This window comes from Gossypium hirsutum, chromosome D06 (assembly GCF_007990345.1).
Source record: "Gossypium hirsutum isolate 1008001.06 chromosome D06, Gossypium_hirsutum_v2.1, whole genome shotgun sequence".
Lineage (NCBI taxonomy): Eukaryota > Viridiplantae > Streptophyta > Magnoliopsida > Malvales > Malvaceae > Gossypium > Gossypium hirsutum.
This window is the reverse complement of record NC_053442.1, coordinates 6,577,355-6,649,443: the sequence shown is the minus strand read 5'-3', so window position 1 is coordinate 6,649,443 and position 72,089 is coordinate 6,577,355. Positions and strand designations below refer to the sequence as shown.

The 72,089-nt window shown below is 32.5% G+C and overlaps 5 protein-coding genes, 2 long non-coding RNA genes and 1 other non-coding gene across 18 annotated transcripts in view; 4 read left to right on the top strand and 4 right to left on the bottom strand.

Annotated features, from left to right (window-relative positions):
• The window catches only part of LOC107901422 (F-box protein 7), a 4,727-nt gene extending 4,319 nt beyond the window's left edge, over positions 1 to 408 (top strand). The window contains exon 11 of the mRNA XM_016827428.2: positions 61 to 408. Coding sequence (XP_016682917.1) covers positions 61 to 120 — 60 coding nt within the window. The 3' untranslated portion in view covers positions 121 to 408. The remainder of the gene's footprint in view (positions 1 to 60) is intronic.
• A 16,017-nt stretch (positions 409 to 16,425) lies between these two features.
• Positions 16,426 to 30,071, top strand: LOC107901421 (protein transport protein Sec24-like At4g32640). Its single transcript, XM_016827427.2, has 25 exons — positions 16,426 to 16,660; positions 16,804 to 17,751; positions 18,626 to 18,862; positions 19,086 to 19,160; positions 19,301 to 19,399; positions 19,509 to 19,620; positions 20,053 to 20,180; positions 20,784 to 20,903; positions 21,853 to 21,933; positions 22,872 to 22,949; positions 23,083 to 23,175; positions 23,747 to 23,801; positions 23,940 to 24,016; positions 24,796 to 24,867; positions 25,042 to 25,125; positions 25,800 to 25,919; positions 26,029 to 26,097; positions 26,917 to 26,994; positions 27,112 to 27,250; positions 27,534 to 27,698; positions 27,943 to 28,088; positions 28,160 to 28,339; positions 29,149 to 29,237; positions 29,363 to 29,394; positions 29,548 to 30,071. Exons 2-25 carry the CDS (start codon positions 16,873 to 16,875, stop codon positions 29,652 to 29,654), a joined length of 3,315 nt encoding a protein of 1,104 aa, XP_016682916.1. The 5' UTR covers positions 16,426 to 16,660; positions 16,804 to 16,872; the 3' UTR covers positions 29,655 to 30,071.
• Positions 30,072 to 34,659: 4,588 nt separating this feature from the next.
• LOC107900321 (uncharacterized) lies at positions 34,660 to 36,130 on the bottom strand. Its single transcript, XR_001684887.2, has 3 exons — positions 36,077 to 36,130; positions 35,536 to 35,620; positions 34,660 to 34,863 (listed from the first exon to the last, which is right to left on the bottom strand). It is a non-coding gene; the product is annotated as an uncharacterized lncRNA (long non-coding RNA).
• Positions 36,131 to 43,072: 6,942 nt separating this feature from the next.
• LOC107901420 (uncharacterized) lies at positions 43,073 to 44,309 on the top strand. Of its 2 annotated transcripts, none has more exons than XM_016827424.2 (2): positions 43,073 to 43,576; positions 44,182 to 44,309. In XM_016827424.2, exons 1-2 carry the CDS (start codon positions 43,272 to 43,274, stop codon positions 44,261 to 44,263), a joined length of 387 nt encoding a protein of 128 aa, XP_016682913.1. In that variant the 5' UTR covers positions 43,073 to 43,271; the 3' UTR covers positions 44,264 to 44,309. The 2 variants fall into 2 exon arrangements, with proteins under 2 accessions (XP_016682913.1, XP_016682914.1); XM_016827425.2 differs by having other exon boundaries at positions 43,074 to 43,576; positions 44,175 to 44,309.
• Positions 44,310 to 45,835: 1,526 nt separating this feature from the next.
• Positions 45,836 to 45,907, bottom strand: TRNAQ-UUG (transfer RNA glutamine (anticodon UUG)). The gene has a single exon. It is a non-coding gene; the product is annotated as a tRNA-Gln (tRNA).
• Positions 45,908 to 49,170: 3,263 nt separating this feature from the next.
• LOC107901417 (filament-like plant protein) lies at positions 49,171 to 53,807 on the bottom strand. 9 transcript variants are annotated; one of them, XM_016827415.2, is made up of 5 exons: positions 53,540 to 53,807; positions 52,680 to 52,839; positions 51,468 to 51,663; positions 49,912 to 51,347; positions 49,171 to 49,781 (listed from the first exon to the last, which is right to left on the bottom strand). In XM_016827415.2, the coding sequence occupies exons 2-5, from the start codon at positions 52,788 to 52,790 to the stop codon at positions 49,380 to 49,382; spliced, it is 2,145 nt and encodes a 714-aa protein (XP_016682904.1). In that variant the 5' UTR covers positions 52,791 to 52,839; positions 53,540 to 53,807; the 3' UTR covers positions 49,171 to 49,379. The 9 variants fall into 9 exon arrangements, with proteins under 9 accessions (XP_016682904.1, XP_016682908.1, XP_016682905.1 ...); XM_016827419.2 differs by having other exon boundaries at positions 53,612 to 53,802; XM_016827416.2 differs by having other exon boundaries at positions 53,527 to 53,785.
• A 5,324-nt stretch (positions 53,808 to 59,131) lies between these two features.
• Positions 59,132 to 60,194, bottom strand: LOC107900021 (uncharacterized). The gene is made up of 2 exons (XM_016825749.2): positions 60,002 to 60,194; positions 59,132 to 59,896 (listed from the first exon to the last, which is right to left on the bottom strand). Exon 2 carries the CDS (start codon positions 59,834 to 59,836, stop codon positions 59,219 to 59,221), a length of 618 nt encoding a protein of 205 aa, XP_016681238.2. The 5' UTR covers positions 59,837 to 59,896; positions 60,002 to 60,194; the 3' UTR covers positions 59,132 to 59,218.
• A 733-nt stretch (positions 60,195 to 60,927) lies between these two features.
• On the top strand, positions 60,928 to 62,669 carry LOC107900320 (uncharacterized). Of its 2 annotated transcripts, none has more exons than XR_005914440.1 (7): positions 60,928 to 61,064; positions 61,643 to 61,705; positions 61,817 to 61,873; positions 61,962 to 62,062; positions 62,169 to 62,293; positions 62,397 to 62,459; positions 62,599 to 62,669. It is a non-coding gene; the product is annotated as an uncharacterized lncRNA (long non-coding RNA). The 2 variants fall into 2 exon arrangements; XR_001684885.2 differs by having other exon boundaries at positions 62,530 to 62,663.
• The last annotated feature ends 9,420 nt before the right edge of the window (positions 62,670 to 72,089 follow it).

The window sequence follows — 72,089 nt, the reverse complement described above, 5'->3', positions numbered from 1 at the left end:
GACTACTACATTTGTGTTTTTTGGTAATTAATAATTTCGCCTATGTCTTTGGTCGTTCAGGTGGAAACATCCGATTTAAATCTGCCTGTGGAAAAGATGGATTACTATGTCCCGGGCTGAGACTTCCTGCTTCAGCAATCAAGATATCGCATTTGTAAATATAGATGTATCAGTTGGAATTAATAGTATTTCTTTATTACATAAAATACACCTCTGTTCATGGGATTATAAGTTGCTCTTAATCTTTTCCATGAATCTCAAAATCATAATGGGTGTGCTTTTTTGGCATTTTATCCATGATATGCCATGTAATATATTACCAATGTAATTTGTAGTGGCTGCAAATAATTTGGCACCTTACCAACTCCAGATTTAATCTGTTAATTAAATAATTTTGCAAAAGGTGAATTTGTTGTGAAGTCCATATATAAAAGCGTATCTTATCCATAAGATTCTTTAGGTTGTGATGTTGTAATTTTCTCACGGTATAAGAGAGTAGTGGGTGGTAGAGTTTTTGGTCGACCCTTTAAATTTTAATTTTAGAGTGTGGTGCGATGTGTTTAATTTATCTTTTATCTTATGTTGTAATATCATTACAATATCTAATTTCATTATTATTGTTATTTTTATACTAATTGTAAGTAAACAACGCGCTCATTCAGAGTCACCATTTTTTATTCTCACCTTTAATTTGTAATTTTCTGTGTCTCAATAAAAAATGTTACAATGTAATGATAATTTTTAAGTTATCAAGTCTTATAAAAATATATCTAAAATCTACCTCATTTAAATTTTTATAATATATTTCTTTCAAAATTTTATCATGATAAATACTAAAAAATAAGCGGTCAAAATTGAAAATTTTGTATCACAAAATTAAAATGTGATAAGTTTAGTGAAATAGAGAGTTGTTCTAAATTCATTGATAAATGAATGTCCATAACCCTTAAACTTATTCTATTGTAACCCTTAAAGAATGAATGTTCATAACTCCTATATTCATTATCATATAACCCCTAAATCATTTATAAGGTACCTAACCATGGGTCATTAATGCTTTATAACTCATGGTTTTTGAAACCCTATAAATAGAGGGAATGTACAAGCTTATGGTATTCCAAGTGAAAATTGAATCATCCTTTCATTTCTTTTTATCTTTCTTTTTCGCTTAATCTTTGTATTCTTCTTTTAGTTTTATAATAGGCTATCAGCATGATCTTACTCAAAATGATAGTTCTTTTTATCAACGATCAAAATTACCTTCTATGATCTCCAAGATCTTAGACAATAAGATGCTAAGTTTTTACAATAAGTTTCTTTTATTTAATGCTTCATTTCTGATTAACTTTTTTTTAGCTAATTTATGATCAATTATAATTGTTTTGATTAACTTATTTTATTTTTATGTTTTTAAGCATGGTAAAAGATTTTGATATTACTGCCTATATGAAATTGGGAAATAAGATCCACTCTCAAAGTTTACTATTGATAAATTTTGAATAGATTTAAAGTCTACTACTAGAGTTTAATTTGCTTAGTTCTAGATAAAATGATCAAGACTTAACGTTGAATAAGAAAGGTACATCAACTTAATTAGATCTCCATCTTTACACTTTTTCTCAACAGTAACATCTTTAAATATTAAATCAACTTGATATATGATTTAAAATCTATGGTTTAAATATTTGAGATGGTCTTATTTATAAGTTTTATTTCCATGGATTACTTATTGTTATAAACATCTTATTTGTTTATGAAAATGAATATTGATTAACTTATTTATGTTATTATAGTAAGTTCTATAATTAAATAATATATTTGACTAAAATATATTTAGTATGTAAATTTGTGTTGATAAACCAATGAATTTTATGATTATTCGGATTTGATTTAGTTCAAATATAGATTATGTTCCTCTTATATCTCTTCTTAATTTGGTTATACAATTTAAAATTTTTCAATACTTATACATGTGTAACTCTAAAGATGATTTTTTAGGAATGTCTAAATTAAAATTTGGGTTGATTCTAATATAAAATTTCAAGTTTAACTACAGCCATTTTTAATTCTTGAATTATTTTGATTGAAAACATTTTTATAGACTTAAAAATGAGAATTACTATATTAATTTGACTATTGGCATTTCTATGGACCTTGTTTGTATAATCAATTGTTGTTTGATAAGAAGCATAAAAAAACTCGTGTGGTTTGATTTTGTAAATGCCTTATATTTTTCCTACTATACAGCATTGAGAAATTTGTTACTTTTGTAGAGTTGTTAAAGATAGTTCATATGCTTAATTTATATTATTCCATTTGTTAATTAATTAGAAAAATTATATGAGCAATTATAAATGGAAAGGTTTTAGTAAACATGATATGTATTTTTCTAAAGTAAATTTCATGCATGTCTACAATGGTTTATGAAATTGTTGCTAGTACTAGCATTATATCAGGTTTGATATTTTAAATGTCAGTTTTATCCATACATTTGGTTTACAATAAACTCCATGCATTACTTGACTATTTCTTTCTACTTAATTGATGATGCAAAACTCTTGTGAAACGGGTTTTAAAAGTATTCTGAATTGATCTCAAGCCTTCTTATGGCTAAACAAAATAACAAGTTAATTATTCATTCCACTGGTTCTTCTCCATTCCCCGAAGTAAATGTAGCAATACATAACAACTATGAAAATGGAGCATATTGCCATTATTGACAAATAGATAAAAAGAAGATGGATGATTTGAAATGTTGTTCAATGTTCATTCTTAGAATAGAATGATCAATGGTTTATACTAATTAATCATTTCTTAAAGCAGATGATATCTATATAATCTTATTGGTAAGAAATATGATATATGCTTAAATTATTGTCTAAATTATTTTTTGCACATTCGTTAAAATGAATGTCTGTAATAAATATAATAAATTTTATAATCACTTTTGATCATTAAAGTCAATTTGAACATTTGAAGATTTTGGCATATTCCCTAAAGTAAATATTGCATATAATTGTTTACAAATTATATTTCTTTTATTGAGTTAATGACATTATGGACTTCACATTGATTTAGACATTTCCAGAAGTAAATGTCATAATACTGGTTATATAAAAAGGAATGACAATAAAATGATCAATTGTCACAATTTATATTGACATTATTAGTACAGTTGAAAAATATGTTAAAATAAACAAAAAGTTTACTGATACAAATACATTTGTTAATTATTGTGATCAGGTAGACCATCCTAGATCGAATATGATGTAAAAATTAATTGAGTATTTATATGGACATTCATTAAAGAACCAAGAGATTCTTTAATTTAAAAGAATTCTCATGTGTGGCTTGTTCTTAATTAAAATTGATTATTAGAAACTCACTAGCTAAAGTTGAGATTTACTGGCTTGCATTTCTGAAATGAATGTGGGCTCATTCATCCACCATGTGGATAGTTTTGATATTATATGATTTTGGTAGATGCATCTACAAAATAACCACATATGTGTTATCAACTCGCAATTTGTCATTTACGAGATTACTTGTTTAACTAATTAATTTCAGGTTATACAAACAAGACAATTCTTGCTAATTCTAATGAGTTTATGTCTCAAGTTTTCAATGATTATTGTATGTCATTTGGAATAAAAGTTGAACATCATGTAGCTCATGTTCACACACAAAATAATTTAGTTGAATCGTTTATCAAACGCCTCCAACTAATACCTGGACTATTGCTTATGAGAACAAAACTCCCTGTTATAGCTTGAGGATATGCTATTTTGCATGTAGCAGCACTTCTGTGCATCAGACCAACAAGTTATAACAAATACTCTCTATTACAATTGACTTTTGATCAGGAGCCAAATATTTCCCATCTTAGAACTTTTGGATGTGCAATATATGTTCCAATTGCTCCACCACAACACACAAAAATGGGTCCTCAAAGGAGGTTGGGAATATATATGGTTATGAATCTCCTTTTATAATTAAGTATGTTGGACCATTAACTGGAGATCTATTTACTGCATGATTTGTTGAGTGTCACTTTGATGAAACAACATTCCCCATATTAGGGGGAGAGAAAATACAACTGGTAAAAGAAGTTACTTGGAATGAGTCATCATTTTCTCAATTAGATCCTCGTACAATTTAATATGAATAAGAAGTTCAAAGGATAATATATTTGCAAAACATCGCCAATCAACTGCCAGATTCATTTACTAACATAAAAAGAATTACAAAATCTCACATACCAACTGAAAATGCTCTAATACAAATTGATGTCTCAATAAGGTAAACTGTTAGTGCAAAAGAAAGTAATCCATGCCTAAAGTGTGGAAGACCAGTTGGTTCCAAAAATAAAAATCCTCGTAAAATGAAAAAAGTAAATATTCAAGAAGGTTATATTGTGGAGGCAAATGCCCAAAATCAAAGATATAACAAATAAAAAAACCCAAAAGAGGTTCAAGTAACTGAAAATGGTGATAACAAAGAGATCTTGATAAGTTATGTTACTTCAGGAAAAAGATAGAATCAGAAAAATATATGTAACTCCCCTTACTCAGTCCAATCATCGGATCCAAGTTACAAGGTGCTACCACAGTCACCGGAGCAATCACATACACAAAACAATTACATTACAATATATTTACTATAGTCTGTACTAATGGTGAACAAATGAAATGCGAGTAGATCTCGCGAACAGATACAACGCGAACAACCTTACGTACAAACGTCTTATGGACAGTCCTATTACGATGTGTTGTAACTCTGTGTAAAGACATGTGGTGAATAGCACCCGCGTATATACATATGGTGGTTAGTCTAATAGATAAACTTATAGAAATTTAACTTAGCAAACTTATACATATACGTAGCATCCGCGAACTGTCTTGCGAACTATAAGTGGCGGACAGTCACGCAAATTAAAAAACTACAGATTATCTCACAAACAATCTGACAGTGGACAATTCATTTCCAAATCCAATTATGCCATAACATTAATTACTTATACAATCACCATATCAATACCATTTTCATATATACCATATTTTTACCAATTGGAGTAAGCTCAAGTACCAAAATCGTATATGCATATACATGATTCAACTAACCAAAACACAACAGAACTATTAACCATTACACCTATTTACATGCCACTTATAACTGACCAAAATGATCAAATGACTACCGAATTGATGGATGGATAGTGTGAGCTTTAGAGATGATCCGATAGACTCTTTCTGCAAAATGTCAACTATAGAAACATAAAATGAAACAGAGTAAGCATTAAACATGCTTAGTAAGTTCATACGAAATTCACTTAGCTTAAATGGATATTCAAATAATTTATGCAATTAAAACATATTGAAATTTTCCATGAAAATCATTCAACATCATGTTACTTTTATATGTACATCAACAAACATTCAAAGTTTAGTACGTTCTTAACAAGAACTTATAATCTATTCATACACAACAAAACAATCTATCATGTAGCATATACCAATTCAATCACACTTCAACTGTAAAATGTATAATTCCATTCATATCAATCTTTCAATCATTTACTACCATATTGCCATTTCTATTTCTATCTTTTACCCGAAGGCTACCTTAAATTTAATCTCACTTGCACGGAACTGGTTTACTTACACATATACAAATGTATTAGGGCTGTTAATAGTAGCTTTGGATAAGGGTTGCTAACACTAGCTTGGTTTGATGCTACTAACACTAGCTTCAGAGAATCCGCAACATATACTGGATATCAAGCCATCGAATTAATTCCTAATCACAACACCCATTTGTTTATACAAATTGATATACCCGGGCTACTAACACTAGCTTTAGATCAAGGTTGCTAACACTAGCTTAGTTCGATGCTGCTTACACTAGCTTCAGAGAGTCCACAACATATGCTGGATCTCAAGCCATTGAATTACCCCTGATCACGACACTTGTTTTCCTTTTTGGAACTTCAATAACATGTCAATTTCATTTCAATTGTTTACTAAATTCACACGACTTGGTATCGAAGTCATATCATTTTTATCTTTGTAACTATATACTCTTTCATATTTCAAATAACAATCCATATACCATTTAAACATTATATCATAATCTTGTACATATTATTCATTCATGCAATAATTTCAAATATATTCTATTCTGCATATCTATATGTATTTATCATGTGTTTCATAGCTTTCAATTTAGTCCTTTAGATGCCAAAAACACTATATTCAACAATCTAATAAATTAATAACATTATATTTAAAACATCATATGATATAAATTAATTTATATCAGAAATTAATAAAGTAAGTCTTATATGAACCTACTTGGAAATACAACAGTAAACAATGTGTTAAGGATTAATTTGTAATTTCTCATTTTTCTTAATTATCCTACTAGTTGATCCGAATCTCAATCTATAGAGTAATTCATTTCAATTTATCAGTGCTAAATACCTTATAACATCTTGTTTCATGTATATGACTTATTACTTTCACTTTTCACAATTACCCTAAAGTTTCACATTTTATTTAATGTAGTCTCTAAAATTGAAACTATCACATCTTTCACATTTAAGCTTCATTTTTCAATCCAATTTCAATTTCATCCCTGTTCAACCCTCGAAATTCAATAATTACAAAAATTTTATGTCAATTTCAAATATTTTCATTTTGGTCCCTAAAATCAAAACTAACAAAATTCACTTTACAAAGTAGTCCTTAATCAATTCTAAGCTTAACCAAGTAATTTAATAACAAAAACATAAAAAACCATAAATGAAAATATTTAAATACTTTAATAGTTTTACGATTTAATACCTAGGTTAACTAGATTAAACTACAACAATCTTAAAAACATAAAATTCATGAAAAACGGGTTCCAAAAACCTTACCATGCATAGATGATAAGCTTGATTGAATGTGAAGTCTACAAAAATGACTTCTAAGGTTCTTCTGTTTGAACAAATTCGGTGGAAGCAAGTAAATGGCCTAATTGACTTAATTAATATATTCACATATATTTTACTCAAATATAACCACATAGCCATCCACCACTATTAGTAATGGCCTAATTGACATTTAAAGTCGTGATTTAATATTATTTAATCTTTTTAACACATAAAAATCAATAGCGATCCACTTTTACAGTTTTTACGATTTATTCTTTGTACCTTAATTAACCATCCAATAACTAAAATTTTCGAACTAGAATTCAATTCACCTAAATTACAACCCCGTAGATATTAGTTGGTTTATGAAAACGAGGTCCTGATATCTCATTTTCCAAAACCACTAATTTTAAGGTCGAATCACTTGTACTTTAACTACCTGTTCAATTAGCAAAGATTATCATATCAAAATTCAATATAACACTATATTGGATCGTCTTTGGAGCTCACACTATTCATCAACTCTTTTGGTAGATTTTTACTCATTTTGGATGGTTATAAGTGACATGTAAATAGGTGCAATTAGTTATATGATGAAAATTTAAGAATTGTGCTTTTGTGCCAAATTGATGTGAATGGTATATAATGTTAAACTTTAAGGTGTGTTGTCATGCTTTGACATGAATTTGAAAATTATGTTTTGGTCATTTTGGTGAACTTTGTTTGATGAAGTCTTGGCATTTGGAATGAGGATTATATGTGGTTGTTAAGTATGAACATTGTGGCATGAATGGTAATGAATGTTTAGTTGTGAATGGTTGAATTGAGGTGCTAATTGTCGTATATTGGTTAAACACTTAGGATGAATGATATATGTTATGTTTTTAGCAAGTTTTTGATGTATTTGAATAGGCTTAATGGTTGGCATATTGTATTGCTTGTGGCTTAAGTGAACATATATAACTTGATTTAGAAGGCACTTTTGGTACACACAGTTTGACACACAATCATGTGACATTCATGGTCATGTGGCACGGCCATGTAATCTTTATGTTTTGGGAAGGTTATGAACCAATGATTGGTTAGTTGAATTGGTATAGCTTGGGTTAATTTTTTGTGCCTAATTTGTGAAAATTGTTGGAATGGAAGCTTAGAAATAGTTAGATGAATGTTTAGACATGTTTTTGGACTAGTTTTGTGCATGATATAAGTGTGCATTTATGCACCAATTGGCTAATAGTTTAGCTTGGCATGGAATAGGTACCAAATGGCCTAAAATGTACCAAAATAGAGTCCACGTTGAGACAAGAAACTTTCCTCATCACAACGTCAGCCGACAGTTTGTGACGTCCCGACGTTGAATGGTCGGACATGACGATGTTGGCCCTAGATTTTTAAAACTCTGCAATTCGGTCCTAATTTATGCTCGTGTCAACAAAAGAAATTTCCTAAGCTCGATTAAGGCTTAGGTTTAGTTGTGAATTGTATTATGAATGTGTTTAAGTCATTAATGTTTGTTTGGTTGATATATTCAGTGTATTTTGATGGAAGTTGTTCCAACAACGATCTAACATCTCATTATGCTTTTCATCTCGGCTCATGTTTGAAGATTAACTCAACTCTTTATTCCTACTTAAGATAATCGATAGGATTGTTTTTGCCTAGAAAGAATAGCATCTTCATCTTGAATCTTGATAGCATTGAGGTTGCTATCTTTGTTCTTTTTTGGAAAATAGCCAATACATAGTCTTCATCTTCAAAAGTATGCACAACATCCTTTCTTTTTAGCATTCAACTTCTTGAAATAGATTGTAACGCCTCTTACTTATTAATGATCAGTACAGATAAAAGGTACTACCGAAGCATTTTCTTTACTTGTATAATTTTTGTTTCCAAATCATCCATTCCTTAACATTTAAATATTTTTTAAACACATTTGGAAAACTTTGAAAGAATTGAAACATAGTTGGAAACCGATTCAGATGATTAAAAACATATGGACACATACCCAAGTCATAAATCTAGAGTTTGGGTTTGAGAGTGGAAAAAAACCTAATATCAAAAGTTTTCGAGGTGTTACAATTCCTTCCTTAAAAATTTTTGTCTTAGAAATTTCATTCAAAATTTCCAAAAACCTTTAAAAATAAAAGTAAACATAAAAAATAAAGTTTTCTTAAAACATTTAACAGTTTGTTTAATAGTATCATAAAATATTTAAGAGTTCAAAACATTCTGAAAAACTTCAAGAAAATATTAAATTCTACAATAATTGGTAACCATGTTCATAATTAGAATTGGAAGACATCTCGAATCATTTTAGAGGTAAAGAAAAACAACATTAGAGTCTCGCGTAGTTTAGAAAATTACAATTCAAGTTTCCCAGTTGGCATGTACATTAGATGCTCTATCTATACGAACTCGGTTTAGACCTAGAACAGGCTAAAACTATATCTTTGATACCAAAATTGTACTACCCCAAACCCGATCAGAAGTCTGATCTAATTTAAAGCGACATGGTGGTCCTAGAGTAACTTATTCGATCAATCATTCATTTAATACACATTAAAATATAAAATTTAAACATACAAATAATAAATCATTTAACAAAATTATATTTATAAAGAAATTAAAATCATTTAACAAATCTCAATCAAGCAACCAAATCGACCAAATACCAAAATCTTAGGTACCTGCGAAAGCTACATTGAGTAATGTATTTAGAAAAGTAAGGATTTGCGAAGACTCTTCATAATGATATTGCTTGACCACAAACTCATCTATAACTTATGCATGGACCTTAAACCTGAATGCTGAGCTTTTTAGAGCTCATTGGTGTTCTACCAAATTCTAAAATTACATATAATTAAGGTTGATGCACAATCGTATCTGTACTTGAATATACAAGACAAAAAACATGTTTTAAAACAATACTTCAAAAAACAAGTCATATTCATATTACTTGATAAAATATTCTCATATCAATTTCGTTGCCCTTTATCATTATTCACAATTCTTCATTCATTTGTTTTATATAAACAATTTTTATTATTAATATAACAATTAGCAACAATCTCACCACAAACAAAACATTTAATCAATTTATTATCTTTAACTCAAGTAACCAATCAAAAGGGAAATAATCTATTGACTACATATATATCCTTGTAAATCCCATTGTTATACGATAAACGATACTTAGGTGTATGCAAAGTATGACTTAGTCCACCAACACACAAAGTATGTGCCAAGCTTAACAAGACGATACTCCCAAGCACTCGCAAGCAAACCTACATAGACAAATCTTTAAATAGCTCTATATCCTATGACATGACAATTGTACTAAAATAGCTAACCATCTATGTTCACAAAGACTGTTATTAATCCGTTTAATGACTTTTAACAATTTAACAATTAAACTAATTATTAAACTTGCATAAAATCATGACACTAATATTATGGTAGCATTGAATCATCTTAAAACACACTATCATAAGAAATCAAACCAAGTGCGAACAACCAACAAATTAAGTTAATTTATCAACAACTAACAATCTTAAGGAAGCAAATTAGCACTAATTACAAGTTAAGTTAGAATTTTAAGAGCACAAACTAGAGTTCTAAGTATTTTTTGCTTAGAAGCGATCAATTCTCGACAACTTTTGTTTTCGACGATTAACCTATCTCTTTCACTTCAATGTAGAAAAGCACATAGACTCATTAAAACTAAATCTAAACTATGAAGTCCATGACAAAAGGTAAAAATAAAATACTTGGCATGGAGGGTACGGGAAGGAAGCGATAATTTACGTTGAATTTAGGTAGAAGAATAAATAACTCAATTAAAGAGAAGAGACTATAAAAAAAAATCACTTTTGCCATTCTTATTTATGAACCAAGATTAAACCCAAATTGCAATACTTGTCTTAGTAAGGAAGGCAAAGTTTAATGTTATAAGGCGACAATGGGCTTCGAAAATGGAAAGTGATATTTAGCAATCTTTAGATTTCCAGACAAAATGAAAGAACTGAAAAACGGAAATTAGTGTGATGGCATCAAGAGTGCTATAAAAAGGCTAAAAATGTGAGGGGCAAAATGATAATGTCAAGTCAAAATTGTATTTAACTTGAGGCTAGGGGCGAAGCCAAGAAATTTTTTTAGGGGGGTTGAAATTAAATTGTATAGTTTTACAATAGTAAAAATACAATTTCACCATTTTAATATTTATATCTTTATAATTTTGAAAGGATTAAATCAAATTTTTATCATTTTTAAGGGGGTCAAAGTGCAATTTTACCTTTATTATTTACATTGTTATAAATTTTAAAGAGGCCTAAATGTAATTTTTTCCATTTTAGAGGGGGCCGAGGCCCTTACCAGCCCCCTAGCTATGCCCTTGCCTGAGGCTTGAATAGCCTAAATAACCTATTTAGTAGGGGAGTCACTGAATGCCTATTACGATTTTTCCTTAAATAAAGCTTATTCAATACATGTTATAATAATTCATTACAACAAACCAAGCAATTGCTTCATAGTGGGCCCACTAAATAAAACTCTAATTAAATCTTTTCATGGGTTAGACTATCAACTCAATGTTGAAAGTTTCTCCGAAATTTGGAGGTTTTTGGTAAAAATATTACGTTCGAAAAATGAGTTTGGGTAAAAAATTAGACTTGTTTAAAATATGAGTCGGACTCGAGCCTAACCCATTTTCTATGTTTATAGTAGAGGTGCTCATGGGTCGGGCGACCCGGCCCGGCCCGACGACCTGCCCGAAATATGGGAGGGTTCTGGTAAAAATGTAGGCCCGAAATATGTGTTTGGGCAAAAAAACGAGGCCCGTTTAGAAAATGGGCCGGGCTTCGAGCACCACTTTTTTGGCTCGGGCCCGGCTTGAATATATGATAAATATATTTTTATTTTTTTAATTTTAAAATATTTTTAAAATACTTTTTTCATTTTTTTATTTTTAAAATAAATTTTTGGTGTTTATTAAAAAAATGGGTTGGGCTGGGCTCGGGCTTAGGAATTTTTTTTCCAGGCCGGGCCTGGACAAAATTTTAGGCCCATATTTCGGGCCGGACTAGGCCCGGGCCTAGGACGAGGGCCGAATTTTTTCTGGGCCCGGCCCATGAGCACCTCTAGTTTATAGTATATTATATTATGTTATTTTTATATTATATTATTTAAACACATAAAACTAAGACTATAGTAATATATAATATTATAATGTAAATATTTAAAAATATTAAATAAAAAATAATATAAATATTTTTTAATAAAATAAAAAAAATAATATGACAAATATGAGTGAATTTGGGTAAAATTTTAGACCATAATTTAAACCGAGTTGGACTTGAATAAATATAAAATATATTAATATCTTGCATAAACCTGAATAATAAATCCACCTGCCACGAATACCTATAGCTATAATGAATGAGGGTATTTCACCCGATCCAACATAATGTAAATTATGCAACAAATTTATTTATTTATTTATTATTATTTTGAAAGGTAAATTTATTAATTTAATGGAACCATAAAAAGTAGAGGAAAGAAAATAACAAACTCTCGTTGTAGATGGGGAAGGACAAACTCCACCAACACAACAAAAGCTTTAGCCTCAACATGAATAGAACATTTTGACACATTGACAATTGGCTTTGTCACAATTCAAGTACGGCATATCTGGAATGATTGTAAGCACTTAACACGATAAGAAAATCAGCCCCGGATGGTCCAAAGCGACGCGCAAAAATCGATAAAAGAATCGAATATTCACCAAACTATAGAGGACGAAAAAAACCATCCCTAAAATCACTTGTAAAACTAAGATTACATGCATAAGCAAGACTAAAAATTATGCTACAAGAGCAGACAAAAACTTCTAAAACTGAAAACCTATTAAATAATGGAAAAACAAACAAAAAAAGTATAAAACTTAAGACAACATGAGCCCAATTCGACTCGTGAAATCATTTATTATTCTGAAATATTCTTAAAACAGAAACAAATTAAGAAACTGATGAAGAGCCACCCACTTTCAAAAAAAACTACTGGTGACCGGTGGAGTTTTAGCGAACAACAAGCATCGTCATCTATCCATCATAACTTGTAAAGACAACAAAGATACCAACAAAATAGATCTGTAAATTGAAAAAAAGAGAAGACATGTGGAATGAATGAGAATAAGAAAGAAAGAAAGAGTTGGTGGGAGGGGAAAAAATAGATGATAGCCAGCCCGGAGGCTGGCACCGCCGCTGAGCAAAATAAAAGATAACAAATAAACGTGTAACAACCCATTTTTTAGTGGTGATGGAACAGTGGTTTCGAGACCATAAATTTCCATCATGTAGGATCATATTAAAATTTGATTAAGAAATTCTAACGTTTAGGTAACTAATTAAAGAAAAAGGACTAAATTGAAAAAGATGCAAAACTTAGTAATTATTGCATTTAGATGATCAAATAGCTTAATTACTATATGAGGAAGGACCTAGTAGTAATTAGCCTTAGTTAATAGTGTTAGACAGCAATTGGAATGAAAATGATAAAATAATATGTGTTTAATGGCAAAATTGTAAATAAATCAAAATTAAATAAAATAAATTGAAAGAAATAGACATTTCTTCTTCATTTTTCTTCATCTTTTGCCGAAAAACCATGAAAGCATAGCTTGGATAATTGAACAAGTTCAATACCTTGCATGTAAGTGAAATTGATACCTGTTTCTTGTAATTTTTATATTTTTGAGATCATTGCAACTAAGTCCAGCTAGCTCTACCTCCGTTTTTGAATCTATTAAAAATTTTAGAAGTTTCTATTGATGAATCTTGAATATTTTTTATGACAATTATGTGTTTGAAGCTTTGATTGTGGTATTTGGTTGTTTTGTGAAGTGATTTTTATTAGATTTTGATTTAAGGATTAAATTGTTAAAATGTCAAAATTTCAAGGTTTATTGGTGAATAAGAGGTGTTTTGTGGACTGTTTAGAAGTCTTGAATATTCTTTTGTAAATTTTGACTTGAGAAAATGGTTAATTTGATAATTTTGGGGGTTAAAGGATTAAATTACAAAACTTGTAAAAGTTAGGACAATTGTATAATTTTGAAAAATAAAAGGGTATAAAATGTAGAATAAATTGGAATATGAAATGTAAGCTAATAATTGAGAATTTTATATTTTAGAACAAGATCCTATTGATTTACGTGGAAAAGGGAAAATTGCGGAATAGTTCATGAACTGCTGCAACTATTACAACTCAGCCTAGGTAAGTTCGTACGGGTTGTAATTTAATATCTTAATGAATTGTATGATGACATAATATGAAATAGTGGATATAAATTATTCTATTGATGATGTAAGTTGTTTAGGAAAATGTTGTTGATATCGATACTTGGGCCGGATGAACGCGAGATAGAGTACAACTGAATGATGGCGTGTTATGTGAGGTTGAAGTGGAGATTGATGTAGAGAGCTTTATATATTTTTCCTAAGTATACCGAAGTTCAACATTTGTTGCGAACTCTCGTGTTATACTATCCTGATCTTGCGTGTTATAGGCGCGGATATATAACTTGCGGGCTAGGCACTTACTGTCGTGGCGTGTTATCGGTTGGATTAGCTCTTATGAGCATTTGACGTGTTATCGGGTGGATTAACTCTTATGAGCAGTTGGCGTGTTTCGGTTGGATTACTTGTGTACTCATATCTGTAAGTCGTTCATTAAGTCGTAAATCGTTGTATTGTAACTTATTTAATGATTTTGAATGGCATGAAATGTATTTGACATCTTGAATTGACCTGTTGTAGACATATATGTTTTCCCAGAAATTATTATTTGAGCTTTGAATTGAATTATGCAATTCACCGGTTTGACATTGTAGATGATAGTAAACACTTGTTATTGAATTATTTTTTATTGAATTGTTATATTTACTTTGGTAAGATTTATTATTTCTGTACGTCGAACTTACTAAGCTTCAATAAGCTTACTTGTGTTAATTTATGTTTCTTTTAGACACTTTTAAAGGTTGGACGATCAGATCAGCACTCAAGTCATATTATCCATCCAATTTCGTAGCTTTTGAATGTTTGTTTTGGATTATATGACATGTAATAGACTTGTTTTGTCATTACTTTTGTGTTGGTATGTATATATATAAAGAATGAGCTTAAGTGCAAGTAGACAACTTATTGTGATATATGTGAATGAAGGAAGATGTCTTTGGTACAAATTTATTGCATATGTTTGATTAATAAGTTATCTTGCATTGTTATGAATTGAGATGCCTATGATAGGCATATTGGTTAGAAGTTTAAGTGGTGTGAATTTGTACGTTTTGGTTGATGATTTGTATTGTGGTATAAGTGTGTATACTTGTGGTACCAATAAGGGTGCAATTGGTTAAGCACTTTAGATGGTTGAATTAGCATGAATTGAGCTTGTTTAATGGCATTTTGAATTACCCTAATGGTTGGTATATGGATTACTTAGAGTCTAAGAAAACTTGAAATGGTAAACTTGATGTTTAAGGTTTATTTAGGTGCACACGGCCTAGGACATGGGTTACCACACAGTCGTGTGCCACTACGGCCGTGTAATTTAAGTCAGTGTGTTACACGGCCTACGACATGGCCTACGACACAACCACGTGTCTCAAGTCAGAGAGTTGCACGAACTGGCACACTGCTTGCGACACGGCCGTGTGACCCAACTCAGTGAGTTACACGGGTAGAGACACGGGCTAGGACACGACTATGTGTCCCAACTTCGAAAGTTACATGGCCTGGGGCATTCCACATAGTCTCGTGTGTCCCCTGTTTTTGAAATTTTTTATATTTTCCTAAAATTTTCTAATTTGTTTCAAATTAGTCCCTGAAGGTTTTAAGATTAATTCTTTAGTCCCTAAAGCTTGATTTAAGCCTCGTAGATGTAAGATATTTTTATAAATCAATTACTTTATGGTATTTAAGAAATTATATTGAAATGATTATGATTTTACTTGTTTATTATTGTTAACTTGCTGTAGCATTCCCGTAACCCTATTCCAGTGACGGATACGAGTTAGAGGTGTCACAAAACGAATTGGAGAAAAAAGAAAAATGTTTTTAAGGTTTAAAAAGATAGGATAAATTAAATTTATTATTATTTTTGAACATTAATCTTATTATAAGTTTTTTTTGATACAATACTTAAAACTATTTATAGCCTCTCCCCAACTCTTAATAGGAGAATAATGCGCTTCAGCGCATTCGAACTCACATCCTTTTGTATGGATAACAATACCAATTACAATCGAACTAAGGGTACATCGTCACATATTTATTTATTTTTAAATGGAACAAAAGGAAAAACCAGTAAATAAATCCAAATGGCTGTTAATTATAAGTCTGTGAAAGTAATCAGTGTTTTTTCAACAGTCTCAGACCAATAAAATAGTTTCCTTAATTATACTTTTTTTTATAATTTTTTTACAATTAAGATTTATTACAAATTTGTCTCCCATTCCTTCCCCAACGTTAAAATACCGTCGCTCTCTCTCTCTCGCTCTCGTTATTTGCCTTTCTGTCTCTCTCTCCTTCTCCGATCATTTCCCCAGATCCATACCTCTGATCGCTCCGATACTTCCCTAAAAAACCCTAATTTCTCCGATCTCTCCTTCTAAAACCCTACTCTCAGATCTAAACTTAATTATCTCCTTACTTCCACAGATCCGACCTCTCCTTTTCTTTCCGATATCAGGTACTTAATTTCCTTTTTTTACTCTTCTCAATTTTATTTCATTCGATCTTAGTTTCTTTTATATGTTAATTTGCGATTACTATTACTGTGTGTCTTTTAGAATTTTTGAAGAATTGTTGTTTTTGTTGTTTTGGTTTGTGTAGATTTGATCGTGTTGCAAAATATATAGACGGTTATTGAAAGAGGGGATTAGAATTTGTTTCTGATTAATTATGGCAGCTCCTGTGTCTCCAGGGGCACCTAGACCCGGCGCCAATTCACAACAACCACCACCTCCACGAAATGTTAATCCTAATTATCAAACCAATCCCAATTCGTTAGCTGATAACATGCAGAATTTGAACCTAAATCGGCCAGTTTCAATGCCCAATTCTGGTCCGAGGCCCTCCCCTTTTGGTCAACAACCTCCCTTTCCTCAATCTGGAGGTTCAGCTGGATTCCCCGGTGCCTTGCCGCCAATGGCACGGCCTGGTCCGCCACCTGGTATGATGGGAAGACCTGCAGTGCCTCCTACTGGACCACCGCAATCTGCTTTACCTGCAAATGTACCCCCAGGGAGACCCCTTGGTCCACCTCCTGGTCACTCTTCCCCTTTTGGGTCTAGACCTCCTCCTGGTTCTCTGTCTTCTTCAACAGGTGGTGCTGTTCTACCTTCTAGCGGTTTCCCATCTTCAGGTGCACCTAGCGGTGGAGTTGCACCACCAATGCCAGGTGCTCGCCCGAATGTTTTTATGTCATCTCCACCTTTGACTGGTCCAACTGGTCCAGCTGCGCCCCTCTCTAGTGCACCTGCTGGTCCTTTGAGTAATGGGCCTCCAGCAATTGTTTCGGGAGCTTTGCCTGGTGCACCCCTGTTTCCTCTTGCTCCAAGTGCTTCACAACCTCCTGTTGGACCTCCACCAACTATGATGTCAGCTAGGGCTCCTGCTCAGGCTCCAACCATGCGTTCTGTTTTGGGAAGTCCGGCTGTTACTTCCCCACCAGTTCAGCCAATGCCTTCAGCATCACCATTTTCAGCTGTGCCTCAAGCTAGACCACCACCTCCAGGTTCTCCTTATGGATCACAGACTTGGCCGATGCAGCCTCAGCAGGTTAGCACTACAATCTTTACAGTTTATGCTTTCAGAATTCTTCCCATAAAGAAATGTAAACAACTAGAGCATATCATTGATTTTATTGTTGTTGAGTTGGTCTTTTAGCAATCTATATAAGGTGTACAAGGTCTTTGATTTCCTTTCTTTTCATAATGCATTTAGTAACTAAAATTTTATGTGCACCTTTGATGTTTGGAATTGTTGGCATTATATTAGTAACTATTAATCTGAAGAAAACCTAAAGCAATATAGAAATGAAGAAAGATTTTAGTAAACTTATAATGGAAGAATGAAAATTGATGGATGTGGTTTACTTTTTTACAATTAAATTGTTCATGCCTTGTAAATTGCTTTACATTATATAGCTATGTTGTTCAAACTTTTTCTTTCTAATTATTATTTTCAACATCTCATCCATTCAGTATTCGTCCAAAAAGATATTGTTTTCATTGAACCATCATAAATATTGGATTGGCTTGAGAATTGACATGCAGATATAATATAAGATTCTGTAGCCAATTGCTGAAAGTTAAATTGTGCAGAAACTTACAGAACTGTGCAAAAATTAGGCATTCTGTTACTGTATATCCAATGGCATTTGCATAATAACAAAACCAATTGGAAGTTGGTTATTGAACTTCACTAATTACATTGAATTTTATCAATTGGCATATGAAATTTTGGTGTTGGTGGATATTTAAAACCTTCGAGCCAGGTTTGTAAAGTTGTCTTGGAAATGGAAGCCATTTTAAGGCATTCTATATGAGGTGCAGGAAATTCTAAGTACAGGATGTTTTGGCTTGGTAAGTGGTGCTTGGAAGTTGTTCACTCCCATCACTAATTAGATTCTGAATGTTTTGAATTGTTTTAGGGAGCCCAGGCTCCTCCTATTCCTGGATCTACTCAAGCACAACCTCCAAGAATGTTTGGAATGCCACAACCACCTACGAATCAAGCTATGACTACCATTCCACCTGCTATGGGCCAACCGGGAGCCCCTTTATCAGGGCCATCAAAGATTGATCCTAATCAAATTCCAAGGCCCATTCCAAGTTCCTCACCAATCATGTATGAAACTCGTCAAGGCAACTCGGCAAATCCTCCTCCGGTAAAAGCTTTGATCATTTTAGAAGAACGGAAAGAAAATTACTTAGTTCACTCAGGAATTTGCTAATTTGCTATTCCTTTTGATCTTCATTTAACTTAGGCCCATTGTTCTGGCTCTCTTTACTATGTTGTCATTGCATGTATGCATAATGCAATCACAGCTTTGACATATAACTGAATTTTGAATTTTGTTTTTTCTCCTGATCACTTGTAATCTTTTGAAGCCTGCTACTAGTGATTACATTGTCAGAGACACTGGGAATTGCAGTCCTCGTTATATGAGATGCACCATCAATCAGGTCATAACAAGCTATATAAATTAATTGTGGCTTTTTTTGGTACTCTTTTATATTCTTTGGTTAAGATTGCACTGCAGTTTCACCACCTGTAATCTTTGTGATGTTTTGAGTGCTTATCAATTGTTCTTTCCATTTAATAGATCCCTTGCACAGCCGACCTTTTGACAACATCATCTATGCAGTTGGCTTTGTTAGTTCAACCGATGGCTCTTCCTCATCCGTCAGAGGACCCTATTCAAGTAATGCCAGTTCTACTTGTTCTTCTAGCTTGTTATGCAATCTGTCGGGTTCTTAAATGGATTTTGTAATTTGATCTGCTTATCATATTTTGAACATTTCTTACTATAGGTTGTGGATTTTGGGGAAAGTGGTCCTGTTCGATGTTCCCGTTGCAAAGGTTACATAAATCCTTTCATGAAGTTCATTGATCAGGGAAGGAAGTTTATCTGCAATTTATGTGGTCAGTATTAATCATCTTTGTGTGGTCATCTCGTATATTTTGCAGTATCTTGTGTATTTTAACTTATTCTTATATTCATGCCAGTCTGTTGCATCGTGTCACTGTCAAAAAGTGACAAAACTTCATTGATTAGTTGTGCTTAGACTTTGGGAGCTAAATAGTAGACTGGTCATAATAATAATGATTTGAGAACTCTTTTTTGGAAGTTGTTAGCTGTAGGGTTCCTTAGATTACAAATTGATGCATGCTTCTATTCTTAGTTTGTTGGACTTTATCAGTTTTAAGGTTTCCTCTTTTCACACATAAAATGCCTTTTATATATCAAACAATTACCATGACCAAAGGCATCCTTCTTCTCTATTTCTGCTCTCTGATTGTGTTGCTGTAATGTAGTAAGGTGGCAATGTAATTGCTTGTACTATTTTCTTTCAGGGTTTACTGATGAAACTCCTCGTGACTACCACTGCAATCTTGGTCCTGATGGCAGGCGTAGAGATGCTGATGAGAGGCCTGAGCTGTGTAGAGGAGCAGTTGAATTTGTTGCTTCAAAGGAGTACATGGTTTGTTAACATTTATAAATTTGTACTTTTTAGTTGATTAACTTTTAAATTTCTACCTTCTTTAATTGTAGCCCTCTCTGTCTCTTTTTATTTATTAAATGCTTAAGTAGCAATTATAAGATTGATGTATGTGGGCATCTTTGGATCATATATGAATGGTGTGATTAGTAAACATTTGATTAAAGCATAATGAGGATGATATGCCTATATCCAACTCAAAGTGATGTCTCCCCAGCAGGAAGATGCATCATTTGCCTCACTTTTCTATCTGATCAAGTGCCATACTGTGGTAAAGTAGTTGAGATACTGGATCTTTCCTGTACAACTTTGATTAATCAAGCATTCAGGGTAATATCCAAAAGATCAAGATGGCCAAAAATGACAAAGGTTGAATAATAATAATGATGATGATGATGATGATAATAATAACAGTTAAAAAATCGTGCTAACATTTGCTAGAATTTAATTGTGTGAAATTATTGTGATCAGGGTTCACCTGGGGCTTTCTTAGTTTCTTTATTTCTTGCATCTGCGGTTTGTCTTGTTTCTTTTTTAACTTGTAAGAAGATAATTCATTGTTTGTTCTGAATTTCTCATGTCCAGGTCCGTGATCCAATGCCAGCTGTGTACTTTTTCCTAATTGATGTATCCATGAATGCCATACAGACTGGTGCTACTGCTGCCGCTTGCAGTGCCATTAATCAAGTCATTTCTGATCTTCCAGTGAGTTTCTCTAGAATCACTGGTCTTTGGTTCTTTCTTCTTATGGTTTACTTTTTCCCTATTCTCTTTGCATTTTATCGGCAGATATGGCAATTATATTGAGAAGATTATATTGTGTGTTTTGGTCAATTATTTTTTGTTAATAGTTAATTGCAAAAGGTTTTAGATTATTGTATCAAAATTGTGCATTAATTGTTGCCTGTTTATTGCTAAAGATATGGGCTTCTACTGTTTGTTTCCATTATCAGAACCAATCATGACTGTGACCTATTTTCTTGTTATTATTGTGTGAGTTATGCGTGTAAGCATTTTCATAGACATACTTGTATCTCAATGCTAAGTTCGTGGTCACCACTCTGCCTTGCAAATAAGAACTGAGCTGTATTTTAAAAATGCATTTCTCCCTCTGGTCCAATTTTTAGTTTTTCTTCAGTTGTGATAAGAGGTTCTAGAGTTACTGCTGTTGATGCAATATTTTGTATCTAGTATATCGTTTTAGATGTAAACTTGTAGTAGTATTAGAGGTTGTGACGTTGCCATGGCACCACATAAACCTTTGAGTCAGTTTCTTGATTGTGTGTTTTGCATTTCTTTGTTTGCTTGAAAATTCAAACTAAATTGTTTATGCATTAAAGAAAAAAGTTGAAATGTAAATTTTTGTTGTAATAACAAAATAGAGGTTGTGAACTGTAAATGGCTCCATTTGACCTTTGAGTCAGTTTGGATATTTGCAGCTGAGGATTTTAAGCTTTGTTGTAGGTGAGTATCTAATGGTTGAAAATCTAATATGGATTGTTGATTTGGGTTAGTAATAGCTATATTTCGAATGAGATCTCTTTTCCAGTTTTGGTTGAGTTGATACATGGTCTTGCATCTGCTGTTTTTCATTCTGAACACTCATACAAGGCAAGGAAATTCAGTTGGTTGAGGTATTAATTGCTTATTGCAGGAAGGTCCTCGAACTCTGGTGGGAATAGCAACATTTGACTCAACAATCCATTTTTATAATTTAAAACGGGCCCTACAACAGGTCAGTATTAGTTACAATCATTCATTCCACTTGTATCAAACATTCCATCTTCCTGGCTATTATTGTACTGGGTAGAAGATTCTTTTTCTTGGTTTCATCATGTGCTATATATTTGTGAAAGAGAAGTCAATTTAGCAAAAATGACTTAAAGAATATCCTAACTTATTTAAGAGGTTTTAAGAATTTATTTTTGTTAGTATTGGCATTGATGAAACTACGGCAAACTAAACACATTCTGGGCTGGCTTGCATGTTGGAAGCTTGAATTTGGTGCTACCTACAGGGGGGCAGAAATATGATTTTGGTGTTTGCAGTTTGGATGGTTCTCTTATTATTTAAGTGGTTTTATTGAGTAAATTCTATGAGTGGTTTAAGTAGCACACGCATATAAGAAAGGTGGTTAAACTGTGGAAATTATGTTTACTCATCTCAATATCTAAGATCATGATAGTAACAGTAGTTGCTTTGACCTATCCCAAAATCCCCTGCTTGGTTGGTTGGGATAGAAAGAAACATGTTGCTAATAATGTGTAAAATGTATTTTGTGAATCCATGTTACTTGGGATGGTAACAAACAGTAGTTGCTTTGACTTATCTCAAAATCCCCTCCTTGGTTGGTGGGGATAGAAAGAAACATGGTGCTAATAACTTGTCAAATGTGTTGGTGAACCCACATTACATGGGGGGATTGGGGTTGACCTTCATGGTTTTCTTGAGGAGAGCATCTCACTTGGTCCATCTTCCTCCATTAGCTGTTTCTGTCTCTGGAAATCGAGATTTTATTTTGAATATAACAGGAATGCGTTGTGTCCATTTCCAAATTTTATTGATCACTAAAAGCTCTTTGCATTTAATTTTTATATGATCTTTTTCTCTGATTTTATCTACTGAAGAACCTCCTGAAAATGTTACCTGATTTTGATGTCTTAAATTTTGCAGCCATTGATGCTTATTGTTCCTGACATACAAGACGTCTATACCCCTCTTGAAACAGATGTTATCGTCCAGCTTTCTGAGGCTAGTTCTTAATATATGAGAATTTTTTTCTTATACCAGTTGAAGTTTCTTAATTATTAATTTACTATGATGTCTTATTTAAGACCTCTCAAGTATTTTGTACTGACTTGGTTTTTTTTTCCCGAGGATTCAGTGCCGCCAGCATTTAGAACTATTGCTTGAAAACATCCCAACAATGTTTCAGAGTAGTACAACTGCTGAGTCATGTTTTGGTGCTGCAATCAAGGTAAGTCATTACAAGTTTATATTATAAATTAGTATAGCATTTCTTTTGCTTTGCAGATTTTAATCCTTAATGAGATAACTTATATCTTTATCTGATAACAGAAGAGATCACTGGGGTTCAAGTCTATGATCACACAGTTTCCCGAACCCCACTGATCCTACTACCCGAGCTAGCCCCAGGTGGCAATGGGATTTGCATATGCTTTCCAAATTGTATAGCAAGTCAATTAACTTCTGCTATTCTATAGCTAGAATCACATGATTTTTGTCGTAGGTTAAATCTGTTTCCTAGTTAACAAGTGCTTTAATTATTGTTAGAATCTAATGAAGAGTGATTGCTTCATGGTTTTTAAAAGCAAAAAACTTAACCTCTGCTTAAGCAAAATATGATTGTAACTTTAGCTTGTTTTGAAGTATTTGGCTTCTGGTTTTGTACTTGATGAAGAAAGGTTGATGACTGATCAAACTTTTATGGTTATCCTGAAAGTAAGGCCTGATGATAATTAGAATATATGGTAATTCCTGTATACAAAAGTGTAAAATTTTATCTCACTATTCTATTTATATTTCAGGCTTCATACTTGGCCATGAAAAGTACTGGGGGGAAGCTTCTAGTATTTCAGTCAGGTAAGCCTGTATACCCACAAAACATTTTCATGTTTTGAGATGTATATCAAACAGTTCTTACCTCTTATACCATAAAAGTTGATGTATCTTTTTCTACGGTTCTCTAATGGACATGTATATATATATTTTTCCTGACAGTCATGCCGTCTGTTGGCATTGGTGCCCTTTCTTCTAGAGAGGCTGAAGGAAGAACTAACATATCTGCTGGAGAAAAGGTTTGCAGATCTTTTTAAAATTGTTCACTCTCTATCTCTGCATTTTCTTCTTGAATAATAGTGCATTATTTTTTTAGTTCTTTTAAGCTTAGAATAGTTGTTCTTTTAGGGAAGCAGTTATCCCTGCACGGTTACATTCGAAAATGTGGAACCTTGTGTTTGTTTGTCTGAGTTATGACTGTTGCATCTCATCTCTGGAACCTGTTTTATCTTTTTAGCTTGCATGTTGATTCTTTTGTGTGTTCAGAAGATTGGGATGGTTACTACCTGAGAATTTGATTTATTAATTGAAATGCTTCTCTATCTTTAGATGAATATATCAATAATCTTCTTTCAAATTCCATGCTTAACCATATTCAAGTTTTCCTATCCGAAAGGTGATAATTTGCCAGGGCTACTGACTTGATTTCTAATTCTTGTATTCTTTTTTTTCATAGTTGGTAGGTTTTCAAAAGTTAGGCCTTTTGGGTGTGGTTATTGATTATACTTGCGTATAGTTATCTCATATGGTCATCTTTATGGTGGACTTGTGACTTTCACTTGACTGTGGGTGTGCGTGAGTTTCCATCTAGGAGAAAGAAGAAATAAGCAAAACGCTTTCATATTTCAAATATGATTATCTTGTTTTTATGCTCTTTCATATTGAACCTCCAATAATATATTTGTTTGTATGATGAGATTCCTAGTACTTGTTATTGAAGCTGGAACTATTTTTTTCCCGATGGAAGATAACATTGTGCTTCTGTTTTATAAACTTTTTTTCGTTTCTATTTGATTAGGAGGCTCATAAATTACTTCTTCCAGCGGACAAAATTCTCAAGACAATGGCAATTGAATTTGCTGAGTATCAGGTAAATCTCAAGTAATTTCTTTCTTCTAATATCATTGTAAAATGGTTAAAAAATTGTTTTCTGCATGATGAATGTTTGTTAAAATCATATTGGTTACATTACATTGATCTATAGCTATAACTGCTTTTTAGTTCTCTTTATTTTACCATGCTCTTATATTGCAATATGTGGCAGGTTTGTGTTGACGTATTTGTCACTACTCAAACTTATGTCGACATTGCTTCCATCTCCGTTATACCAAGAACAACTGGAGGCCAGGTATTAATTGATATTTACCTTGATTTTTCCTGTTTCACTGCTTGATAATGTATACAAATTGTTATCCCCCAAAACCCATACATGTGTAGAAATGCTGAATGTACAAGTTGGTTGTTACTCTTGCTGCTTCAAATTGCATTTCCACCTGCACTGTTCTCTCAATTTAATTTACTTTCTATAATTTTAAAGTCTTATTGAAAATTCTTATATACATTATCCTTTACAAAATTCAAGCTTTTGGAATAAGTATTGTGATTTAAAATTATAACTTTTTAATAAAAACTGTTGAGACTAATTTGCTTGAAATTGTAAAACAGAGAGTACATTTTTTATTACAAATCAGCATTCACCTAAGTAGCTGTTAACCATTAATTAATTTAGGAGAGCATGCATGTTTGAAGGAACGTTTCAAAGTTTGCAAACTGCCTAGCTGCAAACCTTGCATGTTGGCTGGCTTTAAAATTCTATTCCAATTAGTGCCATTTCATTACAAACTTTGGCCTGATGCATGTTTGGTGAAACTTGAGAGCCTGACTATGTATTGATCTATTTATTATTCACTATCAAATCCATAGTTGTTGAGCTTCTATGTATTAGGTCCTCAATACCAGCAGAACATACTTATTTTTTGAGTGGAAGACTCGCATTTCAACACTTTTCTCTCTAAATTACAGGTGTATTATTATTACCCCTTCTCTGCAGTATCTGATTCTGCAAAGCTCTACAATGACCTTAGATGGAACATCACCAGGCCCCAAGGTTTTGAGGCTGTAATGCGCGTGAGATGCAGCCAGGTATCATTTTCTGATGTTTAGTCTGTTTCATAAAGTGAAATATTGATAATTCTTATCACATTATGATGGTAATTTAACTTTGACCTTTTTCCCTTTTGAATACTTGTAGGGTATTCAAGTTCAAGATTACTCTGGAAACTTTTGCAAACGCATTCCGACCGACATTGACCTACCTGGGGTTTGTGCTTTTTGAAAAATACTGTGTTATATTTGTCATTATTGTCTTTTAGCAATTTTTTCACCACAATTTTTGTCTGATTCTCAATTAGAGAATGATTGAGAGGTTGAGCTTAGGAAAGTATAAGCTTCATAGATGTGATTATTTGGGATAAAATGCTCCTACCCTGGTGAATAGTGTTATTTCGTGAATTGGTGTATTGAAGGATTTATTACTAAAATATTAGTTACATTCCCCTAGTGTTTGAAATTGAATCGATGGTTCTATAATCTTTTATCAAAAAGATTTTACATTTTTGTGGTGTTGTGATTTAAGTCAATATTGTATACGAATGCTTCTAGATGGTTGGTTTCGTTGTTTGATATATGTTTGGTTTATAGATATTTTTCCGCATGGGCATGTTTAAATTTTACTTTATTTTCGTTCTGTTTGAAGAGTTATACCTTCATAATCTGTTTGTGTGTTGAGTGTATGTAACTTGGTTACTTGAAGAAAACTGAGGTCAAGATACTGATACATCAATCCTTATCTTAATCAATTTGTATGTAGTTTTCATATTTAGTATCATATAACCACATATGAGATATTCCTTATTCAACATACTCCCAGGCCGCATATGTATTTATGTGCTCCTGTGGGCCATATTTTTATAACTCATGAATTTGGTTACTTTGCTTCTTATATGTATTAACTTTTTCTTGAGAGGGGTTTTGCATGTTTTATTGCCAGGAGGGATTATTTACTTGATTAAGTTTCGCCTAGCAATTTGACTTTTTTATCAATTTGTTTCATTCATGACCAATCCTTTCTGTTATGCAGATTGACTGTGACAAATGTATGTTGGTAACCCTAAAGCATGATGACAAATTACAAGATGGTTCTGAATGTGCTTTTCAGGTTCTAACTTAATACTGCCTGGACTTTTAATGTCCATCATGCTTCCTTCTTTTTCTTTTAATTTCATGAAGTTGATAGGTCTAACTCTTCTATAATATTCTGGCTTTCACCTTCCAGTGTGCCCTTCTCTATACCACTGTTTATGGCCAAAGAAGAATTCGAGTTACAAACTTATCCTTGCCATGCACAAATATGCTAAGTAATTTGTTTCGCTCTGCTGACTTGGATACTCAGTTCGCGTGTTTATTAAAGCGAGGTATTTGAGTCCGCATTGTACATCTTTCTTTACTTTCTTTTACCTATTTGGTGAGTTGCTTGTGCATGTTTATTGGTTCTGTCAATTGTTCTTTCCGCTCTTATGTTATGTTTTCTCTGCTTCAAACTATTATTTGAAGATTCTCCTTGTCTCCATGGTTTTTCAAATTATGAATCGATCTTTTCTATACATATGAGGTGTTGGTTTTTTATCTGAAAAAGTTTTTGAGGTATTTTTCTTTACTGACCATGTATTGCCTTTTTCTAATTTACCTTGAATGCAGCTGCCATTGAAATTCCTACAAGCCCACTTGTGCAAGTGAGGGAACAAGTGACAAATCTTTGCATCAACATTTTGTTTTCATATCGTAAATTTTGCGCCACTGTATCATCGTCTGGGCAGCTTATTCTTCCTGAGGCCCTTAAGCTACTTCCCCTGTACACCCTTGGTATACCTGATTTCATATATGTTTTTTTGCTAATTATATACCTGATTTCATTCTTAGATTATTGGATATCTCATTCTTTTCCATTATTATTATCTTGAGTCAACCTGCATCTTCAAACTTCTTCTCTCTACCATTCTGGAATATACTATGGCAGTGGTTCAGTCATCTGAAGAAAAAAAAAATTAAATGTTTTCCATTGGTTGATAATGTTGGTGCTTTTTTTTTTCCCTTTTTCTTTTTTCAGCACTAATAAAGAGTACAGGGTTGCGGAATGATGGCAGAATAGATGACCGTTCCTTCTGGTTCAATTATGTTTCCTCTCTTTCTACTCCTTTGTCAGTGCCATTGGTTTACCCCAGGATGTTTGCTATTCACAACCTTAGTACAAAGGTAAATATTTCTAGTTTTAGAGTCCAGAGTATTTCAACCATGCTAACAGACAGTTTATGCTTGTTTGACAGGAAGAAGATGAGTCTGTTCTTCCTCCTATAATCCCTCTATCTAGTGAACATGTCAGCGATGATGGAATCTATTTTCTGGAGAATGGTGAGGATGCTTTAATATATTTTGGGAGCTCAGTGGATTCAAGTATCTTGCAACAACTTTTTGGCTTTACCTCAGTTGATGAAGCCCCTAGTCAGGTTTTCTCTTCTTCTTCTTCTTCTTTTCCTGAAGTGTGTATGTCTACATAAATCCTCATTAACAGGTTAATTTAAAAAGAAACAACTTGTGAGAATGCCCATAATCACAGAAATTATTGAGCATCTCAATTAACAGGTTAATTTAAAAAGAAACAACTTGTGAGAATGCCCATAATCACAGAAATTATTGGTCATCTCAATTTGTGTATGTCTACATAAATCCTCATTAACAGGTTAATTTAAAAAGAAACAACTTGTGAGAATGCCCATAATCACAGAAATTATTGAGCATCTCAATTTGTTTTTCCAGCCTGGTCAGATTTATGCATTGGCCTTGATAAGCAAATGTATTATTGTTACCCTAATTTAAATAATTTCGCTATTAAATGCTATAAGTCAGATTGCTCATTATATATTGAATCGGTCACATCCATGTTTTGATTTTAGTGGCTTTTAAACTCCTTTTATGATGGGATTTGGTCTTGCATTATTTGTTTCCTTTTTGTTTTAATAGTGTGAATTTCTCTTTGTGATTTATGGGAGTATGTGATTTTTTTGTTGGATGATAAGTGTCTTGAAAGGTCTTCTGCTTGGTAACTTAATAGTATGACACTCAAATAAGTGGCCTTGGATTCAATTGTTAGGATTATTGGGTTAGTGAATCTCCTGTAATAAGTTTGGAAGGAAATATGGAAAAGGATGGGAATATTAACTTGTAATAAGTTGTTCATTGTTATTCTGTGTCTTGACCCTTTCGCATGCCTAATACGGACACTTACGCCCTTTTGTCAACATTTCTGTACGTTCAGTTTGTGATTCAGCAATATGACAATCCATTATCAAAGAAGTTCAACGATGTAGTAAATGTGGTTCGGCGCCAAAGATGTTCCTATCTCCGGTATGATTAATGGTTCTTTCTTTAGCTTTACTTTATTCCTAAACCAAAGCTTTATTCCATTTATTTAATAGAAAAATTGAAGTATATCTCTGTTAATTGCATTTAATCTTTATATTGTTTCACAGCTTGACATTGTGCAAGAAAGGGGATCCATCAGGTCAGTGCATAAAACTTTCCCTGTCATGCAAACTATGATACTGCTTGAAAAATAACCTGTGTGGAATATTAGCCAAAATACATGTGGATAGGTTGACTAGGTGTATTGTGCAATTATGACATTGTCATGACTTGAAATTGTTACATTTTCCAGGAATGCTGTTCTTCTCATGCATGGTAGAAGACAAGAATGCAAGCGGTCCCTCTTATGTCGAGTTTCTCGTACATATTCATCGGCAAATCCAAATGAAAATGTCGTAATATTTCAAGTTTGATTGATTCAGCTGAGAGTACCAGATTTTTGTTCGGCATTGCATGGAGCACAGAGCAAGTAGTTGCATGTCAGATGTCAAGCATCTAAAATGGCTCCCAACTTGGAGTTTCTCATACATATTGAGCAGCAATTCTGAGTGAAAATGGGGCTTCTTTTCTTTCCTTTTTTTTGGGTTTATGCATTTATCAGTTTGTTTATGATCATCCAACTTTTGTGATGCATTTGGAGATAAGACGTATTTCTGATATTTAGGATCTCAATCAATTATTTTTTTCCTAGAAACCCAATTTCAGCTAAGTTTTGCTAAATAGAGGCTTTTGTAGTTTCACCCTACTTGATATTACAGTGGAAGTTACTTCCAAGTAAAAATAATTGAATATATATATATTCAGATTTTTGCTTCCCATTCTTGGGATTGTTTTTTTCTTGGTTATCCCTCATTTTCCATTTAAAGGCTAAATAAACTTTACCTGGTGTATACTAGTGAGATTCCAACTTTAGTACTTGTTAGTAACTTGAGCCTTCAAAAAGTTTGAAATTTAAATTACAACATTTATGACCTACATTCATAGTAATTTATAGCTATAAGTGAAATCAAATAGTATAATGTACAAACAAAATCAAAATGAACAACTAGAGACTTGAATCAGAATAAAAGTTTGGACTAAAAACCAACATTAATGGTGAACGCCCCAAATCATTCACCTTCAATTTCTTAAGGCCAAGGAAAAAGAGTTAATAATGGTTGAATTGAATTGAGAATTATTAACTGTTCACAAAAATGTTTGTAGGAGCATGCAATATAGCAGATTCCATACCCTGTAAGAGATACTCCTGAGTTAAGTTTGGCAAAAAAAAAAAAAAATAGAGTGCAAAAGGAAAATAAATAATAAAGGATAAAACTGGATAAACAAAGGGTTAAATTTGGGAAAAGAAAAAGGAAGGGATAAATAAAAGCCAACCGAGATGAACATCGGTGATTTCTTGCTCCAAAAACCGTCATCAAGAAAAACCCACTACTTCGACCTGTCTTTTCACTTACCAACAACCCCCTTCCCTCATCAAACGCCCCATTTAATCGAATTCCCCCCCAAATCCCCTTCCCATGGCTTCCAATTACTGTTTCAAGATTAAGCAAGAACAAGATAGTACATTAGAACAACTCTGTTCTTGTATCCCACATCATGTTTTCATCATAGGATTGGCGTTTCAATACGTTTCACCTCAAGGAACAACCTTGGAATCCTTTCATCGATCACTCATATGTCGTCGAGACTGGTTCTTATCACAAGAGTACGGCCCAAAGGTGGTGTCTCTAATGTTGGCCAACACGGGTGCATCCCCAGACTTCCATCGAACTGCCATTGATGATATCTTGTCTTTTGCATGGGAGATTAACACCGACCCTTTTAACCTCCGACGCCAAACGATAACTTTGCTTGTCGAACTACTGGTTCAGGCCACCGATGATGATGGTTCATTAGCGGCGTTGAATTTCAAGCCGGCGAGTAGATCATTTGTTCAGTCCTTGAAAAGGGTGAAATTGGGGGAGGATGAAGCTTTCTTGCCGTTGAAGAAAAGGGGGAGAATTGAGGGATTGAGTTCAAGGAAACAATGGGAATGTAGTATCTGTTTGGATGAGGTTCTGGAAGGTGAAGAAGTGGCGTCGATGCCTTGCGGACATGTATATCACAGCCACTGCATCGTTAGGTGGCTGGAGACGAGTCATTTGTGCCCATTGTGCCGCCACCAGATGCCATGTTAGATCGGATTTTCCAACCGCCATTTCACTTTCTTTTAGTAAGCTGTTGAATTTTCTTGACAGACTCGAATTTTTGGCTGTATTATATATAAGGCCAAATTGTAACTATTATTGAGTAATTCTCTTCCAAAATTGAATTTTAGCAATCGTTTCGATCAAAAAAACAATTTAACGATTGAAATTCTTTTTGTTCATAACATTCCCACAAACTTGAATCCAACCATCCTTTTATTCTTCATCCAAATTTCTTTTAAACACTTTAGATAACTCTCATTGGATATAAATTTTTTCACAAAAAAAGTGTATAAAATGATAAGCTTAATAGAGAATATCTATATTTAATTTTAAGTAATACATCAAATATAAATTATAAAATATTTTTGATATTTTATTTAAAATAAAATACTAAATATAATTAAATTGTTTGATAAAAGATAATATAATCTTAAATGAAATAAAATAAAATAAACCATTGGATTTATTCTCATTAAGTGATAAGCTGGTCTTTATCTACTTATCATTTTTAATAATTTTCATTATGGTTTATCAAATGTCTTTAAAAAATTTACCTGAATTTTTTATCTACCACTTAAATTTTCAATTTAGTAATCAACTATTATATCTTAATTTCTTATTAAAAATATTACTTATTTTCATTGCCGTTACCACTGAAGTAAAAATTGTTTCTATTATTAAATATTTTTATATTTATATCAATTTAGTTATACATTGTTGTTGGTAAAATTTAAATTATTTATGGAAAGGATCCACTTACGCCAAAAATAATTTTACACCTTTTATATATTTTTGTATGATTATTATGTTAACGATTCAATCATCATATTTCATATTTCATATTTCATTTATATAAATCATGCATGTCAAATTTGACATAAATTAAAATTTTTTAATTATTTGTTTTATGTAAGAAGACTTTCAACTGTTTAATAAATATTAATATATACACTTTTCTAGATCGATATGACAGAAATATCAGCTCAATTCAAAATTTTACATATATGACAAGTACCAAAATATATGAAACGATTAAAACTACTTCAATTTTACACCGATGTAAATATATCATTCCTCATCTTTTATTTTATTGTTATAATATATATATATATATCTTTATAAGAGACAATGTATTAACTATTAAAACACTGTGATTTTGAAACCCCCAACGGAAATTAATACTGCTGCTTGTAGAGGTAAGGTTAATAAAACCTACAAGCAAGATTTGACACCATATGATATTGGTTGGAAACAATCCAAAATAGGACAATAGGCATAACATAACTACAAAATCTACATTCATGGAATGTGATTGATATATTGAAGATAATTTTTTTTGGAATTTAAGGAATTTGTTGTTCAACGGGAGGCAACATGTCACCTCCACATTTGATCCGATTGTTTGGTCTAAATATGTGACATCACATTATATTATCGAAGCAACTCTAATTATTTCAATATCGTTTGACAAATAACACAACATTCGAACAATTAAACTGTATATAATTTTTAATTATTCGCACAAAAATAATTCAATGAATGATAATTGATCTCATATATATATTGTTTAGGGTTTGCACGGGATCAAACATAGAGTTGGGATTCGAATCCGGACTCTTAAAATCAAAACTTAATAATGTGTCTCGAGACAATGATACTATGTCTAGAGACAAACCTTCCCTAATTTACTATTTTGATTTGATACAGATATGTCTGAGACATTAGGGATCATGTCTCGAGACATCCCGTCCCTATTTTCTTAATTTAGCCTATATGTTTGAATGTCCCAAGACAAGGGGTTATTGTGTCAAGACTTGAAACATGACAAATCTATTTTAGTTTCAATGTGCCATTGTCTCGAGATACAGGACACTCAGTCTCGAGACTTGCATGGTTAATCTTGAGACCTAAACCAATGATATGTACCAATTGATAAAGCAGACCCTATGACATGTGTCATACCCCTAACCCGTATCCATCACCGAACTAGGGTTAAGAGGCATTACCGGACATATCGGAACATTTCACGATCACTTCAAAATCAAAAGTCATACATCATCATATCATAGTCAAATATCAACATAAAGTCCCTTTCTTAGGTCAACGAGACCTTAAACATGCATTAGGAAGAGGTCGGGACAAAACCGAACACACAGTAAATTTTTACCAAAATTTAACACATTTTTTTTCCGAAATAAATTAATAACCAACCTCTTATTCATACAAGTCAAATTCGTATATTTGAATCACATAGCCAACTACACAAATCATGTTTTATCGAACATTCTCTTATACTAACTATGTTTCAATATTTAACCATTTCAGTTTCATTTGTCTATTCAAAAATTCCGAACCAAGCTATCAAATATCAAAACCAATTTGTACATGTTTCATAATTACAAAATTCAAACCATATGGCCACCATTTCCATAACATTCGAATACACAAATCATAATTAACCATAATTCCTTACATATACCGAGCATATAACAAAACGTTCGTCGATATACATCTATTTCATAACGAATTACTGGTCATACCATTTTATAAATCTATATACAAACGCATACTAAGCCATTTCAACCCATATCCTTAGCTAAATAACAACCATAACATTTTATAATCTTTATGTATGTGCAAGTTAAACCAATTTGGCCATATTTCACGGCTTAATATTCATTTGCGCATAAAACATTAGGTAACTATATAACATAACCAACTATACTTTTAACATTATCCTACCATACGCATAACACCCTAAAAACCAAAAACCATTTCTAAATACAATCACCAAATCCTAGCATTTTAAACATTATAACATTATGCGCATTTTACCAATCAAATTGAACCATTTTTTACCACAATGTCAAGTCATACCACATCTAATTCGCAAGCTAAATATTATATTCAACCATACACATGAACCACATACCGAAGCCGAATTTACTACCACATATATACATCACATTTTATGATCACTCATTGAACCAACTATTTGACTTTTTTTTTTTAAAACCAGACCACAAGAAAACATATCATAGGCATATGTATTTATATCTTATAGGTCCAACAACTCAAGTGGACAACCATTCATTTATCAAATTTATAGGTTCTAACATTTTCATCATTCAATTTTTAAGCTAAACATACTATATCATAACTTCATACCAAAATCAAATACTAAACACACCACATAACATATATCACGACCGAAATTACTTAAGCATTAAAACTTTAGCATAAAGATTGAGCCATTATCGCATGGCTAAATAGATACAAATGTCAAGATCAACCAAAACTAATACTAGCCTATACATGCCATATGTTCAAAGTTTCAAGCTTTTAAAATACTGAAATAGAGATTGATAGTGTGACAGACTTCCTTGACGATCCTCGAGCTCGTAACAAGCTTCCAAAATCTAAAAAAATAACGAATGAACAAACACGCAGTAAGCTTAAATAGCTTAATAAGTTATAAGCAAATAGTTTTTCAAAGAACATATATAAATCATACAAATAAGCCAAATTCTCCCAATCTTAAACACACATATATATAATCTTATTTATGTAATTAGTTCATATTTTCATATTATACCATAATACTTACCTTTACTTCCAAACTTCATATAACTCAAACATACCTGGATCATTTAATTCGAACTCACATTCGGTTTTACTGTACCATTTCCCGTTGTACCACTCGAAATTAAAAAGAATACTCAGATAGCTCAAAAAGCTCGTACAATATCAGCGTCCCAGACGTGGTCTTACATGTAATCAAATAACGATGCCTCTGTCCCAGACAGGGTCTTACACGTAAATCATATACGATGCCAATATCTCAAACATGGTCTTACACATAAATCTCAAATCGATGCCAACGTCCCAGACGTGGTCTTACATGATATTACATATTGGAATTCCTATGGTTCATTCGGGTTTTCGAATGTCGTAATTCAATTGAATTAAGCTCGTAACTAATCATTCCATGCTAAATTCAAACCGACAATGTAGTATACATACAATTCAATTCGACTAAGTATAAAATAAATATTTTCAATTTAACATAATTTATTAGCTTAAGAACTTACATCGGACGAAGACGAACGGACTGGGACAACTATTCGACAACTTTTGATTTCCCCCAATCCAAATCCGATTTCTTCTTTTCTTGATCTAATTCAATACAAATTTAGCTTATTCATTCACCAAATCATTCAATTCAATCCATATACACATTTTTAGGGCATTTTACAAATTAGCCCTCACATTTTCACATTTTGACATTGTAATCCCTATTTCATAAAATCACAAAATACACATAATTTAACAATATCATAGCTTGGTCGAATATTCCTTTAGCTCATATAAGCCCACAATTTAACCCCTCAATTTCTCATTTTCACAATTTAACCCAAAATACTCAAATTCATAAAAGATCTCAATACAAAACATATTAATCCAACACCTATCTTTCATAATTCATCAATTAACATCATTAAACTCACAAATTCATCAATGGCTTAACTCACAATCTTCATCAAAATCAGAAATTGAGGCACGGGCTTAATAAAATGCTAAGCAACAATCACAAAAACATAAAAATTATCAAAAATGGATCAAAACACATACCTTAATCACCAAATATCAAAGCCGAACCCTAGCTTAGTCGTTTTCTTTTCTTTTATTGTTATTATCGGCCAAAGATGAACATAATATTTTCATACTTTCGTTTATTTAATTATCAATTTCCATTTTTAACCTTTATAATATCATTTAAAACCCACTACGTAATGTCCAACTTTGCCATTTAATGCATTCAATGGTTAAATAACCACATAAGGGTTTCCTCTTTTTAAAGACACATCAATTCGGCCATTATTCAAATAGAAGTATAATTTTGCATTTTCTGCGATTTAATCCTTTTTGCAAATTAAGCACACAAACGATCAAATTAAATCACGAAAATTTCACACATACCAATTCACATGCTGTAGGCTTAGAAAGTAATATTAAAATATTTTTCAGACTCTAATTTGTGGTCCCGAAATCACTATTCTAACCGAGGTCTAAACCGGGCTGTTACAACATGTCAACTATACCCATAACTCTATCCGACACAAGTTGAATGGTTTTGACTTTCTAATCATTGTAGTTAGGCTAATGTGTTCAAGTTCAATCCTCGTTCTTCATATTGAAAGGTATGTCAAACAAGACATGCAACCAACATAAAAATCGTGATTCCAAAACCCCAAAGAACAAGTAATACCACTGTTTCTGGAGGCGAGGTTGAGAAAACTTACAAGCAAGCTTTAACACAGTAAGATACAACTAGAAACAACTTTAAGCAAGATAATAGAGATAACATGACTTGAAAATTTACATTTGTGGAATGTGATAGGTGTATTGAAAATATTTCCTTATTGGAACCTATGTAATTGATTGTTAATATAACGCTCTTTACTTGAACCAACAAAGATTCTAAATAAGCGATGTTATGTTCGATTTTCAAAAATAATTTATGATATCTTATTCACTTAATTTATTATTAAATTTAATTTCACACTTAAACACTTCCAATTCGTAATCACCAACCATCCAAGGAATTTAAATAGTTTAAATAACATAAAAAAAATAGCATATAATCATCCACATGTGAATCAGATTTCAACATTGAACTCAAATTTACTCAATTCATCAATATTTCTCCACCCATATACAAGAGTTGTCCCATTAACATAAACTTATGTACACGTGATACTATAAACAAAACAAAATGTTCTCAAAAGAATAATGTATACGATGTGAATTTCGAAAGTACTCTTGAATTTTTAAGGTTGATTATGTGTTTTAGCGAAGTTGAAATTGTGTATTGATTGTGTGTTTGTAAACTAGGGTTGCCATAATTTCTAGAAAAATGGTTATTTATAATTTTATTAATAATGATTATTTATAGTTTTAATAATTTTTTATAATTTTTATGATATTTTGAATTGCATCTAAAATAACCTAAACATATTAGTGTCTAGATTCAAATGAACTTTGACGATCATGTCTCCAAATTCATTATGAGAATACATGTTTAATAATTTTTTAGGATTTTTATTTTGTTACTAGATGTCCTAAACATATTAGTTTTTTTTTTTTGTTACTAGATGTCCTATAGGATAGGCTTTTTTTTTTTAGGATTTATTTATTTATTTTACATTTCTTCTAAGGCCTTTTTTTTATATAGATTTAATATTTTTTAATTTTTTAATTTCCAACATTTTTATAATTATTACATAATAATTTTCGATTAGGGGTTATATTCATTGTAATTTTCAATTATGAGCTTAATTAATCTTTTGATTATTTTACGATGTTTTTGTTTCATTCAAAACCTTTTTAAAAAAACTATTTTTTTATTTTCTTTCTCTTTTTTAATAAAATATAAAATAAAATAAAATAATAAGAAAATCATTATGACATAATAATATGAGAAGTCATGAGATTCAAATCCAATCCGAGTTTGGCCTAAACAAAATATGATTACAATAAAATACAACTTGATTAACATGGAATGCCATTTAGGTACCAAAAATAAATTAGGTATCAATTAGGCACAAGTTATCAAGTTGAGAGATTAAAATATTAATGTTGCAAGAGTTAATGGTTAAACAAATTAGACCATCCATCCCAAATAAAAATAAAAAATCAGAAAAATAATAAAAAATAATAATAATATAAACACAAACATTCATTTTATAAATTATAACCACAAAATTACATATTTAAACTAATAAAAATCCTATTTAAATAGTTTTTAATCAATTCAATTACTTTTTTTATTAGTTGAATTAGTTTTGCACTGACTCAATCCTCTCATGGATTCAACCATCGATTTCTTATTTAACCCAATAGTTCAATCTCCCCCTATTTTTCTCTCATTTGCAATTCCAAGGCAACTCCTTTTGCTCCTTGCTGACGTTTAGCAACAAGTTCATCGGTTCTTTAGCTCCTTCTTGCTCTACACTGCTTTTGCATCTCTGTCCAGTTGCCCAGCAATTAAGCCCCTGTCAGCATCGTGCCTCATTCTAAACAGGCGAGGCGGTGCTTCTGCCCAGTCATTACCTTGCTCCATCGTTGCTTAGGTCAGTCATACACTTCCCCCTATAGTAGTTTGCAATGTCCTTTTTTCTTGAAGGAAGTAGTTTGTAAGTAATCTACGTTGCCAATAAGTAAATAAATAAATATATAGTATAAAGAATTTAAATAGATAAATTTTTATAACTTGGTTAATTAAATTGGGTGATTGATTACCTATTGAGTTTTATATACATGCATATGGTCAAAAGATAAACACTGGCGTAAATAATTTTTATATATAATTATTACTTTTATATTTTGAGATAATTATAATTATTTTTATTTTTATTTGCGCCTGAAGAAATTTATTTGAATAAATATAACTTTCTGAAAAAGACTCGTAACAAAGAAACATAGTTTTTTGGATAATTATTATATTATGAAAAAACATAACTTGGGTCATAAGTTATATATTAAGTGGCACTTTCTTTAATGAAAAAACACAATGTGCGCATATCAAACTCAATAATGCTATTTTTTTGTTGTTTTAAGACTTTTTATATTCTAGAGGCAAAATTAAAACCTAAAGGATAGTCATGCCTCAAGTCTATATCTTATTTTCCTCAATTTTTTTTCTTACACCATAAGTTTTTAACAATTCAACTGTTATCCAGCATCCCTCATTTCAAGCACACAAACGCCTCTCCATCTAGCCTTTTTTTTTTTTTTTTTATGTCTTTGGGCCACTCATATCTCTCGTCAAAGACCTCGAGCGATTGTTTTAGGCTTTCAACCTTAAGGTTTTATTTGTTGTCATGGTCACCAACTCCTTCACCGTCCTTGGCTATCTCAATGCTAGACTTCGACCACTTTTTTGGGCAAGATGAGGGTTGGGTCGTGCTTTGATGTCATGTGGTAACTCGTGTTCTATAAACCCTAATTATTTTTGGTGTAACTACTCATTTTTCAGTAGTGTCAGAAACAGTGGTTTTGTGGCTACCAAATCCGACGAGTAAGTTCGTAAATATTATTATTTAATATTTACGAGGCAAGTGTGATTTTTAAAAAGGTTTTTTATTTGATAATTTATGTTATATAAGTGATTTATTAAGTTTAAGTGATTTTAGAAAATGAGGTATCGGGACTTTGTTTTTATAAACTGAGCCGTAAATATTTTTATAAATATTTATGGAGTGTCATTAAAGTAGTGTTAAAGTTTCGTTAAGAAATTTTAATGTTTCGATAGTTAATTAACTAAAAAGGACCAAATTGAAGAAAAAAAAGAAGTGCATTTTCGGAACTCTGTTCCCGTAAATTGGACTCGTAAATACTTTTAATAAATATTTACGAAGCTAGTTGTGTAATTAATTAGGTTTCGGTTAAGAGATTTTGCTTGAATTAAAAGTAATTAAGTTTAAGAACTAAATTGCATATAGGGTGAAAATTAAATTATAGATTAAAGAATAATTAAAGGGACTAAAGAAGCAATTATACCTTATTCCATTAAGTGGAAGGTATTAATAACTTACATGTGTAAATTTATTTTATATATATTATAATATTAAAGTTAACATATATATTATAATATGTTTACTTAATTATTAAGTATATATATTATATAATTATAATAAAACAAAAAAAGTATTAAAAGAAAGAAAGCCGTACGAAAAAAGAAATAGAGAAAGAAGGTTCAAAGAACGGCTTAGGGATTTCTAGGGTTTAAAGTTCAATTGGTTAGTCAATTTAGTTCATTTTCTTATAATTTTTATGTTTTTGGAAACTCGGTACCTAGGCTTACCCGACCCATGTTGAAATTTTAGCATTGATTGAGTTTTTAAAGGTTGTTAATGTTGAATAATTTTAGTATTAGGGATTAAATTGATAGATTTTTAAGCTAGAAATGAAAAATGATTAAATTGTAGAATAAATTGTAAATTTTGAGTAATAGGGACGAAATTGTGAAAAAATTTAAAATTTAGGGATTTAAGTGAAAATAGGGAGTTAAATTTAGTTTAAAGTGGAATTTGTATGAAAATACAGAATTAAATGTGAAGAATAAAGTTAGTCTCGGTTTAGGGACTAAATTGAAATTTAGGCAAATATTGAGTCAAAATTGAAATATTCAATATGAAATTGGATTGTGTTATATTGATGAATTTTAATTGTTTTTAATTCCGGAGCTAACGTCGTATCAGAATCCTCGACTAAAAAAGGGAAGGATAAAATCGACGTCAAATAACTCAGAATTCCTAATTTGTATTTCTGTAATCCGAACTTAGTTGTTAATTGTTATATTTTGGTTTAATGTATACGGAAAGTGGTTGAGGTGAGTATTTGGCACTTTGACTATTGAATTGATTTAAAGTTGATTGAATTGGATTGAATTTATATATATATATTATGAATATATATGTGCAAATATGATAATTGGATATTGGTTGTATTTGGAAAGTGAATTGGAACCCTATTAACTGTATCGGGCTGAGTCAGATATAAATGGCATGCCATAGGATAGGAAGAGTTTAGGGATTTTTTCGACTTCAAGTCGATGAGGCACTGGGTGCCAATTTACTTTGGTTTAACCGATGAGACACCGAGTGTCAAATTTATATAGTGCATATTACTTCGGATTATCTGATGAGGCACTGGGTGCCAAACTGGTGTGTTGGTTGGATCCATGTACTCGTTCGAGTCTGAGTCGTGTTAATAGGGGTAAATAAATAATAAAGTTCTATAATAGATATTGAAATGGCATGGTATGAGAAATGGAAGTGATATAGTAATGAATTGAAAATAGAATGTGAAATATGTTGTAAATACATGGAATATATGAGTTATATACTCATGAATTGAATATGGAATGGCTAATGTTATTGTTTAAATGATATGTGGATCAAATTGTGAAAAGCTATTGTATAGCAAGTGATGAGAATTGAGTATGGTATGAAATGATGCATTCATGAATTAAGTATTGAATGGCTAATATCATTGTACAAATAAATATGGTTTGATATTAGAATAATTATTGATATAGCAATTATGTGAATTGGGACATTGTTCAACAAATGAAATATGATAGCATATGATAGTCATGATATTAGACATTAATATGTGCTTAAAATTCAATTGTGCATATTATATTATATTGTCTTTAAAGATCCGGATTGTAGAAATACCACTAAGTTTTACTCAGCGTACAATTTTGTTTTCTGTACGCAGGTTAGGTACTTAACTTTTAAACGCCGATTCAGAATCCAACAACGATCCCGTACTCAAATGTGCTAATATTTATCTTTTGTGTCGGCATGTACCTAGGGTGTCTAAATAATGGTTATTTCATGGACTGATTGTAAATGAGGTTATAAGTTTAATATTGGTTTGGTATATATATAAACATGTGTTTGTTTTTGAAGCCATATTATGGCATGGTAAATTGAACCAAATCTAAATATGTACATGTGAATTTAAGTTGGTGTTTAAGTGCTTATGAACTAGGCAAAATGGATTGAATTTGGTTTGTTTATAATTTGGATTTGAATGATGCTTTGATGATATCAATTGATGATATAAATGTGGTACCAATGAGGGTGTATTAGTTAGGCACCTAGGATGATTGTTTTGACATGTTTTGAATGTGTTTGATCGTGTTTTGAAATGGTTAAATAAATGGTTTTTGAGTTTTTTAATGTCCAAGAATGTAGAAAATGGCAAAATTGTTGTTAAAGACACATTTTAGGTCCACACGACCAGACACACGGGTCTGTGACTCGGGCGTGTGAGGCCATTTCGAAAGGGTACACGGCCTGGCACACAGGCGTGTGGTTTGGCCGTATAACCCAAGTCAGAAAGTTATACGGGTACAGACACGGGCTAGGACATGGTCGTGTATCCCTTTTTTGAATGCTTATACGACTTGAGACACGGGCGTATCTTCCAGCCGTGTGAGTCACACGGCTTGACCACAAGGCTATGTGACCCCTACAGTGTTGAAAATTTTTAATGTATTTCAAAAAAGTTTCTGAATTAGTCCTGAATTATTTCTAACACGTATTCTGGGCCTTGAGGGCTCGAATAAGGGACAATATATGTGAGTTTGATTGGTTTATGACTTGAATATTATATGACATGAAATGTTTGAAATTTTTGTTTGTTTGATCTGTAAACTCCGGTATGCTTCGTAACCCGGTTCCGACGATGGATACGGATTAGGGGTGGCACATTTGGTCTATTGAGCTTCCACAAAAACTTAATATTGTCTAAGATTCTATTGCATTTATTGATTCAAGTTAGGGATATTTCTACTATCACGAGAATCTCTTTGTTCCCCATTTTGATAGGGAGGTTTGATTCAAGCAATGAGAGTGCTTTTCTTTGTCATAAAAATTAGGTTGACTAGTATTTTGGGGCTTTAATGGGTATGAGATCAAATTTTCTCTATTCAATGTAGGTGAGTCTATAACTTAATGGGCTTTTGTCTGGATAGGACTTGTGTTCCCGTTTTGCTTATACCTTTTCTTTGCTAAATGAAATTTCCATAAAAATAAAAAAAAATAAATGGCCCACTCATGTCTAGAACCTTACACTGCCTAATACCTTGATACCGAAGAAAAATCCAGAACTCTCCACTTTGCTCTTTTTTTAGCTTAAACTTTATATTCCTACGCTTCCGTTTTCATCGATAAAAGGCGAGAGCTTCAATCCAACCCCAGAAGAACACAGGCAAACAATCCTAGCTTTCAAAAACTAAAAAGAAGAGAAGATGTTCTTTTTCTTTGTGGGTGGATTAGAGCAACAAGCAAGACAAGTGCTGAAATCTGGTGTGGGAAGGTGCATAAACTGTGGTTCCAGAGCTGATCTTGTGGAGTACGAGAAAGTATTGAAGCTTTTCTTTGTGCCTGTTTGGAGATGGCCTGGGAAAGATCCACTCTTGCATTGTAACAATTGCAAACTTTTCTTCCCTGAGGATTTGTCTTTTCCACCTCCCAAGATCGATTCTTCATCTGCTGCCGTTTCAGATTCTCTGCGTTGCCGTTTTTGTGACAGGCTTGTTGAGCCCGAGTTCAGGTTCTGCCCCTTTTGTGGCTCTGCTATCTAAAATTTTCCCTTTTGGTGAAGAATCTTGATGGGGTAATAAGGGGTTTAGATTGCTTCTGTATATTCTGGATTTTTTGTTTCTTTGTTGTGTGATAAGGTGTTGATTAGTATATCAATAAATCAGCCTTCTTTTCAATGTCAAATTTGTGTGATAAAGTATCATACATGTCTGCCCATTCAAACACCAATGATAGGAAAGACACAGGCTCATATAAATGCTTAATGCCACTGACATGGTCTCTTTTCTCAAGTCTTGAAAGACAATACAAAAGCAAAAAGGTGACCATAGTCTCGAAAAAATCTGGTAACGATTACATGTTGTAGATGGGAATTTCCAAGTTTAGCTGCTTTCAAAAGGTTAGTCATAAGCACTATCACGTGAATGGTAGATCATAGCTACCAAATGTTGTCAGAAAGTCATTTGGTTATGCAGCCAAGGGGGATTTCTATTTTCAACTAGGTTTTTAACTACTTAAACCCGCCAATCCACTACCCAAATACTGGAAAAATGAGACATGCCTCCATGACAACATTCTATATAATAGTCTTGTTTTCTTTGTTTATGAAGGTAATAGCATACACGAACCTGGTGAAGATGTGTTGTGGTCGAAATTCCATATCAATAGGATAATGGTGCCAGTATCCTTGGAGCCCTGATGACGGTGTCAAGAACTTCACCAAACTGAGATGTTCGAATGCCACAGTAAGTATGCAACACAAATAAGGAAGATACTCTATTTTAACACTGAAATAAAAGAAGCAAGGAAGATACTCTGTTTTAACACTGAAATAAAAGAAGCAATGACATTGTAGATGGCAGTTTTAAACATTTTCCATCTGATGTGTATCCTACTCTGACATTTATATTCTACAACTGGTTAAACACATTGATGGACTGGATATCAGTGAAAGCATATCTAGTGTGTAAACCATTCATCAATATATGTCTTTCCTTTTCAGAAAAATACGATACCGAGTGGCTGTAAACTTCTTCAAATCTTACTATTGATGGTAGGTACATTGGATATGACCTTCGTTCACTGAACCAAGGTGCAGAGGACATGCTCTATGTGCACAGGTGTTCTGGACACATCCTGGATTTGCCATTGTTTCCACAAAAAATAACCCATGTCTCGAAGAAATCAATTTGAATCGGAACGTATTGTGATTATTCTTTTTTTACTATTATCATTATTATGATACTTATGGTAATTAATTCAAGTCTGACCCAGAATCATTGGATTTTTCTGTAATCCTTGTTGTTGCTTGCATCTCCTAGTAGAAACTATAAGAATAACAGTTTATCTACCTCGCAGTCCCATTAACCTCTAATTTGGGCTACCTGTATGTGAGCTTGTGCAAGTCTCCTTCTTCATAGTGCCCATAGACTTGAATTCACGAGCCAAAGGATTCAACGCTTCCACTGCCTACAACCATATCCAACAAGCTAATGCAAAGAAAAGCTTCCCAAAAGATTAATAGGTAGGATAAACATCGAGATTGAAAAAGACCTTTTAACCTTTTCATGAAGAAGCATGATTGCGAGCAAATCTTGTCCAGCCCACCAATCACAGTGCTGAATATCATATCTGGCCACTTCCAATGCCTGGTGTATATCTAAAAGGACTTCCTTCTAAATTGTGGGATTTTAGACCGTGGATCCTTTACATAAAAAAGGCTGCCCCACGGGCTGTTCTTATCCTCCTAACACAGCAAACACCCCAAAGCCCCATCTAACGCCCTGAAACTGCACCAATCTCTCAATGAAGCCATAAAATCAAGTACCCATATCACTCAAGCAAACAAAGAAGAATATTTTCTAAGGTTGAAATGAAAGCTACCCAAAGACTAATAAATCAACAAACATGTTTAAATTATTAAGGTAACACTAAGCTTAATTTTCAGCAGCGAATGCAAGTGCCAATATGAGCGCTCTTGGCTTGAGACACATATCTTTGTTCCTGTGGGGCTTCTTGCCACCTCGGATGTGTTGGTGTTTGTTATTTCCTTGGTCCTGGTTTTAGTTTAGTTTCCAGTTATTTTTCGTTCCTTAGCAAAAATACAACTTCTGGGGTTTTCTTTGGTTTCTTACATTACAAAATGTAATCCTAGCAGATTCCTTTGATGTTGCAAGCTTCAACACTTCGATTGAACCTTTATCTCAAAGTAAGATGGGAAGTACTTATTCAAAAAATTATGATTTTGAGATTCTCTTTTCTAAGAGCAAAAAGGTCCTACCGGGAGTCGAACCCAGGTCGCTGGATTCAAAGTCCAGAGTGCTAACCACTACACCATAGAACCGTATCGATTACAAAGATTCATATAAATTTTAATAATTAATAAAAAAAATTTAAAATTTAATTCCAATACTATTAAAAGGAATTAAATAAGATTAAATTATAATATAATTAACGTTTGATATTTATAAAATGACATGGAACTTTTTTATTTGCAATCTGATTCCAAATAAAACATTAAATGTTAAAACAAAAAAATCCACCATCAGTGGAAGGAACTGATGGAGTAAGCTTCACTTGCAAAAACAAATTAGAACATAACACTAACGTTCTTTTTGCCTATGGAGTTTATAAGATTATTCAATAATGTAAAATTTTATTATTTAATTAAGAAAACATAAAATCACCCACATTCTATTAAGTTGTTCTTGTTAGTCAAACAATTTGACATTATTATCATGTCGTCGATGAATTTTTATAATGGCAATAAAATTAGTAAAATAACATTTATCTCTCAAAATATTTTTTAAAATAATAATTCTTCGTATAAAATTAAAAAACATAATAAGTATATGTATTTTTAATTGGCATCGAAACCTAATGTTTACCCATTTTATGACTTTGGTCTATTTTTTATCACTTTAACCCTCAACTTTTAATTTTTAGTCAAATCGTTCTCTTTTTAGACGGAAAAGTCAATTGAATTGTTATAATTTTAATAGCACAAATGTGATAGCCTACGTGGCTATCTACATCTGCTAACATGGATAATTGTTCTAAAACTTTTTTGAACATTTTTGTAACTTGTTGAATTTTTATTATTTTTACAAAGTATACATAGTATGCTAAGAGAGTGACTACACCCGTGTCATTAAATTTTTAATTGTCCGATTAACTTTTCCGTCTAAAAGAAAGCAATTTAATTAAAATTTAAGGTTGAGAATCAGAGTGATCCTAGAAAAAGAATTAAACTAAAGTGACAAAAAGAATAAATGTTAAGGGTAAATTTATTATTATACCTTTTTAATTCAAATGTAAAAATATACCCAGTCGTTTTGTACAAATTGAAGGTAATATCCAGATATTTAGATATTAACATAAGTGAAGCTAATCCTTAGTACAAATAAGGCTTATTCAATTAAATTAAATTTATAAAGAAGGGGAAATTTTTCATAAAATCAATATTCCATCCTAAATCTTACACTACATAAAGAAGATGTGGTAACGAGATTATCCCTATATTACCACATTTTAATACGGGCGGCAATATGATAATTTTAACTCAAAATAATCTTCAAAATCCAAACAAAAGATTGTTATTCCATAATCTTAAATCGCCACAGAAAATATAAGATTCTGCTTATTGAGAGTCATTTAGTTCAATCATCTTCAATTTTTGAGAGGCAATTTTATGTTCTTACATAATATTTTCACGTTTAGTTCGCAAAGATCTTAATCTTTGTTGGTAGAAATATAATATTCCATAATGTGATTTTCATGTTCGAATTTCAAACATTAGCATGACGGCAGTGTCAAAATTTAGAAATATAGAGGTAATTCCAATACTACCTTTTTTTATAGATAATTTTACATTTCGAACAAAATTTAAAATTTTAAGCAATTTTATCTTTTGCTTTTATTATTTAAATCAATTTAAAAGAATCAAACTTGTTAAAAAGTAAAATCTATATATAACAGGAATAATTTAATAAAATATGCTTTTAAATAATATTACATTTTGACAACCAAACATCGTACTAGACAAATAAGCCAAACTAATCTATCTAGTAATATGTCTCTCTAGAGTAATGTTATATTCCCAATAATATCAAGATTTCAAAATATAGGGGTATTCTTAAATAATTTACCATTCCAAAGGTATTCTTCACATTATGATATTTTTACCCTTCCTTTTCATAATTTTGGTTAATTTCATCTCTTCATTGTATTACCTTTTTTCTTATATATATTATGTATATATTTTTCTCAATTTATTATAATATTTCAACTTAATATATTAACAAAAATAGATAAAACTATTGGTTATCATATTTAATATAAATAGTATATTAAGTAAGTTAGTTGTAAGATATCTAATAAAATCATTGTTGGAATTGAGATCTCATCCAAAGAGAAACATATCAAATATCTAGAGTTTCTTTTTGTGAATTATATAAAATGATTGGGAATTGTTTGATCGTCTTTCTCCAAGTAAGAGGCGAAGCATAATCAACTTGAACTTAGATAAAGGTGAATTGTAAGGCCTGAGACAACCCATAAAGCTGATGAAGGATTACTCGAAAAGTTAAAGATTAGCAATTTGTTTTAGAAATCAAATGAATTTGATATTATACATACGCGAGGAAGTTAACCAAAAAAAGAAGAAAGAAGATAAGTTCTTTACTTTTATCATTTAGGAGCCGTGCGGGATGAAAGTCTCATGAGAGAAAGAAGTAAAGGATCCTCTTTTCGACTTTGACTCTACCACTCCAGTTGCATTTTATGCGATTTTTCCATTTCTATAGTAATATATATAGGAATAGATACATAATGAGATTTAAGTTTCTATAATAAAAAATGAGAATATAAGGAATCCAATGGAAGAGCTCTATTTAGTTTCGTATCAATATCTTTTGACTAAGGTTAAAGAACTAAACTTGTAAGAAAAAAATTATAATAAGGATAATTTAATAAAATATAATTTAGATAATATTATATTCTATAAATTAAACAATAAAATTTTACGTTTTAACCAAATAAACCAAACAAAATAATATAACTTACCTAAATAATATAATATATAATCTTATTATTAAAAATACTCTTACATTCTATCTTCTCCAAATATACATAAATATAACCTAAAATCGAATACTCACTTCAAGCATATGTGACTTAGGACCTATCGTCCAAATTGGGTTGTTTTAGCAAATTCATGGGTTCAGTTAGACCTACCGACTCCATCAATTGGTCAATTGCTTCATCCAATGTCACCTAGAAACTAGAGTCTTCACACTTGAATTCATAAGAATGATTAAAGAAACATGTGCTCTTTAATTACATACTTTTTTTGAGGGACCATTTATTACTTATTCCAAGAACAATGAACATTTAATATTCCTGCTTTGGGAAATTTAGAATCCAATGAAAAAACAGAATCCATATCAAATTATATGTAACCATGCAGGCCAGACATAAACTTCATTTGCAAGCCTTCATAAACAAAGCACTGCAGCAAAACCAACAATATTAAGTTCTTCCCTTTTTTCCCAAGAAACCAACCACAGTGATTAAAATGGATTAGATGATCAAACACAACTAAATAACTTCTTAATAACTTGAAGGAAGTTGCTGTATTTTTCTTCAAAAGATGGAGAAACTATAGCCCCAGGTACTGGCAATTAAGGTTCTCAACTTCAAACTTCTGTATCCAGAATCCAGACAACCATTCATGTATAAATGGTGATTAAACAGTATTTAACCACTACCTTTTAAATGACAAATAATTTCTTTGTTTTTACACTAATCTATATCTCTTAAATTTCTAGTTGGATCCCATTCTTACTCCGAGTGAAAAATTTTGCGAAACCATTTCGGTTCTTCTCTGAACTGGCATGAGTTGATGACACAATTGAAGACGAGGATGAAGATGGTGGTGTGTTGCCATTTCCATCATTCTTATTTCCTTGAGGGCTAGAATGGTCAGCACCAACTCTTTTTGACTCTGGATCTGCTTTGGGTGAATATGTTTCATTAGAATGTAACTTCCAAGGTTCACTAGATTTCGTAATCAACGACACTCCTCTAGAGAACTCCGGTATGCTCGTGGTGTTGATTAAAAAGTCTTCAAGTGTCGCAAGAGATTTCAGTTGCTGCCCTAAAGATGCTATTGTTTTTTGACACTCAGCAAGTTTTCCAGCAGCAACGGCCAAATCCTCCTGCCATTGGGTCTCATGACTATCAGAAAGATGCAACATACCATAACTTTAACACTAATAAATTCAATAATTGCATAGAGATGTCTTATGCTAGTGTAATTTCATCAATGCATGAAGGCTGAAGAGTTACCTGTTTTATCTTCACTTCAACGTTCGAGTTTGCAGTTTGCTGGAGCTCAGCTTCCTGTCTCGTTCTTGAAAGCTCTTCTTCCAATTCTTGACACTTCACTGTAATCTGTGCTGACAATGCCTTTTCCTTTTCAACTTCTGTTTCCAATGAACCAACCTTTGCAGACATCATCCGAGCCTCTGCTTCAATGCTAACAAGTTGAGACTCAAGAAGTTGCTTTGACTCATTTGCATCAGCTGAAATTTGCACCGACAGTGCCCTTTCCTTTTCAATTTCTGCTCCTAATGCGTCAATCTTTGCTGACATTGTCTCTGCATCTGTTTCCATGATACTGAGTTGAGACTCGAGATGTTGCTTTGCTTCATTTGCCTTGCTGAGCTCTCTTTGCAACTCCTCCAATTTTAATTCACTGTCCCTCAACTCTAGTTCCGATGCTTCTAGACTTTCTTGACTTTTGGCAAGAGCAATTTCTAGTTCAGCTTTCTCGGCTTCTATCTTCTCCAACTTTTCTTCAAGTTCTGTTGTTCGATGAATCATGGCTTCAAGCTCAGCCTTCAAAGAGCTATCACCATCATTGGATTGTTTGACAGTAGCTTTTGATTCAAGACATTGATTTTCATTCTTGGTATCAGGTAATGCAGCAAGTTGCTCCATCTCAAGAAAATCATCCATGAGATCAATCTCAATAGAAGAACTAGGGACATTTCTGTTGATGACCTTTTCGTTTTTGAATTGATCAAGTTCAGCAATTAAGGCTGACGCCCATGAGTCGGAACAACTAGGTTCTCCTTTGTTTGCCTCCAAGCCACTCATCTTTTGGGTATCAGTGTCCACCACATGCAGCCGTTCTCCGCTGTCGGATTGACTACCCATGAAGGATTCAACATAAATCGAGGAGGCAGCTGGGGATTTACAGTCATTTGTGAAGGACGATTTAGAGCCTATGGCTTTGAGTCTTCGGCATTCTGCTTCAAGCTTTGCGGCCCTCTTTATGCTCTCTAAGTGTTGTTTGCTAGCTGTTTCAGCTGCTTGGGTGCTTAAGTCCCTTTCAATTGTTCTGATTTGCAACTCTTCTAACTGAGATGAGAGCTCAAGCTTGAGGGCTGAATTTTCCTTCTTCAAAGCTTCAATCTTATGCAAAAGATCGGGACTGAAGGGAGGAGGGGGCTCAGACTTAACAGATTCGGCTTTATTTTGGAGCTCAAGCAACTGGCTTTCGAATTCAAATTGGATAGTTTCCCAGTCCCGGGTAGTATTTGCGACAGCTTCATTGATCTTCTGCTCCTGCTCCTCTCTTGCTTGTCTTAACTGCCTAACACATTCCTTGAGAGCTCCATCAAGATGAGTCACCCGGTCTTCCAATGCTGAGTTTTGCTGAACTGCAGTCTCTAGTTTTTGCTTTAATACCAGTACTTCATTTTCAGCTTTTTCCCAACCTGAAGTTCAATAAAAAATATAACTAGATTATAGTAAGTAGACTATAACCAAGAAAACAAAGATGAACGGAAAAGAAAAAGAACCATGTAGAACAAGTTCCCAAACTTGTAAATTAATACCTGCAATAGCTTCTTCGGCAACTTTGGCATGTTGCTTCACCAAGTCCTCTTTGGCACTAACATTTACTAGAGCAGCTGATAATTTCTCTGTCAAACTCCTAATGCTATCATTCACTTCTTCAGGAACGGCTGAAGCTTTTGACGACACTTCAGGTGATTTTGTGCAATCATTAGGTGATGATGCCTTGAAAGCCTCCTGATTCAACAAATTAGAGAGATGAAAATCAATCTGAATTGGAGAAAACCAACTGGATCTGGTTCAAATTAGAAAATTATCTCCTTAATAGAAAACTCGAGCACAATTTCAACTCATCGAAATATAACTGCTTTAAGCTTTATTCTATTTTCTATTTACATCTGATTGAAATAAGCATATCTTTGGTGAAGACATCGCGTTATAATTTTTCCAAGAATACAATTTGAGAGCAAAGCAGCTCAGACCATCTCAAAATGGAAACATGGAAACTTTAGCCGGAGATGAGACCGTAACTACATCGTCTCTACCTGTCTTGTTATCATGCTTCACAAGATGCTTTCAACCGACAGGCGACATGTAGCTTTAAAAAATGCCTACTGAATAATCATACAGGTTGCTTTATATCAACTTTCACCATGTTCAACTAAAACTAGTAACTTTTCATTTTGGACAATATGCTTAAGGTATCAGATTAAAAGATGCATTACCCAAAAAGAATTTAATTTGTACCCTTGAATCCTAATGGCAGCATCACTCATTGCACCAAAAGCGCCTTAAAACGCAGCTTTAACCTCCCAATATGCTTTCCTCTACTTGATATTACTTCTTTCGCCTAAGTAACGGCACAAGAACTTCAAGCAATTGATAGGTAACTAACATGATTATCAGATGAAATAACCCCATTACCCCCATTAATGTCTTACTATAGATATATCAACTTGACAAGAGAAATAGAAAACAACTATGTTGAAAAATATGAACTGTAATTCAGTGCTATAAGGAAAAGGAGCATAAGTCAAAACTGTCATCAAGGAATTTCTGGCAGTTGAAAAAGAGAGATGGATTCATATGAATGATATAAACAAAGTTAACCATGAATGATACAAACAGAAACTCTCCAGAATTCACATTAATGGGAGCATAGCTAAAGAATCTAGTAACTAAACCATGAGAAGAAGAAAGAAAAGTATATAAGCTAAAATTGATGATGATTAAGGATGAGATTATCCAACTACCTGATCATCTGAAAATCTCTCGGACTGCGATGATATAGATCCGGAACTTTCAGTTTCACCAGGACTTCTCTCAGAAGACTTCCTCTTCCACAACCAACTCTTTTTTTCCATATCAAACTCCAATAGTCCAACAGCAATCAGCTCATCAAGGACTGTTCATCTGCAAACACAAAGACACAAAAAAGGAAAAGAAGCAAATCATTGTTCAAATGTCACCACATAGTTACCAGAAAATCAATCTTCTCAAATAAAGATAAGAAGGAACAACCTAGGACAAAATCTATTTCCCTAAAAGAATATGAGCAAACCTTTAAAAAGCAAAACATTTCAACAATCTAAAACATTAAAAAAAAAATCAACAACATTTCTGGGTTTATTATTCTCTCTCAGCTTTGCTTCAAATCTAACCCTCTTGTCTCTAACTGTCTCCACTCTCCAGCCTAAACAACAATTGATTGAACTTTTAAAGAACCCCCAAAAAGCTCTTTAAATTTTATAGACTGCGGCAGTTTTAATTACCATCAATAGTACTTTGAAATATCCCCTAAAGAAAGCTCACTTACTTGAATCACAAAACTGGAACTACCCATCTAATTCTATCAAATCTTTTAAAAACCACACTACCAAGAAAAATAAAATATAATTAATGTAACAGTAGCTGGAAAAAACAAACAATAAAAAAAGGTCCCCAAACTTGAGGTACAAATCAAAGCTAAAAAAAGCTCAAAAAGCTGTTCTTTAAAGTTCAGTAAAAACTAAATAAAACCCAGATATGCAACCAACTGAAAATACCAAATAAAATAAAACAAAAGGAAAATTTTGAAGGAATGAGAGCAGCTGAACTGACCCAAATCAAATACCTTTTGACTAGGATTCAGAAAAGAAATTAAAACCCAAAGTTGGATTCAGATTTAAAATCTCAGTGTTAAAACCTTAAAACAAACTCTGGGAGGAAAAATCTCTGGAATGCCAGTAGCTAATCAGCTAAAAGAAAACAGTACTCTAACAAGTAACAAGCTTTTAGATAATGCAGGCATCTATATTTCTATTCTCTTTCTTGGCCTTTTCTTTGCTTTTAAATTTTTTTTTTTCTTTGGGTTTTGTTTTTTATTCAAATTAATATAGTATAAACTATAAAGGTAGATGGAAAGATTAATAAAATCTTAAATTCAAGTTTTAAAGTTGGAAAAGTGCTTTGTCTGTTATTCAAAACTTTGATTACGGGAACATTACCATCCTTTTAAAAGGAGTATTAAAGTATTAAACAAAAGATAAACAGCATGTGATTTCTGAATGTGATGATGAGTTTAGCCTCAAACACAAGGACCAACTTTTTTCAGCTTTTCCTGTTTCTTGCTTTTTGGTCCTTAAATCAAATTACTTTATTCATTTTAGTTTTTGAAATGAAACTGGGCTTCATCTTCCCTTAGAAGAAACATTAATGGAGGCTTTAATTGAATTTGTCTGTTAAATGAATCTTTGTGGGTGTCTGTCTAACCAGTGTCTCAGTCTTAGCCTTCGCTATTTTTAACTGTTGTCTTCCGTGTGGGTTTGATTCATTTCAGATTTGGAGAAGAAAATGCTGCACTTATACGATTGATTTATTAATTAAATGGGAAAAATATTTAGATAGTAAATGTAGTGTTAGTGAGTAAATTGAATCTAACTCGACTAACATGGATATTATTGTTAATATATGAAGATGTGGATTCGAGTATTATATTTTTATTTATAAATTAAGGGATTAAAACTAAACTTAGAGGTCGACAACTCGGTTTACTACCAAAACAGATGCACTTATCTCTTATGATTTGAAAAATATCTGTTTAAACCCCTCAAGTTTAAAAAATATCTCATAAATCCATTTGAGATTTATTTACAAAACAAATTTTAAATAAAAAGACAATTATGTCATTGTTATAATTTATCTATGTATTATTTATTTATTTTTAACACAAAATAATAAAAATTGATGTGCCATAAAATTAAATATATTTTCTTTCTTTTATAAATTTTTTTTATTTCAATTAAACTGAAGTATTTTAATTTTATATTTAATTCCATTATGTATTAACCTTGAGATAAATTAATGAAGTTATATTTATGTAAAATAATTAGCTATCATTATTTAGAAGATTTTGATGGAAAAAAATTAAAATATAAAAGAAAAAAAAGATTTTTATCTCAAAGGGTCCTCATTTTAATGGAGAGGTTAAAACCTTAAGAATTTTAAGTCTTAAGTAAATTATTTGTAGATTTTAAGTCTATATATTTTTGTGTATGTCCATGTGTGGGGGGTTTTATATTTTTATGGAAAACTATAAAAATAGTCACTCAACTATGTCTTTAGTTTCTTTTTATCACTTAACTATTAATTTTTTTGATTTAGTCACTCAATTTTTCGAAATTAAATATTTTAGTCACTCTCCCATTAATTGTCGTTAGATTAGTGGCAAGAAGCTTATGTGGGCTTTTTTTGGGCCTAATAACAAATTTAGCCCTCCAATATTACATACTTTATCAATTTCATCCTAAATCTAAAAAATTCAACAAACTTAACCCTCAATATTTACAAATAATTTTCTGTTTCTTTTTTTAAAAATTAGAACTAAATTGATAATTTTTCTAAATGGTGAGGGATAATTTGATTGATCTTTTAAAATTCAAACTAAAATAATAAATTTTTGTAAACATTAGAGGGCTAAATTTATTATTAGGCCAATAAAAAAAGTCTATGTCAACTTTCCATCACTCATCTAACGGCAACTAATGGAAGAGTGACTAAAATATTTTGTCTAAAAAAGTTGAGTGACTAAATCGAAAAAATTAATAGTTAGGTGACCAAAATAAAACCAAAAGCATAATTGGATGATTATTATTGTAGTTTACCCTATATTTATTTTAATTTAGGTCTAGAGATATTCTAGTTATAAATCCAATCTTGCTTTATAATTAAATTTGATTATAATTATTAAAATGCATTTTTTGTAATTGCAATTTTTTTAGTGTACTTCTAACTTAAAATAAACTTACGTATATAACTGAAAATATATATTATATTTAACATATTATTAAAATATAATGAAATTTGTAATTTAATTTCATAATAATTAAAATATTTTTATAACTAATTAATTTTTAATTAAAAATATTGAAAATAATGATCAAAATATAAAATAAATAGAATAATAATTAATTAATTAAAGGTAAAATTCTCTTTTTATTTAAAATCATTTAATACATAAACCCATCAAACCATAATGAGATAAGTACAAAGTAAGTGAATCTTTTATCAAACTGATTACATTTCCCATGGCAAAAGTACTTTATAGATTCGTGTATTATAGTGAGGAATGTATTTTGGTTTTTATATTTTAAGAAATCAAGTAAATTATGATAATTTTTGTAATAATTGAAAATTAATAATTTTATGGGGTTTAGTGAATTAAATGATGTGATGTTAATTTAAAATATGATATAATACATTTAAATGATATGGTGTGTTGAATTTTATGTGTTGATCTGATAGTTAGGGTGTTTACTGCTTCAAGTGTGACCTCAATTCGAGTCGCACTAATTATATTGTTATTATGCCACATACTTGTTTTTACCAGTTACAAAAGTAATCATTTTGCCATTCAGATAATATTAGTATTATTGTCAATGCAGAAGAACGTGAGTTTGAACTAAACCTGATTATGGGTCAGACCATTCGCTTAGGCTCAGGCTTGTCCAAAAAACGGGAGGGTTTAGGCAAAAATATAGGTCTAAAAAATGGACTTAGGCAAAAAATAATAATAATCCTATTTTCTAAACGAGTCGGACCTCGAGTAATTTTTTTGGTCCAGGCCCAACTCAACCCAAATTTGTCTAAATTTTTTCCCTGCTACTATTTTGCTATCATTTTGTTATGATATTGCTATTATTTTGTTGTTATTGTTTGGATATTGTATAACTCTTGTTTTATTATTAATTTTGCTACTATTTTAGAGGGATTTGCTTATTAAGTTGTAACTATCTTAGAGTTATTTAAGTATAAATATTTTTTTAATGTACTTTCAATTTGTTGGGAAACATTTATTGTAATATTTTTAGTGTATTTAATTTATTATATTTTTTAAATTTATTTTTATGTAAAAAGGTTAATATGGGTGGACCAGGTTAGGTTCGATTTAGCATTTCTCGGCCTAGAAAATAGGCCTAAAATTTGACATCAGCCCAACCTCACCCATTATAAGTCTAAATTCAAATGCGCTGAATCGCGTTTAAATTCAAGTTACAAGAGATTATTTGATAAAGAAATTTGATTGGGATGTTTACCGTAGGTGAGGACAAGTGAAACACCATCAAGGCTAAGAGTTAGGGCTAGTTTGGATGGGCGGTGTGTTTACCTCCGGTGAGGTTAAAAACAGTGCTGGCGGTGAGATTAATTACGGTAGCGGTGAGATTGGGTACTGTAGCAGTGAGATTGGGTACTGTAGCAGTGAGATTAGAAACAATGGTGGAGTGTGTGTTTGGATTCAAACGTAGCTGTAGCGGTGAGGTGAGAATGAAAAATGATATTAAGGACATCAAATTAGAATTGATATATAATAGAAGTTATTTAAATTATTTTACTTTTTTAAAATTATTAAAATATGGAAATTCATTTAATAAAATATTAAAATGTATCTTCCAATATTTTAATGAATTATATAATTAATTTAAATTATTTATTAGATAAAATGATAATTATTTTTAATTTTTTTATAGTTATAATTAAATATTTTTTATAACAATGATAAATATTATTTTCACAAATAATAACATTATACTTGGATCAAATTTTGAAGTATCTAAATGGATGATTTTTAATAAAAAAATATAGTAACATAAGACATAACAAGTTTCATTATTACTAGAAATTAGGTTATGATACAAAATGTGTTTACAAATATTGATTCATTAAACTAGTTGCAATGGTTTCCCTTAACATTGTGATTTCAAGGTCACTTTCTCTGTTAGAAGAACTCGATTCACCTCTGTCAAACTGGCTTGAAGAGACTGGCATGTCCGGTATATTATCAAATTCTCGAAAATCCTCATCATTTGACCAAGCATGTCTTCGAATGTAATTATGCAAAACCATTGTTGCAATAACTATTAAAATTTGCTTGTCGAATGAATAACTTGGAATATCTCTTAATATTGGCCATTTTTTTTCCACACTCCAAATGTTCGTTCAATCACAGAGCTAACGAAGAATGGGCATGATTAAAGATTTCTTTTTTTCCAGATACTTGATGATTACCTCGGCGAAAATAAGGTAAATGATATCATTCCCCCTATATGGACCTAGAAAACCTGCCATTTGTGGATATCTGGAATCCACAAGATAATATTTTCCTACAAAAAAAGTAAAACATAATATCAAGTTTAAAAATAAATTAAAAATTTTAATATTTTTTATGTAAAAAGTAATTAAAAAATTAAAGTTCGACCTAGTGGAGGGTGTGGAAACTTCAACTCTTGCTTTCTAAGTGCTTGCAAAAAAATTCTACTATCATGTGCTGTTTCTTCCCAACCAGGAAATGCAAAAATAAAGCACATGTTGAAGTCACAAGCTGCCATAATATTTTGAGTTGGTTCACCTTTCCGTCCGATATAAGGTATTTGAGAAGAAGGCGAAATGCATGCTTTTATGTGTGTTCCATCTATGGCCCTAATACAATCCTTTAAAATAAATACAAGTAATGAGATAAAAGTTAGAAATAATTTATGTTTTAAAAATATAAAGATTGTGTAAAATTTACCTTAAAGTGAGGCCAATATCTTGTATCATGTCGAATATGGTTCGGTACTTCCTCGAATTGACCTTCAATGGGTTTAATCGTGTCTATTCCCATTCGAGCAAATATATGCAACATATCAGTAAAAATTTGACTAACAGTTTCCCCAGATCGTTGAAATCGCTCTGTTGCATTTGAATTTGATTCTCTATTTCCAAGAATGTACAATGATAATGCTAACTTCTCCATCGCCGATACTTTCCCATTCTTTAAGCCATAATTTGTTTGCAAATCATGCAACAATCTGTGAAATATATTTTTTGGCATCCTAAAACTAATCATGCAACGATCATCGTGCCCATTTAATACTTCGTCCACCCACATTTAACCAGTATAATTTGAATCCATATGCGGTTGCATAGTGAAATAAGTTTCATGGTGTACCAATACACTGCTTAACACATATTCTTCCTCTTTATGATAATTGTTGTGCTCAACTTGGGTAACAATTGTGGCTATTCTTCGTTGAGCTTCTTCACTTAATTCAGAGGTATCATAATTCATATCAAAACTATTATACATATTGTTAAATTCATCCATAACCTGAAAAAGTAATCAAATGAAAGTAAATTAATATTTCGTGACATTCTATACAACACAGAAACTTGATTAAAAGCATAGCATAAAAATACCAAACATAAAAAGTTTTATACATTAGTTTTACATATAAAAAAGTAGTATAGTCATACTACAATAATAATTCTAAGGAGCTTATGGTGGAGGTGGTTGATGGTATGGTTGGAAGGGAAATGAGGATGTTGCTACCAAGGATGAAAATGATGCAATTGGATTTTGTTCAGCATACTCGTGTCGAAGCCACCAAACCCTATCATCTGGATCTAAGTTCAAAAACACTTCTCGTTTCACCGGTATTTGGAACATTTTGGTGGCAAAATAGTACAGTTCATCTTTTTTTGGAATTTCATCTCCCAAAGCACGCAAAACATCCATTGCATTTGAAATAATATATTGAGAGTGTGGAAAAATAATTTCATTCACTGACTTCCTTGGACTAGACATGCTCTCACATAATTTCTCAATCTGGGTAGTTAATGTATTTCTTGATGATTTTCTACTTGAACTTGATTTTTTTCCTTTACCGTGTACAACCCTAAGTGTTTGCTTTCTTCGATCAGGGATTTCATGAAAAGGGTTTGATGGTACCTCATCAGGAGGAATACCTTCATTCTCGTTACTATGTTCATCTGAATCACCAAATCCCTCATTAGGTGCATCATCTCCCATAGGAACCCCACTTGGAAGAACACCAGACGAAGGTACCCATGCGTTCTCTCCAGTGGCTACAATACCACCAAACATTTGCCACATTAACTCATTCAATCGTGGTTCAATTCCTTTATTCTTAAATCCTTTAAAATCAGGATTTTCCTACATAACATGTTAAATTTAAATGTTATCTAAGATTTTTATAATTGTAAATTATTAATTTCAATAAACTTTATGCATTAAAATAATGATAAAGTTAACACTAACCTGTATTTTTGCAGCCCACCATTCTTCCGTAGCATCGACCGTCTTTTTAGATGGACACCATCCAATACCTGTAGATTCTTTAAGCAACTCCCTCCATAACCTCCATTCCTTTTTTAATGTATCCCACTTATTTTTCAATTGAGGTTTTCCATAATTTTTTTGTGTTTTTGCTTGAAAAAGAGCAATGACATTTTCCCATACTTTTGAGTTTAGATGAGTTGTCAGTCTATTACCAGCATTGACTTCACTCACGCAAAGTTCACAAAATATCAACGCCAGCTCATCATCCCAAACAGCTTTTGTTGCTAAGCTACTATCTCCGTCCACAAAATTTCGTGTCTTTACCATCTATTGTCATTGATATAATTCAGTCAATGTGCTAGCATTCACCAAGAAGCATAAAGAACATATATAGTCTATAAGTTATTTTAGACGTCTCCCAATGCTAATCTTTATCTAGCCACACCCAAAAAAAACTGGCACTTTAATTGAAGCTTCAACTTAATGGAAAAAAGGAAAATGAATGCAACAAAAATATAATTTTCAAGTCTCATATTTACTCCATTTCCGATTCTCTTGGACACAAGACATATTTATATGGATATCAGACTTAAGTCTCTAGGGCAAACTAATAAAATTAAAGAAAAAATCTGCAAGAACCATTGGTTCACATTTATTGCTTAAAAATCTATCTACAATACAATTTCTTCATGTTTCTGTCAAATAAAATTAACAAATGCTAATTTTTTTTATCTATTTTAGAATGATTTGACAAAAACTATAAATTAAAATACTCAAATAAATTTTCTTCTAAAGTTGGAGGACTAAAAAGGTTATTATGCCGAAAAAGAATAATAATAAAACAGATAAAATGTTTATGTTCAAAGAAGCATAAAACTAATACGTGTAATTCACAGGAATTTGACTCGGTGGAGCCACCGAGGGGAGAAAAAAAAGAAAGAAAAGTTCTTTCGTTCTTTGTAATATTGGCGTAGGCAAAATAAATCCATTAGGCTTCAAAGATTGAAACTAACCGATTATGGCTTCCTTGGAGATTATGTAGGTCAGATCGCTTCTTTCTTTGTTTAATTCTCTCCTTTTTTTTCTGATACTTTTTTTCTGATTATTTGAAATTCAATGTGATTTTAATATAGGAGCAAGGAAGTTTTTCATTTATTCTTCTTTTTCTGTTATATTTTTTTGAATAATATTTGGTGAATATGTTTTGATCTCTGTTGTAATTTGTTAGATTTAATCATATTCATTTTTATGTAAATTTTTGTGGATTAATTAATGGAGTTTTTTTATAAAAAGATATGTAGGCACAGATCTTTCCTAGCTTTGCTAAAAAAAGTATGAGGCATTGGTTATATTCAATTCCTCATATGTTGATAGATTGGTGGATTGTTATATTGAAATTGTATCAAATCCAGTGGTTCTATGTTCTACCTTCACGCTACTGAGTTTGCAGCAAATTTTTTTGGGTTCATTTTTCTAATTCTCAGGTATCTTTGGTTATATTTCTGCATGTTCTATCTTTACTGGAATTGGTAATTATATGTTTGTTGAAATTCAGCTGATTAAGGTAGTTTTATTGGATTGTATTTTAAATGTTGGTGACTATTTGGGAGGAAATTGCAGGCGCTTGTATCCATTGGGAAGGATGATGGAATTAAAGGGTACTGGAAGGGAAATCTTCCTCAGGTTCTTTGTAGTTTTTACTTCCACTCTTTATTTTGGGATTAGATTTCGATAATGTAATTGTGATGGTTTACTGAGCTGCTGTTGACATTGATTTAGTACTAAATGGTTCAGGTGATAAGAGTTGTACCTTACAGTGCAGTCCAGCTCTTTTCTTATGAAACTTATAAGGTAATAAAAGAATATGCATAATGTAATCTTAGAATTGTATTGATGCTTATTGCGTGTCCCTTGATGGAGTTAGTCGTTTGCTTTCTAGTTCCTATTGAATTCTAGAAACTTTTCACGGGAAAAGATGGCGAGCTATCTATTCTCGAAAGACTTGCTACTGGAGCTTGTGCTGGCATGACATCTACATTTGTAAGTGATTCAATAATCAAGTCTTCTTATATTATTGTTTAGTGCAAGTTTTCTGGTTATGAATATAACTTAAGTGATTTTAGTCTAAAATTTGCATGTTCATCAGGTTTTTTGGGAGTTAATCAGACTCATGAAACTTTGGGCCAATGGTGTGTTGTGTTCATGTCATTCGGGGTGAAAGAGATGGATTTGGGGGAAGATGTTGATGCTGTTGATGGTGGTTTGTAGTATGTGAGGAGAGCGATAACTAGTTTTCATTCAATTGTGGTATGTTTTATCCTTAAATAAGTCACTGTGCTTGGCATTTAAGTTTCCTGCTTTACATCATTGATAGGAATGGATCAAGGCATAAGGGGGCAGTTCACTCCTCAAAACAATTTATAAGGCTCTAGATTAGGTGAGTGTAAGTTCGAAATGACTAAATGCAAGTCTCAGCAGCTGGTAATTTTAAATACCCGGTTATGCAGGTTGTGAAACTCTCAGAGTGCGAAATTTATAGTTATAATCCTGACTCTGATGCCTTTGATTTATACTAGTTCAGCATCAGCCAACACAGTACCCAACATTGGAAGAACTAAGCATAGGAATGATCAAATTCAAGGCCTTTTGATACGGGGTTGCGCGCGGACCAAGATCGAGTTGCCAAGTCACGAGAAACTCCTACGAAAACCTTAAACAATTAGATCTGAAACGAAACAGAAAATTAAAAGATTAAATTTTTGAATTTTCAGATCTGAAATAAAATCCCCAAAACAGTAAAGAATCAAATAGAGAATAGAAATAAGTGTTAATAAGGAATCTTGAAACCCTAGAAGAGATTGCGATTCTGCCCAATTGAACACCAAGATAGTTTTCCCCAAATTTCGGCAATCTAATTTCTCCCAAAAAGAGTATGGATGAATCGGCAAGAACCCTAGAAATTGGGGATTTTTGGGCTGATTCCTTAAGATAGAAAAAGGCTGAAAACACAATAAGAACAGAAAATAGATTAGATAATGATTCAGCACAAGTAGAAATAAAGAAAGAATTGACAGTAAGAAATTAAAAGATAAGTCCTAAGAAGCCTTGAAATCTCAAAAGATCTCACAACTCCCTTCAAACGGCTCTAATCTCCCCTCCAAAGAATATCAATGGCAAGAAGAAGGTTGAAGATGGCTCCCACAATCACAAGATTGTTAAAACAACTTCTAAAGAAAACTCAAGAGAAAAATCTTGGAGAAAACTCAAAGAAAATTCTGCTCTCAACAAATCTGAAATTTTAATAATAATGATAAGTGTTTAACAAGGTGGACAGCCATGCCTTTAAATAGGCCTTATAACTAGTCCTAATCTAATTAGAAAACTAAAATAAAAAAAACTCCTAATTATTTTAATATGGAAATTCGGTCAAAGGTCATTTTATCTAGGACTCTTGGACTGAATATTGACATAAAAATTTAAATTAAGTAAATAAATAAATAAAAATAAAAATAAAACTTTACAACTTGGGCCACTTTGACAATTTGGCCTGATTTTCAACTAAGTATGGATGGATTTCTTGATTGGGCTGGGAATTTGCTTATTGGGCCTCGCCTTCAAGAATTTGGGCTTTTGTGACTCGTATCATTCCCCCCTTCCTCAAAAAGATTCGTCCTCGAATCTGAAAAATCAAATGAACTCGACTTTCCTCTATCGAACGGGACTAATGGCAATTGAGTCCACTGAGAAGAATAGCCATGAGATAGTAAATAGCAACGGAAATAAGCTTGTAGTCCAATCATAAGCATAATAGAACAGGTATAACGCATGTGAATGGACAGATTCAGATTACCATGCAAACAATCTAATTTACTCACCACTGCCTCGTCAAATATTTGAAACAAAGATGGACATGTTTTAAGGCATTCAGTCGTCTCACATTGTTCCCACAAACCATGAATAAATTGCGAGTAATAAATCAAATGGTAAACATAATCGTCACAAGTAGGTATTTGAAAAGATTCACATGGTTCACAGAGTTGCATAATCATACCATGCATTAATCGACGGTCTATAGATTCACTCACACATGCATTATCAAAAACAAGAATCTTTTTATCAACCATCAAAACAGATAGATCATCAATAAATAAAATAGGACAGTCAAGCACGTTTCGATCTAAGTGTTCATCAACACGATCTTTATCACTATCCGAGGAGTACAAAAGTGTTTCAAAGGTTTCAAGCATCTTACCTCGATAAGCAGAAGAATAAGGGTCGATTTTACCTTTTTCATTTAAAACAAACCTTCGCTCATCGGGGGCATAGTGTAGTCGAATCTCCGTTGTTGAGTTAACCTTTGTCAAATGGAACTCAAACTTCATGTACAACCACATAAACTGTTTAAGGCACGAATATAAATTGAAAACAAATTTGGAAAATTTCGTTACCTTATTCTCCAAAACAGATTTGGACAAATTCGAGGATTTTACACAAGGTAAATCAAGAGAATAACAAATCACGCTTCTTTTCGTAATGACTTTATCAACCACAATCGAAGAGTAACAATTAATCGGATCAAAATGAGGGGATCTTTTAAGAACTAAGTCACCAAAAGTTTTATCAATAATTTTCAAATCTGCAATGGACTCGGTTTCTAAAATTTCCTTACCTCGCTTACCTTCGGGATCATGTAGTGTGATTTCATCTTTGCCTAAGTTGATCGTATGAAAGCGTCTTTCATTTGAGAGGTATTGAAGTTGAAAGTTATCTTTCGATCTTTCAGGAACCTGAAAAGTAGCAACACAAGAAAAATTCATATCTTGGTTAGTGGAAACATTCCTCACTAGCCTTTCCTCGTCTTTTCTTTTGTTTCTTTTTCTAACTCATTTTCTCTTCTTTCTTCAACTTCTTTTTCAAATTTCTTTTCTGTTTCACATTCCTTTTCACTCTCAATCTCTTTTTGCTCTTTTTCATTCTCTTTTTCTTTTTCCTCGCTTGTTTTAACAGAATTTCTCAGTTTGATTTGGTCCTCATGGACTTGTTCCGGAGTGAGCGGCACTAAGGTAAGTTTCTTTCCTTGATGCTTGAAAGAATACCTATTGGTACGACCATCGTGAGTGACTTTTTGATCCAGTTGCCATGGTTCTCCTAGCAATAAATGGCAGGCTTGAATAGGTACTACGTCGCACACGACTTCGTCTTGATATTTACTGATAGAAAAGGCGATGCGCACTTGATGAGTGACCTTAAATTGGCTTTCGTTGCTAAGCCATTGTAGTTGATAAGGTCGTGGATGCTTGGTAGTGGTTAAGCAAAGCTTTTCCACCATCGTCGTGCTGGCTACGTTCGAGCAACTTTCACCATCAATAATAACTCTACAAAGCTTACCTTGTACATGGCAGCGAGTATGAAAGAGATGTTCTCGTTGCTGCTCGCTCTTTGGTTTTGCCAAAGAGGGTTGTCCACGATCATGAAGATCATAATCAGTTCTAAGGACACGCCGAGGAGCGCGCCTATGAGCAGGAGGCTGGTTATCCACATCGTCTTTAATTTGATCTCGATATTGAGGCTCTTGATTCAACCGCACCTCATTGATAGTAGCAGTCAACGCTCGAAGTGCAGCAGCCTGTTCGTCCAACTGTTGTTGGAATTTTTTAAATATGTCACTAGTATTATCACCTGTAGACATTTTTTTTAAAACCTGCAAAACACTCAACACTCAAAAATAAAAGTTATCAAACCTCACCGTTAATCACTCAAAAAGAAAAAATCAAATTCTCAATGAGGTCGAATTCAATCTTGTGAGTTCTTTATCAGAGTTTATATCAACCAATTAGAGAGTGTGAACCAAACTACCAAAGAATCCTAATTTGCACTAGGATGCCAAAAACTGACGAGACACCAATTGATTCGTGTTGTACCGAGGAAGAAGTTGTGCACACGTTTAAATCCTACTAACACAAGAAACAAGAAGGTGTTAGATAACGTAAAGGAAGAATAAAGGTAAACAAATGAAAACCTACAGCTAAGAATCAATAAAAATTGCTGAAAACAGAAAACCCGAAAAACTGTGGAGTAACTTGACAACTTCGTTCGAGGTGTTCCTGATCTCAAAAAATCACAAAATTAAATCTCGAATGTCCTTAAATATTTAATTTTTGATCTGGAAAGTTTGGGCACCAAACTCAACCCGCTGAATTTTTTTAAATTTTTATTGGATTTCGTCTTTTTTTCGATTTTTTTGACTTTTTGACTGATTTTTTTGCGGGAATAATTTTTTTATATTCAATCACAGTGCCAAACACATGTATGTAAAATTTCAGATCAATCGGACAACGTTTACCCACTCAAATGAATTTTTTTGAACAATTTTTCTGGGTAAAACTGCTGTTTATGCTTTAAAAAATAGAGATCAGTTTAGAAATCAACCAAGAACACCCAAAACGCCCAAAATCTGATACCAAATGATACGGGGTTGCGCGCGGACCAAGATCGAGTTGCCAAGTCATGAGAAACTCCTACGAAAACCTTAAACAATTAGATCTGAAACGAAACAGAAAATTAAAAGATTAAATTTTTGAATTTTCAGATCTGAAATAAAATCCCCAAAACAGTAAAGAATCAAATAGAGAATAGAAATAAGTGTTAATAAGGAATCTTGAAACCCTAGAAGAGATTGCGATTCTGCCCAATTGAACACCAAGATAATTTTCCCCAAATTTCGGCAATCTAATTTCTCCCAAAAAGAGTATGGATGAATCGGCAAGAACCCTAGAAATTGGGGATTTTTGGGCTGATTCCTTAAGATAGAAAAAGGCTGAAAACACAATAAGAACAGAAAATAGATTAGATAATGATTCAGCACAAGTAGAAATAAAGAAAGAATTGACAGTAAGAAATTAAAAGATAAGTCCTAAGAAGCCTTGAAATCTCAAAAGATCTCACAACTCCCTTCAAACGGCTCTAATCTCCCCTCCAAAGAATATCAATGGCAAGAAGAAGGTTGAAGATGGCTCCCACAATCACAAGATTGTTAAAACAACTTCTAAAGAAAACTCAAGAGAAAAATCTTGGAGAAAACTCAAAGAAAATTCTGCTCTCAACAAATCTGAAATTTTAATAATAATGATAAGTGTTTAACAAGGTGGACAGCCATGCCTTTAAATAGGCCTTATAACTAGTCCTAATCTAATTAGAAAACTAAAATAAAAAAAACTCCTAATTATTTTAATATGGAAATTCGGTCAAAGGTCATTTTATCTAGGACTCTTGGACTGAATATTGACATAAAATTTAAATTAAGTAAATAAATAAATAAAAATAAAAATAAAACTTTACAACTTGGGCCACTTTGACAATTTGGCCTGATTTTCAACTAAGTATGGATGGATTTCTTGATTGGGCTGGGAATTTGCTTATTGGGCCTCGCCTTCAAGAATTTGGGCTTTTGTGACTCGTATCACCTTTGATTTGGGTTGTCATCAGATTGCTCGTAGGGTCTGGAAGGACTATTATGCCAAGGTATTTGCATTTATGTATGTGTGTATATATATTTTTTCAATAAGAAACCAACTAAAAAATTCAAGTATTAATCAATTGTTATGACCAGTTTAATAAGAAACATGTTAATGGATGGTTGGATGGTGAAAAGACTCAAAAGACAACAAAATTTTGCCCATATACATATTTGCTTGGTTGTATGCCCATATTTTTGCTGTAATTTTGTGATGAGAGAATTTTGTTATATTTTACAAAGCATAGGTCATCTTTTAACAGGTATGGATGAATTTGGTAACCTACCTAGGTGATTGAAATCGTTTTGGGATAGTTTTAGCATTTTTTATATTTTGATATATTTTAGAAATTATTAATAATCATTAATAATTTTATTTTTAATAACTTTCATAGCTTTTTTTGATTAAATTTTATTTTTTAATGATAATATTCCAAAATGAATTTGTACATATAGTTGTTTAGTCATTTGTTCAAGTTAATTATGAATGTGCAAATTTTATTTTTTAATGATAATATCTTCTTGCACCTAGTAGGTTGGATTGATGCTAAGAGGAATGGGATAAAATTCCTTTTATTAGGTGATGCATGCCATGACTGTTTGATTTCTTTCTTCCCCAAAGTACCAAAAATTCCCTTCGATAAAAGAAGGAATTATAAGATCATATATGCTTGTGATATATGGTATATGGTATATGGTACTAACCCCCTCACGATGAACTTGTGTTAGGCATGAAGTCATATAGCAAACCTGCTAAACTTGTTCATATTACTACAAGCTTTTGTTGTTTCGTTTGTTTAGTTGTGCTTTGTTTTGTTTTTGATAGTTTTAGTTTTTGAGGGTTTGAGACATGAATACAGCATTGCTGGAGACATGAATATGAATGGTATTATTGTTGCGGAAGCGACGATAATATTAATAACAATATTATCAGAAATATTTAGATAATTATTATGCCAACAATTATACTAAGAAAATTCCCAGTTAAATTGGAGGGGTCACAATGGTCCCGCTTAAAACCCAACAACTAGACAGAACTCACTTAGATATTTATAGCAATAATAACTAAATAAATATAACCAACATAAAGCTATTAAATAAAAGCAAACAAATAAGAAATAAAATACCAGAGTTTTAACGAGGTTCGGCCAATTTAGCTTACGTCCTCGGACACTACCAAATTAATATTTCCTCTAGAAATATTACAAAGGAGAAGATTTTGGGATGATACAACCAAAGGGGGAGGGGTTCTATATATAACAAACCAAACCCCCTCCATTTCTATCTTTTCCTAATGTGGGATATTGCCAATATTCAACAAATCTCCACCTTGGCGATATTCCACATCTTCGAACATCTTCTCATAACACAAACTTCAATAGTGTCTTCAAATTTGCAACCAATCGCCTTCTTCCCTTTTGGTAGTTGTGCCAGCTTCCACGTCTTGTTTTTCTCTAGAGATTGCATTTCCTCTTCCATTGCACCTAACCATCTATTATTCTCTAAACTCTGAATGGCTTCGGTGTAAGTGGATGGAATATTATCAACAACTGGAAGTGCATAAGCTACCATGTCAGTGAAACGAGCTGGTTTCTGAATTTCTCGTCTCTGCCTTCTGACTGCAATTGGCTCTGATTGCTGTTGAGGTTCTTGGGTAGAAACCTCTTCCTCATCTGACTCTGCATCTGCCAATGAAGAATCACTAGTGGTACCTTCTGCTGGAATTACCACACTCTGCTCAAACTCCACCTGCTGCGGAGTACACTCCACCTGCTGCGAAGTACTACTCACTCCTTCTGGATTTACCTTATTCAACATGGCAGATTCATGAAAGGTAACATCCCTACTGATTATCGTCTTCTTTGCCTCTAGACACCACAAACGATATCCCTTAACACCAGCATTGAAGCCCATGAATAGAGCCTTCTTTGCTCTTGGATCTAACTTTGATTCTTTCACATGATAATATGCAATAGAACCAAAAATGCGCAAGGTGTCATAATCAGTAGCAGGTTTTCCATACCATTTCTCCAAAGGAGTCTCGCCATTTATAGCAGATGATGGCAAATGATTGATGAGATGTTGAGCGTACATCACAGCCTCAGTCCAAAACTTTCTATCTAATCCAGCATTAGATAACATACATCGAACTTTCTCCACAAGCGTTCGATTCATACGCTCTGCCACCCCATTCTGTTGCGGTGTTCCACCTACGGTGAAGTGCCTTACTATGCCACAATCTTGGCATATCTTCAGGAAAGGATCGCTTTTATATTCTCCACCGTTGTCTGATCGGAGAACCTTAATCTTCCTTCCTGTCTGATTTTCAACTTTAGTTTTCCACTTAAGGAAAACTTCAAGCACCTCATCTTTGTTCTTCATAGGAAACACCCAAACTCGTCTGGAAAAATCATCAATAAAGGTGACAAAATAACGTCTTCCTCCAAGTGATGGAGTCTTGGACGGTCCCCATACATCAGAATGCACATAATCCAGAATACCTTTAGTATTGTGAATCCCAGTGCCAAATTTCACCCTTCGTAGTTTTCCCAGAACACAATGCTCGCAAAATTCAAGTTTGCAAGTCTTTGTACCTTTCAATAATCCTTGCTTGGCTAGAGTTTGCAAGGATTTTTCACCAGCATGGCCCAAACGCATATGCCACAGCTGTGTTGCCTCAGCGTCCTTCTTGGTACTCGTAATTGCTGCTGCTGTTGTCCCGACCACTGTACTACCTTGGTAGTAATACAGATTGTTCTTTCTTATGCCTTTCAACATCACCAATGCTCCTGAAGTTGCTTTAAGAACTCCATCTCGTATTGTCACAACTAGGCCTTTAGATTCTAACGACCCCAAAGAGATGAGATTCTTCTTCAACTTTGGGACATATCGTACATCCCGCAAAATTCTAGTAGATCCATCATGACTCCTCAGTTTAATTGAACCTATCCCGGCTATTTTACATGTGTTATCATTACCCATGTAAACAACCCCTTCATCTAGTTTTTGAAATTCAAAGAACCATTCCCGAATGGGACACATATGATAGGAACAACCAGAATCCATGATCCACTCATCTGCATATAATGTTGAAGATGTCATACTAAGAGAAAAGTCTGACTCTGATTCACTATTGCATTCTGCAACATTTGCATCTTGCGGAGTCTTCTCTTTTTTCTTCAATTTTGGACAATCTTTCTTCCAATGTCCTTTTTCTTTGCAAAAAGAACATTCATCTTTGGCAACAGCTCGACCTTTGGACTTTCTTCTCTTCCCCTTAGACTGACTTTGCTGACGACCTCTTGTTACCAATGCTTCCACTGCTGCTTCACCTGAACCTTTCAACTTATCCTTTCGGCGTAGTTCATAGCTATACAATGCAGCAGTTACTTCATTGAAAGTTACTTCCGATTTTCCATGAAGTAGAGTAGTTTCAAGGTACTCAAACTCCTCAGGAAGCGATCCCAACAACATTAACGCCAAGTCTTCGTCTTCAAAAGTCACATCCAAATTCAACAAATCAGCCACCAGCTGATTAAAATTGGTAATGTGCTCGTTCATCGTAGTACCAGGAACATAACTGAAACGAAACAGTCTTTTCTTCATATGTAACTTATTTTGACTGTTCTTCTTCAGAAATTTCTCCTCCAATGCTTTCCACAATTTACTTGCAGAAGTCTCTTTACTGAATGTATACTTCTGCTCTCTGGAAAGACATGATCGAATTGTACCACATGCCAATCGGTTGATGGTCTTCCATTCTTTATCATCAACCCCTTCTGGTTTTTCTTCCTCAATGGCAATATCTAGACCCTGTTGAAAGAGGGCATCTAGAAGCTCACTTTGCCACATGCCGAAATGACCTGTTCCATCAAAAATTTCCACTACAAATCTCGTATTTGCAGTTCCAATCCTCGGCAAAATGTACGAAGTGGAAGTTGTTGATATGGATGGTTTTTCTTCTGTCATTTTTGCCATAGCTTCTACTTAATAGCCACCAAATGCAGAATACCCACAAGCTTTAGGAAATGTTTCTGATGTGTAAGATCAGACTAAGCTGCAAACACAGAGCATACTACAAAACCTTGGCTCGGATACCAATTGTTGCGGAAGCGACGATAATATTAATAACAATATTATCAGAAATATTTAGATAATTATTATGCCAACAATTATACTAAGAAAATTCCCAGTTAAATTGGAGGGGTCACAATGGTCCCGCTTAAAACCCAACAACTAGACAGAACTCACTTAGATATTTATAGCAATAATAACTAAATAAATATAACCAACATAAAGCTATTAAATAAAAGCAAACAAATAAGAAATAAAATACCAGAGTTTTAACGAGGTTCGGCCAATTTAGCTTACGTCCTCGGACACTACCAAATTAATATTTCCTCTAGAAATATTACAAAGGAGAAGATTTTGGGATGATACAACCAAAGGGGGAGGGGTTCTATATATAACAAACCAAACCCCCTCCATTTCTATCTTTTCCTAATGTGGGATATTGCCAATATTCAACAATTATTACTGATTTGTTTTTTTTAT

What these genes read in the sequence shown, in the direction of transcription:
- LOC107901421 (XM_016827427.2), top strand. Translation starts at nt 16,873, where the DNA reads ATGGCAGCTCCTGTGTCTCCAGGGGCACCTAGACCCGGCGCCAATTCA. An exon ending in CGTCAGAGGACCCTATTCAA is followed by an intron (nt 19,400 to 19,508) that starts GTAATGCCAGTT and finishes TTCTTACTATAG; the next exon opens with GTTGTGGATTTTGGGGAAAG. An exon ending in TTGCTTCAAAGGAGTACATG is followed by an intron (nt 20,181 to 20,783) that starts GTTTGTTAACAT and finishes TCTCATGTCCAG; the next exon opens with GTCCGTGATCCAATGCCAGC.
- LOC107901417 (XM_016827415.2), bottom strand. Translation starts at nt 52,790, where the DNA reads ATGGAAAAAAAGAGTTGGTTGTGGAAGAGGAAGTCTTCTGAGAGAAGT. An exon ending in TGCCGAAGAAGCTATTGCAG is followed by an intron (nt 51,348 to 51,467) that starts GTATTAATTTAC and finishes ATTGAACTTCAG; the next exon opens with GTTGGGAAAAAGCTGAAAAT. An exon ending in TTGAAGTGAAGATAAAACAG is followed by an intron (nt 49,782 to 49,911) that starts GTAACTCTTCAG and finishes ACCCAATGGCAG; the next exon opens with GAGGATTTGGCCGTTGCTGC.
- LOC107900021 (XM_016825749.2), bottom strand. Translation starts at nt 59,836, where the DNA reads ATGTGGCAAATGTTTGGTGGTATTGTAGCCACTGGAGAGAACGCATGG.
- LOC107901420 (XM_016827424.2), top strand. Translation starts at nt 43,272, where the DNA reads ATGTTCTTTTTCTTTGTGGGTGGATTAGAGCAACAAGCAAGACAAGTG. An exon ending in CTTGTTGAGCCCGAGTTCAG is followed by an intron (nt 43,577 to 44,181) that starts GTTCTGCCCCTT and finishes TGAAGGTAATAG; the next exon opens with CATACACGAACCTGGTGAAG.